General features: G+C 33.9%; 1 protein-coding gene across 2 annotated transcripts; it reads left to right on the top strand.

Annotated features, from left to right (window-relative positions):
• The first annotated feature begins 22,052 nt into the window (after window positions 1-22,052).
• LOC114181183 (elongation factor 1-alpha) lies at window positions 22,053-24,800 on the top strand. 2 transcript variants are annotated; one of them, XM_028067554.1, is made up of 3 exons: window positions 22,053-22,218; window positions 23,073-23,551; window positions 23,657-24,800. In XM_028067554.1, the coding sequence occupies exons 2-3, from the start codon at window positions 23,090-23,092 to the stop codon at window positions 24,536-24,538; spliced, it is 1,344 nt and encodes a 447-aa protein (XP_027923355.1). In that variant the 5' UTR covers window positions 22,053-22,218; window positions 23,073-23,089; the 3' UTR covers window positions 24,539-24,800. The 2 variants fall into 2 exon arrangements, with proteins under 2 accessions (XP_027923355.1, XP_027923357.1); XM_028067556.1 differs by having other exon boundaries at window positions 22,084-22,218; window positions 23,079-23,551.
• Window positions 24,801-72,089: the final 47,289 nt, after the last annotated feature.

Here is a 72,089-nt window from a genome sequence, read left to right as displayed (position 1 = left end):
ATGCATGAGAGAAAGGTTGGAGAAGAGAGGACCCCACAAGATTTTTATACTGGTTCACTCAAACCTGAGCTATATCCAGTTTGTCAAGGCAACCTTAGCTTGACTTTGCACTATTTCAAAAGTTTTACAAAGTATCCACCCTTACACTTCCAAAATATGCAAAAACACCACAAAAGACTCTTGAATCACACAAGAATCACACCAGCACAGCAAGAATCCTCTTGCAGACCTAGAAAACCACCAAGCACACACACAAAGCTTGAGAAAGATCAAACCTTAGTGGTAGCACAACCTTGCCTACCACAAACCACTTTCTCCAAGCTTTAAACCAAGCCAAAAGCTCTAAGAATTGATACAAGATCAATCTTCAACAGCTGCAACACGTATGATCACAAAGGAGAGAGTTTCCACAAGTTTCCAAAACAAATTCGTGCTCTAAAATGATCAACTCACCTCTCTTTCGAAAATCACAACTTTTATAGTCAAACTGTTACGAAATTCAACAGGTTGATTTTAAAATCAATCGACTGATTTCACTTGACTTAAGTGAAATCAGTCGATTAAAAACTAAATCAACTAATTGAATTTGTTGCAGTTTAAGACTACTTTAGCCAACCTTTTGACCTGTTAAAAAGCCATTCAACAGATTAAAAGAGACATTTTAACTTGTTGAAAAACCATTCAACAGATTAAAAACACAATAAAGACCAAACTACATTTAATTAATGCAATAAGGTCTACAACATGAATTACAAACTATAAATACACTTTGTTAATGATGTACTACATGGACAACACACGTTCTAGCCTTGATCAACAAAGTTATCATCAAATCTCTTTTCTTTCATCAATGTAGGCTTCATTTCAATGGTAATGACTTCAAGATGGTTCAAAAGGGCTTCATTCAATCTTCATCAAATCTTCAAGAAGCAAACCACCTTGGCTTCTCATGTCAACAACTAACAATTTGCATTCAATGTTTTAATTTGGGTACTTTGTATTTATCTTATTTCATTTACATATTAGATCATATTTTGAAAAGCTTGATCAATTTTTGTTTATTTTTTTTAGGTTGATCAAGAACCTCAAGAAAATACCGCAAAGCAAATGGAAGAATGATTGATTGAAGAACCTCTAGATTTTGCATAGCAAATGTTATAATTCTTTTGTTATGTTTTAACTTTTATTTTTAATACTTACAACACTTTTAGTTTTAGCATACATTGGACTACACATATGTTACTTTTAACTCTTACCGTTATTACATATATTACATGTTTTGTAAAATTATTATTATGTTACATAAATCATTAACACAAAATAATATAAGAATTGCTTAAATGAATAATTATAATTTTAAAACTATCGAGCTAAATGTACGTTTATATTTTAAATCAATTTAAAATACGTTGTCTAAACATGAAGCAACTTTTCAGTTTGTTGTCTAAAACCAATAAGCAACATTTAAAATATATTGTCTATACACAACAAGCCACATTAGAAAAGTGTTCTCTAAAGGATAGATAAGAGGTATGACATTTACATATGATAACATTTAAAAACATGTTGTCTAAACATGAAGCAACATTTTAAATGTGTTGTCTAAAAACAATAAGCAACATTCAAAATGTGTTGCCTATAAAAAACAAACGACATTCAAAATGTGTTGTCTATAAAGAATAGACAACATTTACAATGTGTGGCCTATTCTAACACTATAAGGCAACAGTTTTGTAAATTGTGTGGCCTTTAGTACAAAAATTGTTGCCTATAACCTAAGCCAACAGCCATATCCTCCACACCTATAAAATTGTTGCCAAAGTGTTGCCTAAAGTTTAGGCCACACTTTTTTAACTTTAGCCAACACTTTTTACCCGTTGCTTAAAGTGAAAAATGGTGTAGTGTTAATGCATGTTGGACCTGTTGTTTCAAGTCGACTTATATGGTGCATCTTTAACAAATATCTCACCTTACGACTTACATCATACTCGACCTATTAGAGATATGCTATTCTATTTTATTTTCTTCATAGCTTGATTGGTCACTATAGGTCATCCTGGATGGTACATAGCCCTCCAACCTTTGAGTTTTTAGCTCTCCAAAGTAAAAACGAGAAGGTTGCTTTATTTGAAAACTCGTCGTTTTCAACTCCCCACGTCCTTTCACTATGTTTTACCTACCCTTGCCACATGTCTTGAATCAAAGGTCTATACAGGTTTTTCAACGGGTGTGATTTTCCCTAACAGGCTTTGCGTAGTGTAGTTTCTTAGAGTCTTTTTCTTCTCTCTCTTCTTTAAGTCGTTCTTATTACTTCAAATTGTTTCCTCTTACCATTATTTCTTACCTCCATAATTTTCTCCTTCTACGAACATTATTGATCTTCTCCCTTCCCCTAGGTATGCTTAAAACACACCGCCTTCGTACTTTTCATGCTTGATGCAATATTATCAATCGTTACGCCAACTTGGCTTATGGTTTTCTAAACCTTTGACCTTACAAAATAACCAAATTTTCATTAACAAGTTCATACAAAGGTCGCTTGAAAGATGAGCTCTCAATATAAGAAGCTGATTTTTTGTTACATTTATCCCAAAGAGGTCGTCCCAAGACGAGCCCTCAATATTAGAGACTAATTTTTTCTTAATATATTTGCACTGAATAGGTTGTCCATAAGATGAGCCCTTAGTATTAGAAGCTATTTTTTTTTCTTAATATATTTGCACTGAATAGGTCATCTAAACAACGAGCCTTTAGTATTATAAGCTATTTTCTTCTTAATATATTTATATTTTAAAAGGGTCGACCAAAAGACGAGCCCTTAGTACATGAAGTTAATGTTTTCTCAATGTCTTTATACTGAAAAGGTTGTCCAAAGATGAACTCTTAGTATCAGAGGCCAATTTTTTCCTAATGTACTCACACTAAATAAATTGTCTAAAGGACGAGCCCTTAGTATCAGAGGATAGTTTTTTCCTTTTTCTCACAAACCTTTTCATACATAGACTAAGAACGAACATACTTGTCCTCGTCCTTTTGTATGTTAGGAGTGGACCTCAAAGAATGACTACTTCCTCGCGGACTGATCATACTAACATTCTGCCTTGAAAACTCGATTGAGTAAATTAACATGTCGAAGAAACTTCAGTTAGTATCACAACCCAGTTGAATGATTTTGGTTGAGCAAATGTCCTTCTACTTTTTGTTAAGCTTATAGCTTAAATGTATGGTTTTGGTTAAGCAGATGTCCTTCTGCTTTTTGTTAAGCTCGTAGCTTAAACATATGGTTTTGGTTAAGTAGTTCTCTTGCTTTTTGTTAAGCTCGTAGCTTAATATATGGTTTTGGTTAAGTAGTTATCTTTTGTTTTTGTTAAGCTCGTAGCTTAAATATATGGTTTTGGTTAAGTAGTTATCGTTCTTGTCGCAACCGAAATCGCGATGGACGACGAACAAAAAAGAAATGGGTTTTAAAAAGGGATTTGGAGTCGCCACCATAGGTATTTTTGGAAAACCATAAAGATAAAGCAAGTCTGCGAAAAACCCATATTTTTGGATTCAAGAGTCGGTTACGCGTAGGGAATGTGTTAGCACCCTACAGGCCCGCCTAAGGGCGGTACCTTTAATTAAACATGCAAAGTTGATGTGATTTTCAAAATGTTTTTTCCCCAAAAATAATGAGACAAATAATACTAAAAAGAAAAAAAATATTTTTTTGGTTTTTGGGCCTGACAAGGATTGACCTTGGTCCTACATATTCTCATTTACAGTAAAAAATCAGGATTACGTAGTTCTTTAAAAGATATTTAGAAAATTATTTGAAAAATGATTTCATTTTTTTGTATTTTTTACATTTTTTATAATGTTTATATTTTATGAAAATACAAGTTTAGTGTGAGAGAATGTGAGTTATTAAAAGGAAATCAGGTCAAAGTGTGAAAAGTGTTTTAAATTTAAAATAAAAGTCCAAACCAAAGAGTGAAACAAAAAATAAATAAAAAAATAGGTGTGAAAGATAGTAAAAAGGTGGTGCAAGAACTAGTTAATGGGAGGTGTGTGTAGTGAAATGTGGGCTAATTAAAAATAAATAAGCACATAAAAATAAATAAGCACATAAAACAAAGGGGTGCACTAAGTAGAATCAATTCTAGCCCAAAGGGAAATAATAGAAGGTGCAGGGAATAACTACGGGGTGCAAGGGGCAAAGAGATGGTAAGCCAATCTTCTTCTTCTAACAACAAAAAAAAAGAAAACCCTAGAGTTATCCCATTCCTATAAAAAATGAAAGCCACCCAATAGAGGCGTGTTCGTTGTTGCTTTCGTCGAACCTCATACTAGCTGCACCTCTAGAGCCACCATCGCCGACGTTGCTGCCTTTATGGCCAGCCAAGGACCTACGTTGACGACGCTAGCCACTGTTGGTATCGTGCAGCAGAATGTTTGGCGTTTGGAAAAAACCAAGAGGTGGGTGAATTGGTTTTAAGTAATAAAATTAATAATTTAAAATTTTTCCAAAATTTTACCGATTAATTTAAATATCAATTCCTTTAAAAGCAATAGTAGATAAAATATAGAGATAGAGAAGAAGATTGCACACAAGTATTTATACTGGTTCAGATCAAAAGATCCTACGTCTAGTTGTTAATCTCTTCAAATAAAGAGATTAACTCAATCACTAACAAATATCATATTACAATCAGATAACAAAAGAATAAGGAAAGAAAACACATCTCTTGAAGACACAAGAGATGAACACCTTTCTTTGAATCACACAGAGAATCTTGACCTTAGCTTTCCTAGCAACATCAACAACACTCAATCTCCTAGAAAACCCTCTCAGGAAAGTTATCGTTCTACCCACACTAGGTTTTTCAAAGCTCTTTTGAGAACACTCAGAGAACTCTCTTTGCAGTCACAACACTAGCACTCTAGCTTCTCAAAAAGGTATGTTCGAAGTAACTCTGATGTTCCTTAAATAGGGGTTCCAAAAATTAGGTCAAAAACTGAACAGTCACGTTCAAACTGAAAATTAGGTCAAAAATTAGTGATAATCGATTATTCTAGTGTATTTTCTGAAAACAAAACTTTAAGCAAAATTATTAGAGGTGATAATCGATTATTCCAGTGTTAATCTAAAAATTTGGACTCAGCTCAGGATAAACGATTATCCTAAGTGATAATCAATTATCACATTGGTTTTTCGAGAAGTACCAGGATTTTGATCTTTGTTGTTGATTCTAAATTATTCTAAGTACAATTTACAAGATAACTTTAAACATAAAAACACATGTTCTTCATATTGACTTCCAGATGGGTTTTAGGCTTTCTTTATAATCATTAAAATCTTGCTTCTGCATTTAACTTGTCATTTGCTTTTGCCAACAACCACCATTAAAGGCCACCAACGTTCACAATGATGTTTCGACTTCATTCCTTTTCGCTCGCAAGTGCTCCTTCGGTCCCATCTTTCTTCTCACACGAATCATCTGGTCCAATACAATGAATAGCTGCATCTTTCCCTTCCAGTCGATGCAGCTCCAACGATGCTGTCACATTTCGTTCGAAACTGACTCGTCGACAACATTGTGAAGGTGGTTAGTGTTGGAGGTTGGATGGCGAAAATGTGGGTGTGAGCAATGGAATGTGATGTGCATAAATTAACGATGGTCAGCATGGGTTATGTTCTCAAACGCTCAAGGAACAACAACTCAAGCACAACATCATTATCATGAATCAACAACAAATCAAGAATGACAAGCATAACACAACACAACATCATTCATTCAAAGACCAGACAGTTTCACATTCATTTGTACATTTCAAGAATTTAGTTGTGCTTACCTCTTGTAGCCTCCTTGTGTTTGTGTTGCTTGTTGTTGGTGTTTGTGGTACTTCCTGCTGGATTTTTGTTCCTCTCTCCCAATATTTCCTTCTCTTTATTTTTAGATATGCGTCCTCCTGTTTCTTTCCCTTCGTTCTCCTCCCTAGAGATATGTATTATGTTGTTATTCAAATCTCTTCCTTTTTGTTAAAGATCTTGGGCAAGATTCAAAAATTGAAGCACTCTAAGTCTCCAACGTTAGAATATAGGGTCAGGCCAGGGGAATGGTTGTTGCTTCCTGCCTCTTATTTTTCTTCTGCCATTGGTCATCTTCCTCTTTAATCATTTCCAACAGATGGAGTCAGCCACCTTATCTCCCTTTCCACAATTTCCACTGGTGCAATATTCCATTTTTGTATATGAATAGTAATAGAATAGGACCTTAGCCAACTGATTACTCCCCAAAAAAAGAAAAAGCTAGTCGTGAACATGACAATCACAATAAATTCTATGCTAACTACCCCTACACTTGAAATTAGTCGAGATTATAAAAGTAAACCAAAAAATAAAATAAATAAATAAATAAAAGAGTTAAAAATAAAATAAAAGGAAAATAGAATAAAACAAAAGGGTAAAAATAAATCAGAGAAGAAAAGAAAAAAAATACATATATATGTAATATAAAACTAAAAAAATAAGAAAAGGATACAAACAAAAATAAGAAAGAAGAGAAAAGAAATAATATAGAAAGAGATAATAATAATAATAATAATAATAATAAAAAAGTAAAATAAAAAACAAAAACAAAATCAAATCAAATCAAAATGAGATAAATAAAATAATAATAATAATAATAATAATAACAAAAATAAAATAAAATAAGATAAAATAATGAGATTCAAATTAAATAAGGTAAAAATGTAATATATCTATATATTATTTCTTAAAATAATAAAAGTATCTTTTATTTTACATTTTCCATTTTGTGTTTTTTTTTTTTTGTATTCTCTACATATTAGTTTCACCTTTTATTTCTTATCACTATCATCCAAACGAAATTGGGGGTTGACACTTTTGCTTTTTGTTAAGCTCATCGCTTAAATATATGATTTTGGTTAAAGAGTTATCCTTGTGCTTTTTGTTAAACGCGTAGCTTAAAAATATGGTTTTGATTAAAGAGTTATCCTTATGCTTTTTGTTAAGTGTGTAGCTTAAATATATGGTTTTGGTTAAGCATTTATCCTTCTACTTTTTGTTAAGCTCGTAGCTTAAATATATGATTTTGGTTAAGTAGTTATCCTTCTATATTTTGTTAAGCATGTAGCTTAAATATATGGTTTTGGTTAAGCAGTTATCCTTCTCCATTTTGTTAAACGTGTAGGTTAAATATATGGTTTTGGTTAAGCAATTATCCTCCTGCCTCTTATTAAGCGCATAACTTAAATATATGGTTTTGGTTAAGCATTTATCCTTTTACCTTTTGTTAAGCGTGTAGATTAAATATATGGTTTGGTTAAGCATTTATCCTTCTGCTTTTTGTTAAGCACATAGATTAAATATATGGTTTTAGTTAAGCAGTTATCCTTCTTCTTTTTGTTAAGCACGTAAGTGTGTGGTTGTGTGTTCGAACCTTGGCTGGCGCAAGGTAGTTTCTTTTCATGTTTATTATTTTTGCTAAGCTAAGGAAAACCCTCAGGTTAAGGGAGCTGATATCTATGTTTTATTTTCAATTGCATAATTGTATGATGTATAGAGGCATAATTTTCAAGTTTCTATAATTTTTCCAAAAGCCGCCTAATGGCTTTGAAGACCCGCTAGGTGATGCATGTGTCTTGAACCCAGTTTTCTGGGTTTTGTTATGAATTGCCTGTCAGTTGTGTTCTGTCTACCAGACGACGCAAACTAGATTGCCCAATTGTATCCATATGAATGACCGTGTGAATTGTGATGTGATTGAATGTCGGGGAGTGTATTACTTGATGATAATTGTATGAACAATTGCATAATTAGAGTGACAGTTCATGATTGCGATTGAGGATGAATGAATTTGATTTCAAATTATGGTTGGTGAGTGATTTTATGAAATTAAATGCAAATTGGTTGGGTATGAACTCTATATTTGTGATTGAGCACAAATTGGTGGACGTTGCATCACTAGAATGATTATTTAGGGGATTAGGGTTCGCATTGGTGCAAGGAAAATATGAGATTTTTCCAAAATGGGATGCACCACCTGGTGGTACTCATGTTACCGCTAGGCGATAGGCGCTGATCAACAATCCTTTGGATGCTGACTGAGTATGGGCATGACTTAGGGGTTTTGTGAGGTCGGATTTTGGCTTAAATGTGATAGACTTTGGAAAAAGGATCAATGATGGTGTTCTGAATTCTATGCATAAAGAAACATTGGACTAACATAGGGATTGGGGTTAAGGGAGTATTATAGGCACTATGTGATAGGATTTCTTGTTTTGGCATGAGCTAAATGTTTAGTTTATATTTCTGGTTAGGGTTGTCAAAGATCATGACTATTGCTTTGTTAGAAAAGCGAGTTTTTGGCATGATATTGATTGTGGATGCATATGGGTATAAAGATGACATATTTGAGTATGATTGAGTCAGGTCTTTATAATATTATAAGCATTTTTTGTGTGTTTTAGATTGCATGTGGGGTGATTGGGTTCGTTGGAACCTGTCTAAAGTGCCTAAAAACCAGTAGCACTAGTGCTACTAGTATGACGCCTAGCAGCGCGGGGCAAGGCATCAGACGATAACGGCCAAAATAGTGGCCATTAGTATGTGTGGTGCTTGGAGGTGAGGATCGTCCCGCTAGGCGATAACTGTCAAACAAGAACTTCTGGAGTGCGTGGCGCTTGGTGGCGTGTGGTTCCCGCCAGGCGATTTAGAGTGATATTTTGCCTGACGATGCTGGAGTTGCGCCAGACGATACCGTGTGTAGTGATGGGTTACGTTGGAAGATTTTTTACACAACTTTGGATGGAGGCCTTGAGGAGATGACTTGTTGGGGGCCTATTTTACTAGTTGTAACTTGTAATGGGGAGTTAAACACGTGGTTATTCTAGATTGAAGCCTAATGGTAATTGGAATTCTGGTGTGAGCGTGCGAGTTGTGGCTTGTACAGATTGGTTTCACTTGATTGCCCTTCACTAGTAATGGCCAGGTGAGGTTGGTAGTCCACTGATAAATACAAATTGTAGTTCATATTGGGGAGCTCCACTCGGTATTGCAAATTGTAGGCCGTAAAATGATAATTCTCCCGTGTGATCTACAAGTGGTGGCTGGTAGATGGTGGAACCACGAGTTGAAACTTGTGGCAACAAGAATCATCTTGAGGATATCATCAAAGTGTGTAGAATTGGGATGCGCACAATGGTGGTTATGATTGTGTCTGAGGATGGTAGTCCTCAGAAGGGTTGTTAGTTTAACTTGATAATTGGGTTTTGGGATACATTGTATTATTTCTCTTATTTTGGGCTCACCATATCTGTTTGTATTTGGCGATGATCGTGTAACTTGTTACACATAAGCAAATGGTGTTACAGGTGAGGACGTGGATGCTTAGGGCTAGTGGGGATTTGATTAAAAACTTTTGTTTTTACTTTTTATTGTCCTTTTAGTATTTTCAAACTTGAATTGTAATGGTTTTGGAACATGGTTTTGGTAATAATGTAAGTGCGAGACATTACACATTTCGACGTGATAAATAAAGTTTTAAATTTTTCTACGTTTTGGAAAAAAAGAATTCTATAAATGATAAGTTATATTTTATTTAATTATTTTTTGTTTATTTAAATTATTAATATCCGACTAGAATGTTATAGTGAGCTAATCTTACATTTTGTTGAGCTGGTTTTAGTTGATTTAAAACTGAAAAATAAATTTTGAATATAACTACAATATCCAAGTTAGTTATCCACATAATATAACTCAAAAAATATATACCAATTGTAATATTTATTAAAACAAATTCACTTACATGAATTAAATTTAAAATAAAATCTTATAAATAATAATAATTTAATTCCAACAAGAAATGTTTTACACTCTCTAAGACATGGTGTTTTACTTAAAAATTGCAATAAGTTAGTTGTTTAAAAAAGATATAATTAAAATATATCTTTATTTAATGTCATCAGTTACCAAAAATTTGATCATTAAAATTTAGCATGACCATACAATTCATTCATTCATTTCAAATATATATATATATATATATATATATATATATATATATATATATATGTATATATATATATACATATATATATATATATATATATATATATATATATATATTTTTGTTGTCTTCTGTAAATAGTTCATTCATCTCAAAGAAAACCTTCATTCATTAAAGGAAAAAAAAAATCAATACAAAAGTACTTAAATCTTCATCAAATAGTTCATTGATCTCAAAGAAAACCTTCATTAATCAGAGAAAAAAGAGCCATACAAAAGTACTTATGTAAGACTTGCAAAATTTAATTAATTAATTAAATCATTAATTAATAAATACGGGTGGGAAGATCATTTATTACATTAATTTTGATTGGTATGACGTGGAAAAGTAGTAGCTTAAGTAGTTGAGAGTACTTAATTGTGTGAGAGGACTTGAGTTTGAGTCCTATGTATGCCAATTGTGTGTTATTTAATTATTATTGTTTTGATAATATGTTTAACCATGTTTCTTATGATATAATGCTTGAAGTGTATTAGTTAGCAAGAAACATGAATGGGTTGGATGGTTTAACATTGATTTGGCATTAGAATGATGATGGGTTCAAACCTTGGTGAACTCAAATTAAAACCCCTTATTTTTTTTGGTATTTTTTGCTTTGGTCTGAATAGGAAAGGTTAAGGGAAAACCCTAGTAGTATGGCAGTTGAGAGGTGGATGGAAAATAGCCATAATGAGATGGTAAATGTCATTAACCACCACTTAATACTCAATTTTCGTTCTAGGAAATTCACCTAGTTTTTAGGCACCCTTTAAAAAGTAAAAGTGGGTTAATAGAGAGGGTTTTGCAAGGCTGGAAAATATACCTAGAAAGAGCACGAAATCTGAGACTTTGTGAGGTTTGAGTGAGACTCTTGGGGCTGAATTGAGAGGAGGCTAAGGAGGCAATTGGTGTAGGGAGAACTCTTAATCGTCAAAGCTTTAAGCGAAGGAAAACCAGGTTAGGGGAGTTTTCACGTTGAATTATATGTTTTGGGATTTGATTGCATGATATATTATGATCTGTATCAACATCTTTCGTTTCTGGTTGGATTTATGCATTTCTGGAAAATTTCCAGAAACAGCCTGGCGGGCTGTTCATAACTGTCAGGCGGCATATGTATTTTAACAAGGTTTTGGGGTTCCTAGGGAGGAACCGCCTGGCGGCACACTCCCGGCCGCCAAGCGACGCATGGGATTATACCAAATTCTGGATTTTTTATGAGTTGCCTGGCAGAGATGAATAATCTGCCAGGCGACGCGAACCGATACAGGTCAATTTTGATGTTATGATGATTTTTGGATGATTTCGATGGAGGTGGAAGCTAAATTTAATAGTGAAAGGTGAATTCGAGATCATATAGTAAAGAATTTCACATAAATGGGGGTATAAATTGAATGAAACAATGTAGGGAGGCTTTAGGGTTGATGTATTACGAATTTGTTGCTCATGGAATCAATTGGCAGAAACTCAGTTAGGGGTACTTGTTGTTATCATGTGGAAAAGTGCAGGTTCGTGTGATTTTGGAAATTGAAAGGGTTAGTTAATGATAACCTGGATAGTGAGGATAACTAGATAACATAAGAATGGAATAAAGTGGATCATTGTGGGATTTAGAAATTTGAGTGTGCAAGGGTTATAGCTTTAGGCTGGGCACACTGGACTTAGCAGAAAGGCTAGGTTTGAAATCAGATAATTCAAAGGCACTAGTTGACATAAAAGTGTTAGGGCTTGAAAGAAGGTCTGTGAGGTAGGAGGTCTGAGGTTGTCAACCTATAATGGTTAACTCATATTGTTAAATCAAACTAGAGAGGAAAAATCGAGGTTGTAATCGGTGTGGTGATTTTGGACCAAAGTCCTATCTGGTGTGAATTATAATATAGGTGAACCAAATTGTGTTGGGGTGAAAATGGTGTAGATTATAGGCTCAAGTCTGACACCCAGCGCATCACAGGATTGAAATTTCTTACTGTCAGAAGTTACTGTTGTAGCGCCTGGCGACATGGAGGCGTCCGTCAGGCGGTAGTTGGGAGAACAGGGAGTTCCTAGAGCGAGTGGCACCTGGCGGAGCGGGAGATCCCGCCAGGCGATTAAGGCAGAAATAATGGGGTTCTGGAGCGTTGGTGCCTGGTGGTGGCTGCTGTGTTTGCGTGTTTTGAGCGCTTGGCACCTAGCGGTACGTGTCCCCCGCTAGGTGGTTTGGAAGCTGCTAGCGCCTAGCGGTACGTGTCCCCCACTAGGCGATTTGGCTGATGTAAAGTCTAAGTCGTTGGACTTTTTAGACGTGACCTACAAGGCTTTTAGGGTTGCTTTAAAGGTGAGATTGTTGGGTTCCTTGAGTTGAGCTCAGAACGTATCCCTTGAGTTGAGCTCGAGATAAGGGTTAAGTACGTAGCATTCCTCGAGTTGAGCTCGGAATGGCATCCCTCGAGTTGAGCTCGGGATGGCGGATAAACACGAGGATCCCTTGAGTTGAGCTCGGGTTGGCGAGTGTTACTGGTGTAAGTGTGCTGGTTGTGGCCAGTACGGATGGGTCCAAATGGATTGCCCTCCTTAGTAGATAGCTGACGAGTTTGGTAGTCTTTGGAAAATATGACTTATGTTGTATTTGGGAACTCCACCTAGCGTTACGGTGTGTGATCCGTAGCAATGGTTTCCCGCACGTGCTCTATCGGTTGTGGCCGATAGGTTTGGCAGCAAATTACCTTGAAGCAGTCTCTAAGAGAGGTAGAACACGAATAATCTGGTGGTGGCCCGGTGATGAGAGCGAAAGAATTGAAACACTCTGGAATGTTTGTGTAGTTCATCTATATACCTGCTTTATATGTGTGTGCCATTTTATATGTTTTATCTGTTAAGCTCACCCTATCTGCTTGTGTTTGGCGATCATCGTGTGCGCGGTACACGTGAGCAGAGAATGTTAATGCAGGTTGTGCCGGTGAAGCTTAGATACGGAGCGAGGGATAGCATGGGATTTTTATATCTATGTTTTTATTATTTTTGGTTTTGAAATAATATGTAAACTTTTGTGAGACAGTTGATTATTATTTCTGTCTTATAAACTATGGATCAATGTTTTTAATATATGATAATAAAAGTTTAAATTTCCCACGTTTTTGGGAAATAAGGTTTATTCATAAATGCGATGTCTTTATGATTTTAATTAATTAATTAATTTAAATCAGTAATATCCTAACAGGATGTTACATTTGGTATCAGAACTTTGTTTTCAAAATGATTTTTGGGGTTTAAGGGGAGTGAGCTCATCGTGTTACGTTTGCGTGACTAATTGTTTGTATTGTTTTACCAGTTTAGATGTGAAATCCTAATTTGAGCTGTGTAATTTAACCAGCTGTAAAAATCTGGCGTGCTTAGGCCATGGCTAATAGGAGGAGGAGAAACACTACGGGAGCTGATGAGATCGCTCAAGCTATTCATCGCATGGTGGACGCGATGCAGCCTATTGTCGCTCAGCCCAGAGCCGTGGTGGCACCTGTTCGCCCCGTGACAATGGAGGATTTTATGAGGCATAAGCCCTCAACATTCTCTGGTAAATCCACCCCTGATGAGGCAGATGCATGGCTGAGACGGGGCCCAACAGTGGGACTCGACCATAGAGGACCACGACAGACCCTCGCCAGTAGAAGAAGTCGTATACTAGACCACCACCTTCTTCCAGAAAATTGCAGTGTTTCAATTGTGGTGGTGAACATTTGAGGAGGGATTACCCAAAACCCTCTAGCAGCATTGGTGACAGTAGTAGCACTGGCAAGTGCTACGTGTGTGATCAGACGGGACACTATGCCAGACATTGTCCTAACAAGAAACCAGTTGGAGGTGCACCAGTCAAGAAATCAGTGGGAGATAGGCCTAGAGCACCAGGGCGTGTATTTGCACTGACGACCACAGAGGCGACTCAGTCAGGTAACCTGGTGCAGGATACTTGCTTGCTTTTTGGTAACAGTGTTGTTGTGTTATATGATTTAGGAGTTACCCATTCATTCGTATCTAATGAATGTGTGAGGAGGCTCAGACTTGTGATGCGAGAGCTGGGTGCGAGTTAATAGTCGCGACACCAGCGTCAGGAAGGTATCCACCACTTCTGTTTGTGTGGGATGCCCTATGGAGGTGGCAGGGCCACAGGTTCAAGGTGAACCTTATTTGCCTACCCATGGAGGGTCTAGATGTGATTCTGGGTATGGACTGGTTCGAGCAACCATGTTGTCATTGATTGCGGACGGCGTAGGGTAGTGTTCCCAAATACAGCAGGGTTGGAGCTTATCTCTCTAATCAGGCGTGAAAGAGATTGAGGCTGGAGCTACATGTTTTATGATAGTGGCTCACAGAGAAGAATGAGCTGCAGAGAGATCAGCAGGATTCCAGTAGTAGAGAGTATGCAGATGTTTTCCCGATGAATTCCAGAAATTGCCACCGAGCAGGGATGTGGATTTCACCATTGATCTCATCCCTGGCCGGTCCAGTTCTATGGCACCTATCGGATGGCGCCTAGCTGAGTTATCTAAGTTGAAGAAATAGATTGAGATCTGCTTGAGAAGAAGTTCATCCGACCGAGTGCATCACCATGGGGGCGTTCTGTTAGTGAAAAGAAAGATGGTACAGCTCTAGGTTGTGTGTTGATTACCGCAGCTGAATAAGTTAACGATAAAGAATAAGTACCCACTGCCGAGGATTGACGACTATTGGATCAGTTGAGGGGAGCTGCGTGTTCTCAAAAATAGACTTGAGGTCTGGATATCATCAGATCCTAGTCAAATCCGGAGGATGTGTAGAAGACACTTTTAGGTCACGCTATGGTCACTACGAGTATGTGGTGATGCCATTTGGGGTGACCAATGCGCCGGCTATATTCATGGATTACATGAATAGGATTTTCCGGCCATACTTAGATCAGTTTGTAGTATTTATTGACGATATCTGATCTACTCTGAGAGCATAGAAGAACACGCAGAGCATCTGAGAGTGGTATTGGGGATTCTCAGAGAGCATAGCTGTATGGGAAAGTATCGAAATGTGAATTCTGGCTGGATGAGGTACAATTCCTGGGCATGTGATCTCAGCCCAAGGAATAGTTGATCCGGCAAGATCGAGACTGGTGAAGTGGGAGAGGCCACAAACAGTTACAGAGGTGCGGAGTTTTCTGGGTTTGGCAGGATTACTACAGGTTTGTGGAGGGTTTCTCCAAGATGGTGAGTCCACTTACACAGCTCACGAGAAAGGACCAGCCTTTCTCGTGGACAAATGAGTGTGAGCTTGCTTTGAGGATATGAAGAGAAGATTGACTACCGCACCGATATTGGCATCCCTGACACGACTAAAATTTTGAGGTATATGTGATGCCTCATATCAGGGGTTGGGTTGTGTGTTGATGCAGGATAAACGGACCTGTGCTTATGCATCGAGACAGTTGAAGGTGCATGAGAAAAATTACCCGACACACGACTTGGAGTTAGCGGCAGTGTGTTTGCCCTCAAGACATGGAGGCATTATTTGTATGGGCGCAGTTCCAGGTATTCAGCGATCATAAAAGCTTGAAATACTTGTTTGATCAGAAGGAGCTGAATATGAGGCAGAGGCGTTGGATGGAATATTTGAAAGGACTACGACTTTGAGCTTGTATACCACCCTGGTAAAGCTAATGTCGTAGCGATGCCTGAGTAGGAAGAGAATTCATGTGTCGCTATGATGATTAAGGAGTTGGAGCTGATAGAACTAGAGACATGAATCTGGGGTTGGATATGGGGCAGGTCATATACGGTGCAGCATGTTGAGGATCACTAATGAGTTCCTAGATGAGGTTCGGGTGGAACAGGGTAAGGATCAGGAACTGCAGCAAATCATTAATGAGTTGGGCACTGAGAAGAGGAAGGACTTCAGGATGGGCAGAGACGGTATCTACGGTTCAGAGAGAGGGTGTGTGTTCCCAACAGTAGGGTCTTGAGGAAGATGCTCTTAGATGAAGGGCATAAGAGTCGTCTTAGCATACATCCCAGGTATGACTAAGATGTACAAAGATTTGAAAGCTACTTTCTGGTGGATAGGCATGAAGACCGACGTGGCTGATTATGTTGCTGCCTGTTTGGTATGTCAGAAAGCGAAGATTGAGCATCAGAGGCCAGGTGTTATGTTGGAGCCTCTGGATATTCTACAGTGGAAATGGGACAGCATTTCCATGGACTTTGTTACGCATCTGTCGAGGTCAGTGAGAGGACATGACTCCATCTGGGTTATTGTAGACAGGCTGACGAACGGTGCGCACTTCTTACTCATAAATTAGAAGATGTCCCTGGACAAGCTGGCAGAGTTATATGTCAGGGAGATTGTTAGACTTCATGGTGTGCCGGCAAGTATTGTATCAGATAGGGACCCTCGATTCACATCACGGTTCTAGCAGTCATTGCAGAAGGCTTTAGGCACTCAACTGAGAATGAGCTCAGCCTATCACCCTCAGACCGATGGGCAATCTGAGAGGACTATCCAGTCACTGGAAGATTTACTGAGGACTTGTGTACTGGATCACTTGGGGACGTGGAGTGATATGCTGCCATTGGTTGAGTTCACTTATAATAACAGCTACCATTCCAGTATTGGAATGGCACCATACGAGGCATTTATGGTAAGAGATGTCGAACTCCATTGTGTTTGCAGTAGGACGGAGAGTCAGTAGTGCTTGGGCCAGAGTTCTTGTAGCAGACCACCAAGAAGGTGAAGATGATACAGGATCGAATGCGTGCAACTCAGAGTCGGCAGAAATCCTATGGAGATAAGAGGAGGAGGCCGCTTGAGTTTGAGGCAGGCGACCACGTATTTCTTAGAGTAACTTCCACAACTTGTATTGGGCGAGCTCTAAAGTCGAGAAAATTGACTCCTCGATTCATTGGTCCGTATCAGATTACAAGGTAGATTGGTCCAGTAGCATACGAGATTGCCTTGCCACCACACTTGGCAAACCTACATAATGTCTTCCACGTATCGCAGTTGAGGAAGTACATACCGGATCCTGCTCATGTACTGGAGGAAGATGATGTCCAAATACGAGAGGACTTGACAATTGGAGTTGGACTAGTGAGAATCCTGGATTCTCAAGTCAAGCAACTCAGAGGGAAGGAGATCCGAATAGTGAAGGTTCTCTAGGATGAAACAACTCAGGAGATGACGTGGGAGATGGAGGATCTTATGAGGAAATCTTATCCTCACCTATTCACTAGTAAGTTCTCTTTTTTGAGGACGAAAAATTTTAAAGGTGATCATCTTTAGTTGTTTAAAAAAGATATAATTAAAATATATCTTTATTTAATGTCATCAGTTACCAAAAATTTGATCATTAAATTTAGCATGACCATACAATTCATTCATTCATTTCAAATATATATATTTGTTGTCTTCTTTAAATAGTTCATTCATCTCAAAGAAAACTTTCATTCATTAGAGGAAAAAAAATCAATACAAAAGTACTTAAATCTAGTAGAAGAACAACAGATTCGAGAGAAGAAGAAAAATGTTTACCTTTGTTATCTTCTTCAAATAGTTCATTGATCTCAAAGAAAACCTTCATTAATCACAGAAAAAAAAAGCCATACAAAAGTACTTATGTAAGACCCGCAAAATTTAATTAATTAATTAAATCATTAATTAATAAATACGGGTGGAAAGATCATTTATGACATTAATTTTGATTGGTGTGATGTGGAAAAGTACTAGCTCAAGTGGTTGAGAGTACTTAATTGTGTGAGAGGACTTGGGTTTGAGTCCTACGTATGCCAATTATGTGTTATTTAATTATTATTGTTTTGAAAATATGTTTAACCATGTTTCCTATGATATAATGCTTGAAGTGTATTAGTTAGCAAGAAACATGAATTGGCTGGATGGTTTAACATTGATTTGGCATTAGAATGATGATGGGTTCAAACCTTGGTGAACTCAAATTAAAACCTTATTTTTTTTGGTATTTTTGGCTTTGGTCTGAATAGGAAAGGTTGAGGGAAAACCCTAGTAGTATGGCAGCTGAGAGGTGGCTAGAAAATAGTCATAATGAGATGGTAAATGTCATTAACCACCACTTAATACTCAATTTTTGTTCTAGGAAATTCACCTAGTTTTTAGGCACCCTTTAAAAAGCAAAAGTGGGTTAATAGAGAGGGTTTTGCAAGGCTTGAAAATATACCCAGAAAGAGCACAGAATCTGAGACTTTGTGAGGTTTGAGTGAGACTCTTGGGGCTGAATTGAGAGGAGGCTAAGGAGGCAATTGATGTAGGGAGAACTCTTAATCGTCAAAGCTTTAAGCGAAGAAAAACCAGGTTAGAGGAGCTTTCACGTTGAATTATATGTTTTGGGATTGGATTGCATGATATATTATGATTTGTATGAACATCTTTCGTTTCTGGTTGGATTTATGCATTTATGGAAAATTTCCAAAAACCGCCTAGCGGGCTGTTCATAGCCGTCAGGCGGCATATGTATTTTAACAGAATTTTGGGGTTCCTGGGGAGGAACCGTCTGGCGGCACACTCCCAGCCGCCAGGCGATGCAAGAGACTATACCAAATTCTGGATTTTTTATGAGCTGCCTGGCGGAGATGAATAATTCGCCAGACGACGCGAACCAATGCATGTCGATTTTGATGTTATGATGATTTTTGGATGATTCCGATGGAGGTGGAAGCCAAATTTAATAGTGAAAGGTGAATTTGAGATCATATAGTAATGAATTTCACATAAATGGAGGTATAAATTGAATGAAACAGTGTAGGGAGGCTTTAGGGTTGATGTATTACGAATTTGTTGCTCATGGAATCAATTGGCAGAAACTCAGTTAGGGGTACTTGTTGTAATCATGTGGAATAGTGCAGGTTCGTGTGATTTTGGAAATTGAACGGGTTAGTTAATGATAACCTGGATATTGAGGATAACTAGATAACATAAGAATGGAATAAAGTGGATCATTGTGGGATTTAGAAATTTGAGTGTGCAAGGGTTATAGCTTTAGGCTGGGCACACTGGACTTAGCAGAAAGGCTAGGTTTGAAATTAGATAATTCAAAGGCACTAGTTGACATAAAAGCGTCAGGGCTTGAAAGAAGGTCTTTGAGGCAGGAGGTGTGAGGTTGTGAACCTGTAATGGTTAACTCATATTGTTAAATCAGAATAAAGAGGAAAAATCTAGGTTGTAATCGGTGTGGTGATTTTGGACCAAAGTCCTATCTGGTGTGAATTATAATATAGGTGAACCAAATTGTGTTGGGGTGAAAATGGTGTAGATTATAGGCTCAAGTCTAACAGTTAGCGCATCAAAGGGATTGAAATTTCTTACTGTCAGAAGTTACTGATGTAGCGCCCGGCGACATGGAGGTGTCCGCCAAGCGGTAGTTGGGAGAACAGGGAGTTCTTGGAGCGAGTGGCGCCTGGTGGAGTGGAAGATCCCGCCAAGCGATTAAGATAGAAATAGTGGGGTTCTGGAGCGCTAGCACCTGGCGGTAGGGGGCTGACCCTCCAGGCGGTGGCTGTTGTGTTTGAGTGTTTTGAGACGCTTGGCGCCTGGCGGTATGTGTCCCCTGCCAGGCGGTTTGGAAGCTACTAGTGCCTAGCGGTACGTGTCCCCCGCTAGGCGATTTGGCTGATGTAAAGTCTAAGTCGTTGGACTTTTTAGACGTGATCTACAAGGCTTTTAGGGTTGCTTCAAAGGTGAGATTGCTGGGTTTCTTGAGTTGAGCTCGGGATAGGGGTTAAGCACGTAGCATTCCTCGAGTTGAGCTCGGAATGGCATCCCTCGGTATGGCGGATGAACACGAGGAACCCTTGAGTTGAGCTCAGGTTGGCGAGTGTTGCCGGTGTAAGTGTGCTGGTTGTGGCCAGTACGGATGGGTGCAAATGGATTGCCCTCCTTAGTAGATAGCTGATGAGTTTGGTAGTCTTGGGACAATATGACTTATGTTGTATTTGGGAACTCCACCTGGCGTTACGGTGTGTGATCCGTAGCAATGGTTTCTCGCACGTGCTCTATCGGTTGTGGCCGATAGGTTTGGCAGCAAATTACCTTGAAGTAGTCTCTAAGAGAGGTAGAACACGAATAATCTGGTGGTGGCCTAGTGATGAGAGTTAAAGAATTGAAACACTCTGGAATGTTTGTGTAGTTCATATATATACCTGCTTTATATGTGTATGCCATTTTATATGTTTTATCTGTTAAACTCCCTCTATCTGCTTGTGTTTGGCGATGATCGTGTGCGCGGTACACGTGAGCAGATGATGTTGATGCAGGTGGTGCCGGTGAAGCTTAGATACGGAGCGAGGGATAGCATATGATTTTTGTATCTATGTTTTTATTATTTTTGGTTTTGAAATAATATGTAAACTTTTGTGAGACAGTTGATTATTATTTCCGTCTTATAAACTATGGATCAATGTTTTTATTATATGATAATAAAAGTTTAAATTTCCCACGTTTTTGGGAAATGAGGTTTATTCATAAATGCAATTTCTTTATGATTTTAATTTATTTATTTATTTAAATAAGTAATATCCTGACGGGATGTTACAACTTACATCTGGTAAAAGCAGAAAAGATATGAGAGAAGAAGAAAAAAATGTAGCTTTGTTGTCTTCTTCAAAGAGTTCATTCATCTCAAAGAAAACATTTATTCATTAGAGAAAAAAACATACAAATACAAAAGTACTTACATTTGGTAGAAGAAGAAAATATTCGAGAGAAGACGAAAAGCTTGTACCTTTGTTGTCTTCTTCAAACAGATCACCCATCTCCTAGAAAACATTCATTCATTAGAGAAAAAGACATACAAAAGTACTTATCTTGTATAAGAAGAAAATATTTGAGAGAAGATGAAAAGCTTGTACCTTTGTTGTCTTTTTCAAACAGTTCATCCATCTCCCAGAAAACTTTCATTCATTAGAGAAAAAGACATACAAAAGTACTTACATATGGTAGAAGAAGAAAATATTTAACAAAAGAAGAAAAACTTGTACCTTTGTTGTCTTCTTCAAACAATTGATCCATCGCCCAAAAAATCTTTATTTATCAAGGAAACAAAGTCGTACAAAAGTATGTACATCTAGTAGAAGAAGAAAAGATTTGACATAAGAAGGAAAGTTCATACATTTTTTGTTGTCTTCTTCGAACACTTCATTGAAAACAACAAAAGAAGAATAAACATTGAAGACAAAGTAAAGAAAGTAAAGATGCCTTTGTGTTTATGGTTGACGAAGGTTGAGACGAAGCATGAGAGGAAGATAATGAAAAAGATTCAGAGTTTACCAATGAATGATGAAAAGTAGGTTTAGCTTGTTAGGGTTTTGGAAATTGATTATTGATTATTGTCTCACACAAACTTTTCATTAGAATAACAAATTAAACTTTCGAGAGTTTCATCTTTCATCATAAAGGTTCGTTAAAATATAAGAAAATAAAATCTCAATTGCAAAATATATAATTAAGACTAAATGTAAAAAATCTTTAATTTTAACATGTACAATTTATTTTGTACATATTTATTTATCTCACTCATTATAACGCTTAATATATTTTAAAATTTAGAACAGAAAACAAAACATAAGTAAATTTAAAATATAACCGGTGATAATATTTGTGAAATTAAAATCTACGAAAAAAGAGGATAAGATGTGCTGCTAAGCCATGATATTAATTATCTGAAAAGACTATTAGTAGCGAGAGATTTTATTCAACGTTGATAATGAACAAATGCAAATGTTGAAACGATGTCGTTCATGTATCTTAACCTAGTCACCTAGCTGAAACGATGTCGTCATAGTGGCGCAGCTTTCCTGTTTCGTCCTTGCCAACTGGACTATGTCGAACCCACAAACCCCGACATCCGCGCAAACACAAAGCGCGTGAAAATCAACCGCACAAGACTATCGAGAAACCATATGCGTCAACTCCACGCGGTCATTCCACGCGAGTGGCATACAGTAACGTTCAAATAAGCAAACCGGGGCATAAACGGAATCCGGATAAAACCCTAAGGTTATTATCGGAAACGAAAAGTAGCTCCAACTATATAAAACTCTTGGAACCCTAGTTTTCATTATCCCTTCCTCCGTGCTTCCTCGCTCTGTTTCTCAGTCTATCTTTGCGGCTGAGGATTCCGAACAATCGGCCTTCGTTTCTCGCTAAGGTAGCAGCCTCTGCTCTCTTGTCTCGCTGATTCCGTTCATCTCTGTTTCTTGTTTACGATGATGATTCTTCGTATATATATATTTTTTAATTTGGTTTTTAAATTTTATATTTCCGGTTCTGTGTTTGTGGTTCGTTTTTTGTGTGGATTATCTACGATTTCTACCGATTAACGGAAGAGGTTCTCGTTTCTGTTTTGAACCTCGTTGTGTTCACAGATCTATTGCTTTTGTGTCATAATTACGCGATTTTATCTGTTCTTCTTTTTAGTTAAGATGTTTTCAATGATTTATTGTGGATCTCTTATTACCGAACTAATATGGCTGGTTTTCGCTTTCATGCAACAGTGTCGATATTTTTAATGATTTTATTTATGTTGTCTGAATCTGAAGCTTGTATAATATTTTAATTTCTATGCGAATGTTGGGATCCTCGGAAGTTTTTGTTGTTGCCCTTTTGTGAATTTTTTGTAACATGATTTTTTTTTTATAAAGTTGTTTTTGTTTCTGCTCAATAGAAACTTTTCGGGTATGAGTGGGTTTGCTGGGAGGGTTTTTCGTTATGTTCTTTACGTTTGTGCTTCGCTTAACTGTTTTTTTTTTTAATTTATTTTCTTATATTAGCTGGAGATGTCGAGTTGAAACTTGTTCTTAAGGATTTGTTTATTTTTCTTCTTGATTGAAAAGATTTTTACGTTGTGATGAATCTGCCTTGGTAGATGCAAGTTGATTCATATTTCGCAACTCTTCTTTTAATTAATACATGTGTGAAGTTGAACTTTACCTTGTCATTTGTTTTGCGTGATAATTCACTTTCTAGCGATTGTGAGTTCTGACTTGTGTTTCTTTGAATTAGTTTCAGTTTAACTCATCATGGGTAAAGAAAAGGTTCATATCAACATTGTGGTCATTGGACATGTCGACTCTGGGAAGTCGACTACCACTGGTCATTTGATCTACAAGCTTGGAGGTATTGACAAGCGTGTGATCGAAAGGTTCGAGAAGGAAGCTGCTGAGATGAACAAGAGGTCATTCAAGTATGCCTGGGTGCTTGACAAGCTTAAGGCCGAGCGTGAAAGAGGAATTACCATCGATATTGCTTTGTGGAAATTCGAAACCACCAAGTACTACTGCACGGTCATTGATGCCCCTGGACATCGTGACTTTATCAAGAACATGATCACTGGAACCTCCCAGGCTGATTGTGCTGTCCTTATCATTGATTCCACCACTGGTGGTTTTGAAGCCGGTATTTCCAAGGATGGACAAACCCGTGAGCATGCTCTTCTTGCTTTCACCCTTGGTGTGAAGCAGATGATCTGTTGCTGTAACAAAGTACAAATCTATTTCTTCTCTGTCTAAGATTTGATGTCTGTTATATTATTTATTTTGGATTGTTGTAGAAATTTTGATGTTAACCTTGGATTATCATTGTTGCAGATGGATGCCACTACTCCCAAGTACTCCAAGGCTAGGTATGATGAAATCGTGAAGGAAGTTTCTTCCTACTTGAAGAAGGTTGGTTACAACCCAGACAAGATTCCATTTGTTCCAATCTCTGGATTTGAGGGTGACAACATGATTGAGAGGTCCACCAACCTTGACTGGTACAAGGGACCAACTCTCCTTGAGGCTCTTGACCAAATCAACGAGCCCAAGAGGCCCTCAGACAAGCCACTCAGGCTCCCCTTGCAGGATGTTTACAAGATTGGTGGTATTGGTACCGTGCCAGTTGGACGTGTCGAGACCGGTGTCTTGAAGCCTGGTATGGTGGTGACTTTTGCTCCCACTGGTTTGACAACTGAAGTTAAGTCTGTTGAGATGCACCACGAGGCTCTCCAAGAGGCTCTACCAGGTGACAATGTTGGCTTCAACGTGAAGAACGTTGCTGTGAAGGATCTCAAGCGTGGTTTCGTTGCATCCAACTCCAAGGATGACCCTGCCAAGGAAGCTGCCAACTTCACATCCCAAGTCATCATCATGAACCATCCTGGCCAGATCGGAAACGGCTATGCACCAGTGCTCGATTGCCACACTTCCCACATTGCAGTGAAGTTCGCCGAGCTTGTCACCAAGATCGACAGGCGATCAGGTAAGGAGCTGGAGAAGGAGCCCAAATTTTTGAAGAATGGTGATGCAGGTTTCGTTAAGATGATTCCAACCAAGCCCATGGTGGTTGAAACCTTCTCTGAGTATCCTCCCCTTGGTCGTTTTGCCGTGAGGGACATGCGTCAAACGGTGGCTGTTGGAGTCATCAAGAGTGTTGAGAAGAAAGACCCAACTGGAGCCAAGGTCACCAAGGCTGCTCAGAAGAAGAAGTGATTTCTGCTACATGTGATCTTACTTTTGGTTACAGAAAAAACTTGTTCCTTCATAGTAGTTTATCCTTACAGGGTTCATGGTCGGCCGTCAATTTTCTTTGTTGTCTGTTCATGAGAGTACTATTTTTTGTTTTCTTTTTTATGTAAGAGTCGGAGTTTTCTATTTTCAGAAGCAGTCATAGGGTTTTAGCCCTTTTCTGCTGAGAGATGTTTTAACTGCGTTTAATTTATATCAAAGTTTTGTCAATGGTTTAACGGTTAAACATTTTTTACATTAAGTAAAAGTACGTCAGCCTACTGAGCCGGAAGAAGCCATGCGATCTTAGATTCATGAAAGTATAATGAATAAGCTAGGCATTTATTTCTTTAAATATTTAGGATTAACTAACATTTTTTCTCGAAGATGCATCCAATAAGCTTTATAAACCTCAAAATTTTAAAATCACGCTTAGTTATTTTATGTTTTGTATAAGATTTCTTGTTGGTATTGTCAAATGAATGTATGTATTGGTTTTGGGAACATTTGAAAATAAAGTCTTTAACTGTACGATTCCACGTGTCAAAAAATGTTCCACGAGAAGTTACAGTTGTGTAAAATTTTTTTCAATTTAGGTTTTAAATTTAGGTTTTATATTTTAAATTTAGGTTTTATATTTGTTATTTTTATTCAATTTAGTTTTAATTTTTATTAAAATAATTAATTTTGTTCCTTTTAAATTGACTTTTAAATTTAATCTATAACAATATATAAAGAGGATTCCCTCTTTTGTGTCCACATTTCATAATACCAAATATACCCTTTACAATATTATTATTTATTAATTTTTTAAAATTAATAATTATTTTTATCTATTTTTTATAAAATTGTTTATCTTTTTTTATTCATCAACAATTATTCTCTCTATTTATTTCATTTTATTTTTAATAAATATACATTTATTTTATATATTAACTTAATAACATTATACTATTATCATCTACTAATATAATATCATTCATATTTAAAAAATACACACAGGCGCGATAGCGCCTGTGTGTGTTTACACTAGTATCTTTTATACAAATTATATTTATATTTTTTGTAAAATTAATATTTAAATTTATTATTTTTAAATTTAATTATAAATTATTAAATTTAATTATAAATTGAATAAATTTTTATATTTAATTGTTAAATAGAAAATAATTATTTAAAATATTATAAGAATATGATTATTAATTTATTTTCTAATATTTATATTTTAAAATATTTTTAAAATTGATATATAAAAATATTTTAAATATTCAAAATATTTTAGAAAAATAAATTAATATTTGTAAAATTAACATTTACATATAAAATATTTTAGATTTTAATATCTAAAATGCATTAAAAATATTAAATATTTTAAATTTAAATGTGAATATTACAAATGTTAATATATATTTTTAAAATTTTAATAATTATATTTTATAATATTTAAATAATTATATTCTATTTAACAATTGAATTTAAGAATTATATTCAATTAATAATTAAATATTATAATTTATAATTAAATTTAAAAAATAACTAATAATAATGTCAATTTTAAAAATTAAATGGTTCTATTTTAATAAAATTTGGGACTAAATTAAACAAAAATAATGAATATATGAACTGAATTGAACAAAAATAATGAATATCGAGACTAAATTGAAAAAAAATAAATAATACAACTACAAACTGACACGTAACACTAGCATTGACATGTGACACTAGCATTGACATGTGACACAATTGTGACTTGACACGTGAACACTTTTTTTGAAATTAAAAAAATTAAAAAAAAATTAAAAAGATTTCAAAAAAAATTAAAAAAAAAATCAAAAAAACCAGGAGCTGACATGTGGAATGTACTGTTAAAAAACGTTAATTATTTAAACACCGTTAGTGAAAATGACCAAATTGACCACAATTTGACAAAAATAAGGACCTAATTGAACATAAAACGAAAATATGGATCAAATTGAATAAAATCAACAAAAATAGGGACCAAATGTATATTTAAGCCTTAAATTTTAAAAATAACTAATAATAATGTCATTTTTAAAAATTAAATGTTCTATTTTAACAAAATTTGGGACTAAATTAAACAAAAATAACGAATATAGGAACTGAATTGTACAGAAATAACGAATATCAGAACTAAATTGAACAAAAATAAATAATACAACTACAAACTGACACGTGACACAATTGTGACTTGACACGTGGACACTCTTTTTGAAATTAAAAAAAATTAAAAAAATAAAATAAAAATAAAAATCAGGAGCTGACACGTGGCATGTACTGTTCAAAAACGTTAACTATTTAAACACCATTAATGAAAAAGACAAAATTGACCATAATTTAACAAAAATAAGGACCTAATTAAATATAAAACAAAAATAAGAATCAAATTAAATAAAATCAATAAAAATAAGAACCAATTGTATATTTAAGATTTTTTCATCATTAGAATTCTCATTCCATTTTGACGCCTATCCCTAACCAAAGAATAAATCACAATAGGGGTGTTTCTTCCTGCACCACCCTTGCACCTCAATAAAAGTTGAACTCTCCGATTTACTTATTAAAAATGTAATAAAAATCCGTTTACATGTTTATTTTTAATATTTTTTCCTGGATGTTCCCAAAATATTTTTGGACAGTATAATATCTTCCGAAACACCTAATCCAAAATATGATTTTTTTTTCGAAAAGCATTTCAAGGTCAGACTGAAAATGCCTTCGGGAACACTTGTTTCGAAATCTTTTTTATATTTTGGAATATCCAATTTAAAATATAAAACAATTTTTCATAACATGTGTTTCGGAAGTCATTTCTAGATAATACATTCTGAAATATTTATTTTGGATTTTTTTTCTCTGAATGATTGTTACAAGGGATATTTTTGAATCCATAAACATTTTTCGAATTAGTCAACCTGAATAACAAAAAGGATTTTCAGAATGAATGTTCTGGAATGTCTTTTCAGATTTGAAAATGATTTTCAGAACAATTATTTCAAAATCATTTTTTTTTTATATTTCATAATGTATTTATGAGTTCGTAATGTGTTTTTGAATTCTGAAATATCTTTCGGAACACTCGTTCCGGAATATAAGAAACTTTTCCAAAACGAATGTTGCATAATGTATTTATGATTCCGAAAATGACTTCTGAAACACCTACTTAGGAATTTTCTTTTTTTATTTTCTGGAATTTAGTTGTTGGGATTTTTAGGGCTTTTGAAAATATGAGAGATATAAAATATATGAGAGATATATGTGATATGTTATACGAAGGAACATGTTTTTGTATTTTATTGATATACTCTATATATAAAGCAAAATATAACAAATATCAAGTATAAAATATTTAGAATATCTCACTTCTAATCTAAAATAATAACAAATTTCTAAAACTCACACATATCTCTAAAACTGAAATATTTTCTAAAAACTAATTTAAATAAAAAAGATATTAAGTAATATTCTCAACATTCCTCCTTGCTTAATATCTGTTTATTTTATATCTTCAGATTTGATTCTCCATCTTTTCATGCTTGATTTTCTCCTCTTTTTGTGCTTGCAATATTTGTTTTTCTCCTTCTTCCATGGCATCACATCTTTCTTCAATTTGGCATCATCCTTCATATTTATTCTTATATCAGCATCATCTTCTTTTTCTTTGTTCGGTGTGGATTTCATTGGAGTGGCATTGGACCTTTTATGAATATTAAAATGTGAACCTCCATCTACTTTCTTCACTTGGACATCTACTTTCTTCCAAGGATATTTATTTTCTAATTTTGATCCTTCTTTCATACTCACTATATTTGTAGCAAATTCCTCCTTCATAAAATCCAACGCAAATCTTTTGTCTTTCATGTGGACTTTGAATACCTCTATATTGTTAGTATTTTTGATCACACATACTTTATTTTCAAAGGAGACCTTATAACCTTTCTCTAACAATTGAGCAACACTTAACAAATTCTGGGTAATCTCAGGAACATATAAAACATCAAAAATTAATTTGATACCTGAATGAGTTTTAATTGAAACTGTTCCTGTACCTTTCACAGCAAGTTGTTCTCCATTCCCAATTCTTACCTTGGAAATATTTGATTTATTCAGCTCCTTGAAAATTTCTCTATCATGAGTCATATGGTTTGTGCAACCACTATCTATAATCCAATCTTTTGAAGAATCGTTGGTTGTGACACATGATGTTGCAACAAGTAGATCCTCCTCTGATTTATCTTCATCTGATTTATTCTCCACAATTTGAACATCTTCTTGAGAATCTTTAGATTTGCACACCTTTTCCACATGTCCCAATTGACCGAATTTGTAACATTTGACATCTGGCCTCCACCAACACCAATTGGGTTGATGACCTTTTCTCTTGCAATGGGGACAAGATGGAAAAACCTGTGTGTTGTTGTATTTGCTCCTTCTATTTTTCTTGACTATGAGAGCATTATCTTCCGTGTAATTTAAATTACCTTCAACCGCCTCATGATCTTCTCTCATCAATCTTCGTTGTTCTTGTGCTTGCAAGGCATGTATCACCTCTTAAAGGTGATTGTAGACAAATCTTTTGTGTTTTCTAAGGAAGCAATAGATGCCTCATATCTTTTCGGCACCGTCACCAGAATTTTCTCAACGAGTCTAGAATCTAAAAACTCCTTTCCCAACAATTTTATCTTGTTGGCAATACCCAACAATTTGTTTGAGTATTCTTTAATCGTCTCTGACTCTTTCATTCTTTGCATCTCGAACTCCCTTATCAAGTTCAAAACTTTCATGCCTCGAATCTTCTCGTTCCCTTCATATTCTGCTTTCAAGTATTCCCAGATTTCTTTGGGAGACTTTAGAGTCATGATCCTGGTCATAATCATTTGTGAAACACCTGCGAACAAGCATGATTTTGCCTTTGCCTTTCTCGTTTTCTTGTCTTTATACGCTTTCATTTGAGCCGCGGTGGGATTTTCAGATAAGGGAACATCATCTTCCTCCACAACTTCCCATAGATCTAGCCCCTCTAGATATGTTTGCATCCTTACCGCCCATAGATCATAGCTTTCACCATCAAAGAGTGGAATAGCGACGTGTGACATATTTCCTTCCATTCTATCGACAGTAAGAACAATGGCTCTGATACCAGTTGTTGGGATTTTTAGGGCTTTTGAAAATATGAGAGATATGAAATATATGAGAGATATATGTGATATGTTATACGGAGGAACATGTTTTTGTATTTTATTGATATACTCTATATATAGAGCAAAATATAACAAATATCAAGTATAAAATATTTAGAATATCTCACTCCTAATCTAAAATAATAACAAATTTCTAAAACTCACACATATCTCTAAAACTGAAATATTTTCTAAAAACTAATTTAAATAAAAAAGATATTAAGTAATATTCTCAACAATTTTTGAGTCCGGAATATTTTTTTGGATTCAAATTACATTTCAAGGTCATTCTGGAAGAAACAAAATAACCCACCAAGGTATCCCTCAACATGGCATTCAACCGGATATTTGTACAACGTAGAATAACAACAATTTTTACCCCAAAAGACCCTAACCCCACCTTCGATGCAAAACATTACAAACTTACCCAGAGAAATGAACGAGGTGCAATGAAGAAGTTTTCAGTGCGACCTGATGCAGAGACAAAACGAGAACAAAGAGGAGATGTGGGACATCACAAGTAAAGGTAAATATGGTTATATCTTTACTCTTTACTCAGGGATAGAATGAGTATTAAAAAATTTAGGTAGGTGCGAAAGAAATAAATGGGGTGTACGAAGTGGTAGCCTCACAAGAGCCTTGGCTAAGTGCTTACATGAAGATTGAGTATTAATTGAGCTTAGCAGGTTCAAAATTAATGTAAATATTTAAAATATGTTTATTTTGGACATTGTATTCGACAAAAGTAATATAGAATATTTAAACTTTACATTGAAAAGTGGAGTTTTGGGCTTTATGTGTGTCTAGGTTAGAGCAACCTGACTAGGGTTTTCAATTTGTTTAAGATGGTGACCTCTACCTCTCATTTTGCACACGTTGCAATGTGGTGTCACATGGCATAGGACATTTGAAACATGCCATAGGACACTAAATTAGTAGCCTATAAATAAAGGCACTCTTCTTTTGTAAAATTTACTTTGAATGAGATTTGGATTGATGCACAAATTGGTCTCTCAAGGAATTCTTATCACCACTGAACAAAACCCCTTCCTTATTAGCCTCTCAATCCTGGTGAATCATCTACATATATGATTGAAAATGTAAGTGAAAGAATAAATTCACGTGAAATTGGTGAAGCTATCTGTTATTAATTTTATAGAGAAGAGGGAAGAATGGTTTGATATGAAAAGTTGATAGCAACATTTTACAATATTAAAATTAATGAAATAAATGGCAATGTTTGAAATGTAAATTTATTTTATAATTTAAGGAATTTATTATTAAAACTTATATAGTAATTATCATGTTGGGAATAGTCTAAGTGTGAGTCAAAGTCCTACATTGGATAAAATAGACAAAGTTAAACAATATATAAGAATAAAAACACATAACACCATTGTCTTAAGGTTTTGGGTTAAAAGTGGTGTCAAATGCCTTATGTGTGTGAAACTAATGTCATATATATAAAACTACAATCTCTGAAAAATATATAACCAACAATGGTATCAGAGCCAATGGTTCGGAGTGTCTGACTGCATAACCATAACAAAAAACAGCTCCCTTACAACTCATGGGAAATATACCATATGAAGAAAAAAAAAAGTGACTCACCCTTGAGGAGAGATTGTTGGGAATAGACAAAGTCAAACACTATATAAAAATAAAGACCAATAACACCATTGCCTTAAGGTTTTGGGTTAAAAGTGGTGTCAAATGCCTTATGTGTATAAAACTAATGTCATATATATATAACTATAATCTCTCGATGACAATAACCCTATAATGAAATATATAAACCCATCATATCACTATGAAACCTTGAGGGCCATTGCTTCTTCTAACCCCATGTTTTTTTGAACATCCCATAGGCATACTAAAATAACCATTAACCATTGTTGAAAAAATTAATAAAAACTTAAAATATGTTTTATCTTTTTCTTCGTATTTTTCCTTCCTCTGTAAGCATTTGTGTACTCCCTTCACCTATGTTGGTCTCCATTCTTGTGTAGAAAGCTCTCCAAAATGAGTAATATTTTTGGGTGTTTTAGTGTTGCATAACCGGATCGATTGAGGATGTAAGTGTTCTGAATTTTCTCAGATTTGATGTGGTGAAAGTGGTTCAGAATGGATGTTGTACAATCTAGAAATTTATACATTTTTTTAAAATTTAGTTTAAATTGTTCAATCTTAAGTATTTTTCAAATACATATTGTATTATGTAATTAGAAATATATTTTTTAAATACATTTTAAATTGTACAGTTAATTTACATTTTAAATTATACAATATAAAGTATGATATAATATTTTTTCATTTCAGATTAAACAATCCGATACATTTATGAATTTCACAATGTAAAAATTAAATTGAAAGAAAAAAATCAACTTACCAACAACTAGAGCTGTCAAAGTGGGTCCAAACTCGTGGGTCAACCCAACCCACCACTGGCTTGGGCCAGGTTGGGTTGAAATTTTTTTACAAATTTCAGTATGGGTTAATTTTTGACATGGTCCACCAAGAACCCGACTCATCCGGGTTGAACCCGTGGTGAGCCGAGTTGACTCACCAACCCACCCATAGATAAAGATTCATACATTTTTTTTTTATATTTAGGTTGGGTTGGGTTGGTTTTTTCGCTAACATATTGGGTTGACAAATGCAAACCTAATATTTTTATGATTTTGGTTTGTGTACTATATGTCCCTCGGTCAAGCGGCCAAATCTAATTCTTAGGCCCATCGGCCAATGTTGAAAAACTATTACATCGAACGGTCAAACGGCCTAAGAATAAGTTGTTAGACCATCGGTCGAATGGGCTCAATCAACCAGCCGGGCGATCATTAAACTATAAGACTCTCGGTCAAACGGTTAAACAAGTAAGTCATGAACAAATCATGTTCATGCCCACCGGTCCATCGGTTGCACCTGGTCGAGCGACACGAACCCTCGATGGCATACCGGTCGATCGAACAAGTACGTGTAATACCTAACTATAACACAATCAATGAACCAACCCTCGGTCGATCAATCTCTTTAGACTTCTGAAGTCCCTCGAATGTGTCAGTCGGTCGGCCAGACGTTCATGAAAGGTTTTATTTATCGAAAACAACATAACTAACCCGGCCAAGCGGCCATCGGTCGCATTATCAGACAGCCAGTCAATCGAGTTAATTAACGTTAAACAAGTCTATAATCTTGATTAAAAGATCATTGGGTCGTGATTAAGGAACCCTAATCACAGGCCCACACAAAAAACTATAAATAGGGCCCAAAGGTAGGTTGGTAAGGATCTTAATTTCGCATTTATTGCAACAGACATTTTGATACACCGATCGGTCCTTTCTGACTTAAGCATCGGAGTACTTTAGACAGGTACCCCGATCGTCATCTCAGCCGATCGAGCTTAGGAGTGGATTTCGCTGAAGTTACAGGAGTGGAAGAAGGCAGCGCAGGTCGAAGAGGTTCTTAGCAGGCACTTGGCCCCTACCCCGAAACAGTTTGTATTTAGGGTTGAACATTATTTTGGATTGTATTTGGATAATATTGAAGTTTATTTAGATTTTAATCACAATTATAATTTAGTTTTTTTGGGACTAAAAAAAATATTGTATTTTTTTTTTTTAATTAAGTGAGCTAGTGAGCCAACCTGTTTAACACGCAAACTCGTGATGGACCAGGTCGGGTTCAAATGTTTTTGGCTTGTTACTAAGTGAGCTGGGTTGAATTAGCTCACTAAATGACCAACCCGTAATGGGCTGGGTCGAGTGGCCCGTTTTGATAGTTATACCAACAACCAATACATTAGAAAGAACCGAACACCACCCTAACAACCACCTACAAACTATCACCATGCATAGCATTGTCTTTAGAAATAAAAAGTTCTCATTGTACAAGGCAACACAGAATTGTATGCACTTCTCTCCCAAGATACAACAACTTGTTAGATTGATCAAGTGTAGCGAAGGATCTCTAAATCTTATGAAGACTAATATCCTAAAAGACAATATAAAATAGAAGATTGAAAATGCTTTTTATGAGCTTAGGTGTTTGTCGTGTCTTTTCCCCGTGCAAATAAGTGGTATTTATAGGTAGAAAAAAATAAATAGGAGTAAATTGTATTAAAGATGATAGTAATTCGTAATAAGGTTAAAAATCATTTATCCTTAAAGTATTTATGCATAAAATTAATAGTCCATAAAAATACTAGTAACATTAGGATAATTTATTTATTTATTTATTTTTAAATTATATTAAAAATTTTCAACAATCCCTTACATAATTTAAAAAATAAAACAAAAGAAAATATATCATCTTTTAAAACCATATAATTTTAAAAATAAAATTAAAAAAAATATATAATCTTTTAAAAAAAATATTGTATTTTAGTGTAAGAAATCTTCTGGGTTTGAGCTTTACACCTAGTGCTAATAAAATATCTATAACACACTAGATGGATATTACTAGATAAAGCATATATCATAAAATTTCTTTTGGAATTAAAACATTATATAAAGTTCCTAAGCGTGGGAAAATTAAAACTTATCTCGTTGTAGTTCAATCATACTACTCCATCTTTATTACACGTTCGTAATAGAGAAAAGCATCATAAAATTTATTACAACACGCATGAAAATAAAACGTAGAGAAAAATCCCCATCGTCTGCCCCGCTCTGTCACTATGCATCGACGTTCTCACCTGGATTCACTTCTACTCCTGTGTGACAAGTGACACGATCATCGCCAAACACAAACAAAAAGGGTGAGCTAAGAAAGAAAATAATACAATCAATAAAATAATAAGAATTAACCCTCACCCAATCTATCTTAGTCAATTTTAGTTCATTGACTTCTTTATAACATTACACCCCAATCTCATAACCTATATGAGAAAGATCCATTCACAACATTGGTCCTTAGGGATTATCATGCTTCTACAAATCTACCCGTTCATGGTCCAGCTCTACGGACCTCCCCGTCTGTAGTCCAACTCTACGAACCTGCCCGCTCGTAGTCCAACATGCGTGAACACCTACTATGAACCTCCCCGTTCATAGCAGCCTCAAGTGTGAGCACGAAACATACGAACCTCCCTGCTTGTATCCCCACACAAGAGTACAACAGATACGGACCTCCCCACCTGCATCAATCACGCATCTCAAATCTCCATTACAAACCTCCCCGCTCGTAACTAATCCAACATATCTCTGACCAAGCCGTCAAACCCATCCATGCAAATCCATCTGCAATGGATCCCTGCCCCTACACTATCGCTTGGCGCTGTATAAGCGCCGCCAAGCAGTGGACACTACCAAACCCACTGGTTTGTGACTATCGCATGCATCTCATTTTAATTTAAAGTATATTCACTTATCCAATTACGTGAATCTCACTTCTTATCAAAAAGTAACACTCCTGGCTACCAATTATATTATTTTTCTTTTCTCAAATATGCATATATTAAATATGTTAATTATTCCATTGTCAAAACATCACAAGAAAATAACAACCTAAATACCCAACTACATGTGGCAAATACTTAATAAAACACGCCCTGTAACTTTTCTTCTGCTCCACGTAATAAATTGACTAAAACACTAATCCTAATTATCAAAACCACACTTTCATATTAGTCCCTTAAATTATATGTTTATGAGAGAAAAAATAAAATGTTATATATATATATATATATATATGATAATAAAGATAAGTTTAACTAATATATGTAATAATACATATTCACGTAGAGTACATATTCACGTAACTTATTAAGAAACAAATTATATTATACTATTATCATATTACCAACCAATGTTTTCAATATAAATACAATTCACCAAAATCCCTTGACACAAAAATGTAACGTGATGGAAAAATTTCCTCTATGGGCCCACCATAGAAGATGCCATAGTCTTAATGCTAGAGATAGCATAAAAGAAAATGACCCATCACAATGCAATGTCCTATAATGCTATAGGTATTTTAACATTATTAAGGGAGGTTATTGCCTCAAGAATCAAGAATGTCTATGCACTCCAACTTAAATTATGAGAAAAAAAAGAGAACCCAAAAAAAGAAACTCCTCCACTCAACTCCTTATACCTCCACTTCGTGAACCATAAAGCGACCCGCGAGAAAAAAAATCTTACATGTTTTTCGTACGGAACTTAACTTGATGCAATGGTAAAAACCACGTGAAGTTTTACACCCAAAACTACATAAAACACGGTTGCCCATCCAAAAGGCACAAGGCTAATCAATTAAAATAAGGTGAAAGGTTATAGAAACACAAGCATGACTACGTCATAACAACAACAACCCCTTAATGCATGCCATTGATTTCCACAAGTCAATTTAAACATGAGAGATATGTTATCCTTTTGGAACCCAACATTGCCCGCTTACGTGAATAAAACCCAAGTTACAACTTCTACCATGCCAAGCAAACATCACAATAAACACGTTCAACACACAGCGATCCAAACCCCATTGTACGGTTTAAGACAAACTAAAACACCACCAAACTAGCTTATACTAGATATATTTCCGTAAAATAAATGATAAAACATCAAACCAAGCAACACGAAAATCATGGAATCAACAACAATGGTAGGGTCACAACATACAGAGAAGATTTTACCACACATAAACTACACCCTTTGTCATTTTATGATTTGATGCAAGTTTCCCGAAATCACATACAACACTCATTTGAAGATCAAAAGATAAAATATGATTCAACACCCCTTACCCGGTTTCCTAACTTCAAACAATTTCCAATGAATTCTTCCTTGTTCCCAAAGCTCCCCTCCTTGCCTCCACTCCAATTCCCTCTCTGGGTTGCAATTCTCAGCCCTTACTTGACACACACTATGACTCTTTATTTCCTCACTCACTATTCTCTCTCTCTCTCCCATAAATTCAGCCCAAAATAAATAATACAAGGTTTTATGACCATTACTTTTGATTACTGCACCCCAAATGCTACCTCTCTGGTTTCTCATGGATTTCTACAGTTTCTAGATTTTTCTATCACTTAGCAAAAATATAAAAGCATAAAAGGCCCACTTACTCTAGCTAAGATTCGAACCCACAACCTTCTAACCCATCAAACACATGCACACCAACAAACCATCACATTATTCCTATCAATTCACACATTCATACAAGCTTAAACCATGCTTCCGCATTCACAATATTATGTATTTTGTAGCCATTGGCTAGGCCCATTCCTTTTTTTTTTTGTATTTCTTGTATTTTTAATTAAATAAAAGTTGTCTAATTGGGTTTGTTTTGCTAAATGCAGCCTATTTTCCAAACCTGCCAATTCTTGAAGTGTTGGCATTGGGCCTGCGGCCCAATTCTTCTCTACACCAAATTCATGCAGCCTTTCACTTTCTGTCTAAGATTGGGCTCCACGTGCAACAACCCAAATGGGCTCATTCACGTGTACACGCTTTGGCAACCAACAGTCCAATATCTTTCTGCACACCTCCATGCGTCAGCAATGTTTTTAAGCCTCATGACTCACTGTTTGAGCTATCACATTTATTAGGTCGAGCCCAATTCTTCCATACCTTCGCGTGACCAACAACACAAGGAACGTGCAGCCCTATTCTCCTACATTCTGCTAGGGTTGGTTCTTGTGCACGCTGCTGGGGTTTCATTCAGAGCCCTCTTCCTGCCTTCACACGAGCCTCACACGTCCTTTCTTTAATCAGTTAGGATTTACGTTTATCCTCTCGTCATTGTGTTGTTTCCTTAGCTGTTAGGGTTGTTAGCCAAACCTTTCTCCTCCCTCGCCGTTACGTCTATGTTAGACAACGTTTCTTCTTTTCTGTTTTTCGATTGCCTCTCGTCTATAAAGGGCAAGCCATTGTTTGTAAACACTTAGCTTAGATGAATGATATGAGGCTTATTCCCTTTCTTCGTCAGCTCACCCTTCACCTTAGATGAGGATTTCTCCTCCTAGGGTTCCAACATCTTGAGTGTTGTGAAGATTCGTGAGAGAATGAGAGTGATTCATTCCATTTGCGAGTCTTCCACTGCAATTTTTGTTGATTTCACTAATCAAATCAACACCAGGAGGTCGTTCACCGTTGATTGGAGACACATTCCGCCGATTAACGGCACCACCAGCCTCATCACTAATTCCTCTCAACATAACCCTGTATTCTCAACCACTTAAGCTAGCACTATTCCTTACCTAAGACTTGTCAATAAATTCTCTTAGGGTACTTCCAACCCACAATTGTTTGTAATTTATTTATTATTCTGTATTCTAATTTCCCAAGTCTTACACTATCACTCAAGAAAATGTAAACACCTAATTGTTTTAAACTATATATCCTGTAACCAAGTTTTAGTAAATAACACATACAATATCAATGTTTATTTTAGGTTGTAATCAATGGTTGACATTACGACCTTGTGCATGTATCTTGTTTCATGAGTGTCATTTAGAGAGATTTGTCCATGTCTCACAATGGTGGTCCTACCATCACACTCACTAGGTAAACTCCCAAAGGGTGATTTATGACTCACACTCCTACAATAATTGTCATTGGATTTATTAAAAAGTATTTTAAAAATATTAATATAATAATGCACATACCTCAACCTAATTAGTGTCACAATTTATAGTACACCTCACCATAGGAATGAGATGTAAAATTTAGTCATATTAGTTTGTGTACTTTAGTCAACAACAACTTTGTTATTATCCATTGAACTCCATTCCATGGCATCACCATTCATGTGGAGATGAGCGCCAATTGTTGCATCTAATTTATGGGATTTAGTCTCATTTCCCTTTACAACTCAAGTACTTATTGACCCATTAACCCTTTAGTAAGCAGATCCGCAATATTTTTTTGAGTTGATAAATTCAAGAAAAATAAATGACTAATTAAGTTTCTAATAACTTGTCTCACTCGCATATGCCTTCTTTTTTATTAATTTTTTTTCTATAAACTTTATAGGAAAAAATATAGAAAAAATATGTTTTTGGTTCCTGAAGTATTATGTAAAATTGGAAATGGTCCTTGGTTGAAATTTTGTCACAATCTAATCCCTATATTTTCAAAAACATTGGTTTTGGTTCTATAATTCAACAACTTTAAAATTTATTCTATATGACAAACAACGTTCCAACTCAGCATCAGGATGACTAACACGTGTCTGCCATGTGTCTATCACTTGTTATTTATTTATTTTTTAAAATAAAAAATTCATTTTCAAGATTAACTTTTAAATTTATTTTAAAAAAATAAAGCAATTGCATTGGCCTAGCCCATACTTTTTAAGATTAATTAAGAAAAAATATGAACCTTACTAAGAGTGTGTCAACTTGCATATTCCTCTACAAAAGGGCAGGGTTGATACTATTATTTGTATTCAACTAGTTTGTTTAATTTATTTCCTAACTTGATCGATACAAGTTTTAGCTAAGTTAATTTTGTCAAACATACTTCGTTACTAATGTTTATAGATGAGATATGTTTCTAAGACAATGAAATGTGTTTCTAATGTTTATAGATTGATTTTCACTCTTCTTCACACCTTAATTTTTCTTTTCCTTTCAGCTGGTATAAATGAATAGGTTTGGGTTTTCAAGTCTAAATTAATGGCTTGCCCTTCTCCTTCATGTCATTAGTAAGTTGGTTTATTTTTTTTAATTATCCTCCAAAAAGGTATATAATAATAATTTAAAGTGAATTGGCGGGGTGATATATATATATATATATATATATATATATATATATATATATATATATATATATATATATATATATATATATATATATATAGGTCATGCCAGTCTTCTCTTCAAAATACTTGATGTTCATTTGAAGTTGTATATTTTGTTTATTTGATTGTCCAAAGAGTTTAGCACGTTTAAGACTCTAACAAGAGAAGTCACCTCATGGACCTTCTTCATGCGCTAAGGAAAAATGGTGTAAAAAGAAAGGTATTCACACAGTTCACAGAAAGTGTATTCCTACTAGCAATATTTCGAAAGTGTACACCAATTAACTCCTCTAAGCATTTCAATCACCAGTTCAATTCACAAATTATTCCTCAATTATCAGTTCATTCAATTCATGATACACCACATTCAACAAAATTTGGACAGAACCACCCCAACCAAAAGAGTTTCATGTTTACCTTAAATCAATATTTCATAATTTCAATTGTAAACCAAATAATTCAGCTAAAGGACCAATAATCACAAACCAAACTCATAACATGCATTTCAACTCATTTACCACAATTCACATATAAAATCAATCCATCAACACATGCAAATCCTAATTTCACAACCTCTATGGCAACATTAACACCAAAGTGAAACAAAAGAAAATTAAGTTAGGATTAGCTTCCACCACCTCTAAATATCTATCCCACCGAGTCAAACTCTTGTCGGCATACTTTCGAGATCGAACCTTGTTTAGAAATGCTCCCATTTTTCACCCTTACCAAAACAAATCCTTTTTTGGCTGAATGACTCCTTCTACAAAACTAATTTTATTCAAAACCATTAACAAATAACAACAACAAGAGACACCTTCTACAAAACTTTTGATTTGGGAAAAAGAATTATATTATTGGCAATTAACAAATAATCCATTAAAACTCATCCCATCCTTTAAAAGTAGTGATACAATCCTATCCAAGAAAGAGTACAATCGTTTCTGAATTTGAATCCTTAAGAGGCACGACATGAATAAATCAAAGAAGAATGCAAAATAAGACAGAGATGGAGGATGCCACAATCTAGCAGATTGATAAGTCGAGTAAATATTCGTCACAAAGATGTTAATCTTTGATAAGAACTAGAGGCCTAAACCAAGAACAAAGAGAATCCTCTCTTTAATGAAATCAAATTCAATATATGACTAAAAGTGTATACATTAGTTTTTGGTATCTCTATATATATAGGTACATTTTAAGAAAACATGAGAACCCTACAAGAAGGCCCAAGCCGAAATACATAAAAACATAAACTAATTTATAAAAGAAAGCACCAAAGCCTAAAAACATAGAACATAACTAATTTCTAGAAGAAAACCCAAAGTCTAAAAACAAACTAATTTTTCTAAAAAATATCCTTCAAATGTGCTCAAAGCCATATCTTCATATCCTTTGAACTTCCGATTGCTTGTAGCATCAAGAGCCTTGAATAAACTTGATCTTCCAATCTCTTTCTCCTTGCCCTTGTCATAGGTCCTTTAAATTGTAAAGGTTCATCTTCAGATTCTTCTTGTATGGAATCTTGGGATAATCCTCTATCAAGCAATGGTTTTGTTGTTTTAGTAAATGGCGAATACAAAGTGAAATAATGGTAACTAAGAAAATTGTAATTGAAAAGGTGAAGAGATATGTGAAGAATTAACACCTCTTGAAGGAGGATTCTGCTCATCTAATTTAGAACTTCTACTTCATCATTGTGACCTAATGTCAGTTCTTCAATGTGAGAAATCTTTTTGCCGTCTTCGTCTTCTAGATTCTGACAATGAGGTTTGATCAATAGACAATTCCAAATTGAACGAGAAAAGTGGGATTTAGGCAGACCATCCTCTGGTAAACATTGAAGGTTAACAATCAAAAAGTCTGAGAGAGAAGAGGTGGCACAAACCCTTCTAATCCATATTTTAGAGATTTGGAAATTCAGATATTCTTAGAAAAGTAATCGAGTGTGGCAGCAAAAACATCACTAGAAAAAGACTCCATATCAACCTTTTCAATATGCAAGCTTTTAAGACATATGTTGGTGTCCAAGTTTTCTCTTACAAAGGCAATAAGTTTTAAATTTAAAAGGGACACATCTATACAATATACAAATGAAATCATCACAAAGTGCAAAAGGTTTCTTATCAAACAGAAAAAATAACACACAAGAATTTAACTAAAATTAGAAATTTTTACTACTCTAATTTTGTGACACTTGACTTTCTAAAATGCAAGAACATAATGCTTTGTACGAGTGACACGTGTCCAAATGTTTAAATTTTGAAACCTTTTCCTATTACCCGTTAAAGTCTAACCTCTCGCCACATTCGTCCTCTGTTAGAAAGGAGAAATAAAACTCTCTTCATCTAGGATTAAGGGTTGAGTGTTTACCCTCCTATGAAAAAACTATAACTTTTTCCATCTAATAATGTGTATGATTGAAAAAAGTGAACCTTCTATGCCTCCCCTCTCATTCAAGCTTCTTTAAGAAGTATTTCTCTCCACTTTCCGCTCACATGGTCAACATTCATTGTTATGGAAGGAAATGTTCCTCTATACTATGTTCTCCTTTCAACCGCGCTTTCCTTTTCTCTCTCTTACTCTTTATTCTCTTTATCTGTTTTTGCATGATTCTGAATCTGAAATATCATTTTTGCATTTTGCCATTTTGATCTTTCACTTTTCATTGCAGGTTTAACCGAATGTTGCAATAGGAGTCACTCACTATATGGTTTAAATTTTGAAGGTTTGGTTTCTTTTTATTTCGTAAACCCTCCTTTTTTAAACCAAATACTTACGCTTTCTCTTGTACTCCTTCTTCAATGCATTGGTGACCCTTTGTTTTGGCAAATTTGTAAGGGTTTTATGTTTTTTAGAGTTTCAAATTCTTTGTTTTTATGTCGCTTTCTTGCAAATCATCAGGGTTTTCAAAATTGAAATTGAAATTTCAAAAATTTTGATGTTATATTTGGATTAAATCCTTTATATATGTATGTTTAGGGTTTTAATAGTTTAATATTATCCATTGAGGGTTTAAATTTTCCTATTTAGTGGGAACAATTCATTTCATACATGAAATTAGACCTGGATCATAATGGCTAGGGTGATCCAATAAGATTAGAACTTCACATCCATTTGAATATGAAATTTGAAAGGTTAATCATGACCATTATTTGCATATATATGATTTTTTTTTTCATTCTTCTTCAAATCTGGCATTATTTTGACCAATGACTTCTTCATTTAAAACTTTTTTCTCCTTTTCTCGGCTTTCATCTTCTTTACTTGAATTTATTTTGATTTAACTATTTTATTTTTCGACCTAGAAGGTTAGAAAATGTGGTGGGATGGCTATTTCGACGGTCAAGATTGAGATTGAGGCTTTTAGGACTTACCTTGGAGAGTATAAGCCTTCGTATGCGTGTATTTTTTTTATTATCAAACTACCCCTTTGAATAAGATTGAGGATTTTGGTCTCCACTTTTAACTAGTCTCTCTTCTTTACTTGTTGTTTGCCTATTTTTATTTTTAATTAACGTTTAGTGTTTTTTTTTGTTTTACAAAATATCATATATATAACAACATTTTTAATATGACGATTCTTTGAAAATGTCACTTTTTACCGTATAATATAACATTTAGATAACCGTCATACTTTACCTTTACATCATTTTAAAATGTCATATTATTAATTATCATACTATTATTAAAAAAATGTCATTTAAAAGTTATTTTTTTAAAAAAATATTAATTTTACCATTTTTTTGGTTTTTAATATTTGTGTCTTTTTTTTTCTATTAAAATTACATTCCCTCCCTTTTCTAAAATCATTCTATTTGCAGCACATCAACTTGAATTCCAAATGCATTTCCATATCTCTTTACCTCTTTGAAATTATACAAACCATAACATCATTTTGAAATTCTAGAAATCAAAATTTAACACTTTCAATTCAGTCCATTCATTTCGAATTTCAGCTGTTCTCCATCCCATTTCCTTTTTACCTCTTATTCCCAAATTTCGTGTCGTTCCCCAGCCGATTTATATTTTATTGTTCTTCATTGGTTCATTCTCTTGTTACAAACAAATGAATGGAAGAAAATGGTCACTATGGAAGGGCTGAAAGTAAATAAACTTGTTGCTGTAGTAAGTATAAAATATTGAAGAGGCAAAGAATAATATTGGAGTGCAATACTATATTATTCACTTAATCAAACCTTTAAATAGGTAAATAACAAATAATTAAGTGCTACAAATTAGGGGTCCACTAGTAACAAAAAACAAAATTATAGCAGCACTCACAGAAAATATCTTTATATATGTGGCAATCAACTAACTACTTGGACTTTAACCTCCGTAGCTCTCTACACACATATGCACATTCTTAACAAACTCTCCCTTAAACCAAAATATTAGAAAATATTTTGTTTAAAAGATAATAATATTAAACTGATGGATCTTCCAAAGTGCAAACACCCAACAACCTTCTTAACCTTTGAAAAACAACTATCTTCAGAGATTTAGTGAAAATATCAACAACTTGGTCTTCACTTCTACAATAAATCAAATCAATGACTCCATTATTTGTGAGATCTCTCAAATAATGGTACTTAACATCTATATGTTTGCTTCTTTCGTGTAACACAAGATTTTTTGAAAGTTTGATTGCCGAATTATTATCGCAATAAATTGTTGTTGGCCCTTGCTGCAATATGTGTAATTCTCCAAGTATTTTCCTCAACCAAACAGTTTGACAGGCACATGTTGTTGCAACCACAAACTCTGCGCAATTGTAGATAAAGTGACAATTGGTTGTTTCTGTGATGACCATGAAACAACCCCTGAGCCCAACATAAATGCATATCCTGATGTACTTTTTCTATCATCTAGATCACCAACATAATCACTGTCACTAAAGCCAAACAAATATTTTTTTCCACCCTTTTTATAGAGCAAACCATAACTAGCAGTGCCTTTCAAATATCGAAGTATTCTTTTTGCAGCTAAAAGATGAATTTCCTTTGGGCATTCCATGAACATGCTAATGAGACTTACAACATGCATAATGTATGGTCTTGTGGCAGTCAAATACATCAGACTTCCCACCATTTGCTTGTAGATAGTGTTGTCAACCTTCCTCCCTTCAGGATCTTTAATAAGTTTCATTCCTACTTTAGTAGGAGTGCAAACAGAGTTGCAATTCTACATCTGAAACCTATTTAAACTATCTTGCATATATTTCTTATGAGAAATAAAAATTCTAGCAGTAGATTGCACTATTTCAATGCCCAAAAAATAATGAACCATGCCAAGATCAGTCATATCAAATTCAATCATCATAGATTCTTTGAACTTGTTAAACATGGCAACATCACTCCCAGTAAAAATAAGATCATCAACATATAAGCTAATAATAAGAATCTTATTTTTATCATAAACCTTAGTAAAGAGTGTATGTTCATATGGACACTTGTGAAAGCCTTCTTTTAGAAAGTAAGCTTCAATGTGACTATACCAAGCTCTTGGGGCTTGTTTCAATCCATACAATGCCTTCTTTAGTTTATATACCTTGTGTTCATTCCCTTACTTCACATATCCAGGAGGTTGATCAACAAACACTTGCTCTTTCAAATCACCATGTAAAAATGTTGATTTCACATCTAATTGAAAAATGGCCCATGAGTTCTGAGCTGCAATAGTAATTACCAATCTGATTGTATCATGACGAGCAATAGGAGCAAACACCTCTTTCTAATCAACACCAAATTGTTGCTTATAGCCTTTAACTACTAAGTGTGCCTTGAATTTGTCAACCTTACCATTTTCTTTTAGTTTAGTCTTATATACTCATTTCACACCAATTGTTTGGTGCCCTTTCGGAAGATGAGTCAGCTCCCAAGTATTGTTGTGCTCTATGGCTGCAATTTCTTCATCCATTGCCTTCCTCCATTTGTGATTTTTAACAACTTCTTCAAAAACCACTGGATCACAATATACAAATAGAGCAACATGAGTAGCTACCTCTTCATTAATTTTGTTTACCATAAAATCCTCCATCTATGCAGGTCTCCTTTTGTTTCGTTGTGAACGTTCATTTTTTGATTCAACTGCTTGTTGCTCACGTTCATCCACTAGTTCAACTTGTTGCTCACTTTGTACTTGTGTTATTTGTGGTTGTTGTGCTTCTTCATCTTCATAGTTAAAATCAGCTTGTATTTGATGTTTCACTTTACTTGTATCCCAATTCCAAAACATGCCCTCATCAAGCAACACATCACGACTAATCACCATTTTCTTGGTAATAGGATTGTACAATTTGTAAGCTTTTGATTGCTCACTAATACCAAGAAAAATACATTTTTCTCCTTTATCATTAAGTTTTCTTCTCCTCTGATATGGGATATAGGCATAAGCAACACACCCAAAGATTCTGAAATAATCTATTGCCTGTCTTTGATTACTCCAAGCTTCTTGTTGTGTCATATTTTGAACAACTACTGTAAGGCTTCTATTTAGAATATGTATGCTCCAATTAATTGCTTCAGGCCAGAAGGCTTTTGGAACTCCATTGCTTGGTAAAAGACTTCGTACCATGTTCAAAATTGTGCGATTATTCCTTTCACATATGCCATTTTGTTGAGGTGTGTATGCTGTAAACAATTATTTCTTTATTCCTTGCTCTTCACAGAAACTAATAAATTGTTCTGAATTGTATTCTCCACCACGATCACTGTGCAATACCTTGATTGGAGTCCCTGCTTCCTTTTCAACTAAAGCTTTGAAACTTTTAAGAGCTATGAGAGCTTCAGATTTTTCATGCAAATAATAAACCCAAGTTTTTGTACTAAAATCATCAATTAACGATATAAAATACCGTTTACCTCCATTTGACATCAAAGTGATGGGTCCACACAGGTCTGAATGCACAAGCTCTAGTGCCTTCCTTGCTCTCCATGATTTGCCTTTCTGAAATGGTTCCCGGTGTTGTTTACCAATAACACATTCTTCATATATTTGCGAAGAAATTTGTATTTGCGGGAGCCCTATCACCATATTCTTTCGCTACATTGTTTTTAAACCTCCAAAATTTAAATGTCCATATCGAAAATGCCAAAGCTAGCTTTCATCTTTCAACCTTGCAGTAAAACAAGAGTTGGTGATGGTGTGGAGGTATAGTGGAAACATCCTATTAGGTGTCATACCAACTTGGGCAATTAATCCCAATTTTTCATCTTGAATTTTGCAAACTCCATCTTTAATAGAAATATCATATCCCTTTTCTTGTAATTGGCCAATACTCAACAAATTTGTTTTCAAATATGGAACAAAAAGGACATTAGATATAGTCTGAACAATATTTCTTTTTTTTTGAATTATTACCTCTCCTTTTCCCATCATAGAGACTTTACAATCATCTCCAAACTTCACATTGTCACGAAAAGACTAATCTAATACCGAAAACACAAACTTGTCATCGCTCATATGGTTGTTGCAACCTTTATCCAGGTGCCATAAATTCTTCTGCTTTTCTTCTTTGGTGACCACGACCATTGTATCCTCTACCTCTTCCTTTGTTTCCTCTACCACGACCTCTTCTGTGTGTGAAATTATTATCTGTAGAAACTTTCAATGCTTGTTCCTCCTTCTCTTCATGAATCAATAAAGAACTTTATAACTCATCAATTGAAAGTTCCTGAACTACATGAGCTTCTTCGATGGAACAAACTACAAAATTGAAGTTTGGAGTCATGGAGCGGAGTATCTTCTCAACCACAACAACGTCATCTGTTTTGTCACCATGAATACACATTTTGTTGACAATGGCCATTGTCTGTGAAAAGTAGTCGGTTACAGACTCACTCAATTTCATTCGTGGGGTTTCAAATTTTGAACAAAGAGCTTGAAGTTGTTGCCTTTTTGCCCTTGCAGAACCTTGATATTTCTTTTTCATGGAATCCCCAAATGTGCTTGGATGTATCTTTACAGAGGATGGTCTCCAAGATTGACCGATCAATTGCTTGGAAAAGATAATTTTTTGCCTTTAAATCTTTTAGGCGCAGCCCTTCAATTTCTATTCTTTAAACCTATGTCACTGATGTGACATCTTCTAGCTCCTGAATGACCTCAGAAACAACTTGCCAATACTCCTTGGATCTTAAGAAGATCTCTATCAACATACTCCGGTGGTCATAGTGTCCATCGAAACGAGGAATGGATGGTCGGACAAAGTTATCTGCCATTATTTTGTTTGCAGTGGCTCTGATACCACTGTTACAAACAAATGAATGGAAGAAAATAGTCACTGTGGAAGGATTGAAAGTAAATAAACTTGTTGCAGTAAGTATAAAATATTGAAGAGGCAGAGAATAATATTGGAGTGCAATACTATATTATTCACTTCATCAAACCTTTAAATACCTTTAAATAGGTAAATAACAAATCATTAAGTGCTACAAATTAGGGGTTCACTACTAACAGAAAACAAATTCATCTCTTAACACGACATATGCACGTTCTTAACATCTCTTAACACGACATTCTCGATCATTCACTCATTAATCAATCGAAAATTACCAAGGTTCATTCTCATATATGGAGTCACTCTCGCATTCCCAAATTATCGACATTCCCTTTAGTGGTAAGTTTAATCGATAAACTTCTAATTTAGGGTTTTGATTTTTGTTTAAAAACTCTAAAAATCTCGTCTCTCACTTCAACTTCACGCCGCCGTTATTTCCAACAAGGACTTTGTTGTTTGGGGTCAAAAGCGTAATCTCGAAATGTCACGTACTCTCCCTTCCCTTTATGTGTTCATTTTTATTAAACTAAGATACTCGTGGGAAACCCAAAATCTTTTGTTTCACGGGGTTTCCAGTTTCGAGGTTGGATTTAGGTGACTAGGAACCAACTGGATCAAATTTAAAATTTTGGATTTGGTTTGATTTTTCAGTTTATTGTGAAGCTTATTGTCTGGGTGTTACTTTGTAATGCAGGCTTACACATCAAAGCTTAAGTATTTGATTCAATAGGTAAATGAAGGGAATGTTCGGTTAGTTAATGAAGAGGTGAGGGTTTGATGATCTTGTTTTGTGTTTATAAGGTTTCTTATATTTTTCGATATTTATTAATCATGTCTTGTTATTATGATACATCCTTGGATAAGGGAAAGGCAATGTTAGTCCTATTTCCAGTTCAAAAAAATTAAAGTTCTGTGTCTGTTCTATTTTAACTGAAATTGTAGTTATAGAGGTGGTTTGTGGAACACATGGTTTAACCGTGACTTGGTTGTGGCAGGGAGGGTCTTTGTTCGAGAAGAGAATGTGGGTTTTGTTTTATTCTCACGTCACCTTGTTAGAATTGAGGAACCTATAATGTGGATCCCAACTTTGGCAATTCACTTGGACAGGTTTGTCACTATTGTTGAAATTCATTGCATGTTGGCTTGCTTGATCATTCATTTGTTTTTGGGTTTATCATTTTCGTCTAGTTCATTATGTACATGATTGTTTCTGATGGATTCAAATTTAACAATGAGATACACCTCAGTCCTATTTGCAGCATTACAAAAGCTAATCATAGTGGTTACTGATTATTCTATGGAAATAGTTATTATTGTGATGCTCTGATTTAACAGATAAAATATCAAATGCATTTAGGTAGGCTATCTGAATTGTTATTTAAGTGCTTCCACAAGGCTAGAAAGCTCATTTATTAGTTAAATATGCATTTTAAATTATGAATATCAAATCACATTTTCGTTTGCCAAAACTTTGAAGCTAAAGCGTGTGTGATTGATTGGAGGACATTAGCTTGATCAATATTTCATTTACCATCTATAGTTAGTAATTTAGTTTTAAAATGGTAGCTGGGGAACTAAAGTGATTCAAACAATATATATTAAAATAGGCTGCTGCATCTTGATTATTATTAGGGTAATTTCCTTGTAGAAAATTTATGCCATAATTACAATTCAACAAGTTTAATCCTTCTTTTAGTGAATAAGGTTGGCCAAATAATCCAATTTTGGTTTTCGCCGTACATTAAAATTGTTTAAAGAATTTTTGTGTTTGGGGATGTAAAATCAAATCCTAACATATTATATTTAATTATTATATTATTACTAAAAATTTTTATATTATATAATTTTTTTTATAAATTTATTAAAAAATTTTGCAAATTAGTAGGTAATTATTTTCTATAAAATTATACAATTTATAAGTATTTTTTATAAAATTTGTTATGAAAAGTGTTTTATACAAAATATTTTGAAAAAAAATGAACATAATTTTTTCTGCAAATTCTTTTTTATATTTTACCATGAATAATTCTAATAATTTATTTCACGTAACATAATTTTACATGAAACATCTCACCAATCTATAATCTTTACTTGGATACATTTTTTATTCCTCTTGAATATAACTTTATGTTTGATAACCTATTAAGCAGTAACCAAAACCCCTAAAGCCCAACAAACACGTTCCCTGACATCCATGAATGTACCAAGCTCATGGATTTTCTTGGCTGGAAGCGATGAAGAGTCGGTGTAGTAATGATTGATGGTTACGTTTCTTTCATGTGGCTACTATAACTGCTCATAATTGTTGTGTTTTATATAGCTCAAGTTTTTCCTTTTCTTTTTAGTTTGGTTCCTTGTGTTACATAACTAAGCTTAAGCTCACATTGCATGCATTTGTAAAGTCACAACTTGAAGGAAAAAATGTTCAGGTTGTAGAAACCAATGAGCTTGTTTTTTGGATGCTGGATTTCAAGTGCCAAAAAATAGTCAAAAGATGGACCAAAGCTAAACAAGGTTTGACAATAGTTACCACAATGCAATACACAGTTCCCTTGTTATTATTCAATCTTTATCATGATTATTTTAATCTTGCAGGACCTACAAGATTGTCCTTTTATGCTAATTTTAATTTTTACCTATCATTATTGCTTATGAGTTTGTTGGTGTTTTTTTACGAAAATTAATTTTGTCCTTAGTATTTATATAATATTGAATATATACTTAATTATTGTGTCCTTTAGGACAAAATTGAAACAATGAACATGAGCGGGTGCCTTGGCAAATTCAATATATATTTAATATATTGGGTTCATTCAGACAAGTGATAAATAAAATCATGATGAAAAATTCTATTATTAGGTATAAAATCATTTTAAAAAATGATAAAATTACTTAATTTTATTGAATTGTTATTTTAAAATTATTCGATTACTTATGGTTTTTATTCATTTCTTGCATCGGATGCTCAAAGTATTGCATTATCTTCAAATTATATAACACAATCAAGTGGTAGAAGCAAAACATAACATAATAGGATTACATTTAAACGTAGAATTGTATTACAATTTCATAATGTCTTTTAATATTATCTATTTTAAGTTTAGATATTTCGACACTTGGGTACTTTGAAATTATTAAATAATCAATAAAATTTATTTATTTTTTCATTTTTATTTGTATATTAAAGTATATTTTTTGAGTTTATAATTTTTTTATATAATTCAAATTGTCATTATTAAAGAAATAAATATATTGGATTATGAAATTATAGTAGATAATAATAAATAATAAAATATTATTGAATTATGAAATTATAAATATAGATGAATAATAATAAATAATAAAATATTTTATTAAACAATTATTTATAATATAGACATTTATAAATGTTGTATTATAATGTGAATTATGACATTTTTAAATGTTGATATTTTCATTGGATTTGTTTTTCAATAAGTAAAAAACGTTATTTTTAATTGTCATTAATCACCTCTTTAGAACGCTGCTTTATACAATGTATAAAGTGGCGTTTGTTGCGGCGTTTAACTTCAAAACGTCATCTTATACTTTGTAGCGGCACGAATTACAACGTTTTTTAAAAACGTCACTAGCATAAATAACGACGTTTAAAAACGTCGTCATTTACAAAAATAAACGTCATAACTTACACATTTTTTTGTAGTATATGTTGGTTGTTTTTCAGTATGAGTGCATAAGTTTGAATATTCTTCTTACAACGGAAAAGCTAGAACAAGTAGAAAATAATTTGGCACACTCATGCTTTGAACCATTAATAGAACAAACTCTTTGAAAGAAAGAGGTGAATGACTCTTTCTATACAAGTCAAATTTCTATATTTGTGTTTTGAGATTTTATTTGGATTATTAAAGTTTTTTATCAATGTCAATTTTTGATGCTGAAATCCTCTTTTTGGGTAGTGCAAGTTTGAATTTTAATTGTAGGTTAATGTTGTCTTCGAATGCAAGGCTTTGATGGTGAAACACCCATTTGTTGTTGGTTTCTTTGTTGTTAAGCTTCAATTGGGGGAATATGAACCATGTCATACCTCAAAGTGATGTCATATGTTATGGATAAAGTTTTTAAGCTGACACCTTTTTTCCTTCCGAACAAAAGAAGAAAATACATTAACTCATTACTATTCATATATGAAATGTTTGAATTGAAAGTTTGACACTCCTTAAATGGTTTGATAGAGGACTATCCCTAGAGTCCATTCAAGAAGAACTTGAAGCTGAATCTTTACAATTCAAAGGACCTATGACAAGGGCAAGGAGCAAGAGATTGGAAAATCACATCTATTCAAGACTCTTGATACTACAAGCAACTGCAAGTGGAAATTCAAAGGATATGAAGATCATGGCTTGGAGCACTCTTGAAGGATAGTTATTAGGAAATTAATTTATATTTTTAAACTTTGAGTTTTCTTTTAGAAAATAAGTTATGTTTTTGGGCTTTGGGCTTTCTTTTATAAATTAGTTTATGTTTTGGTTTGGGCCTTCTTGTAGGGTTCTTAGGTTTTCTTAAACTCATGTGCCTATATATAGAGGTACCAAAAACTATTGTAGACACTTTAGTCATATATTGAATTTGATTTCATTAAAGAGATGATTTTCTTTGTTCTTGGCTTAGACCTCTAGTTCTTGCAAAAGATTAACATCTTTGTGGCGAATCTTCACTTGATTGACTTATCAATCTGCTAGATTGTGGCGTCCTCCATCTCTGTCTTATTCTGCGTTCTTCTCTGATTTATTCATGTCGTGCCTCTTGAGGATTCAAATTCAGAAACGATCATACTCTTTCCTAGATAGGATCGTATCATGTTTGCTTTATTAGATGACTAGTATTTGTTATCTTCGGATTAAATAAACAATAGTTTAGCAGATAATGAAAATGTAGTTTTTGATTTTGAGGGTTCTCTTAAAAGTGCAATTTTTAATTATGATATTTTTATTTTGCAACATCGAGACTTTTGGTTTTGTTTTCTTCAAATTCATATCGAACTCTACCTTGTTTTAGTGACAATGCTTGTGTTTACTAGCATATTAACCAAGTGAAGAGCATTCTCAAGTGGCCTCCCTTCAATCAAGTTTGACTGAGAAATGGATGTTGCTAGAATATATCTGTAGGTATATAGAAATTGACTTTATTTCAACTAATGTGTCTACTTTATTATAGAAGTGAAATTGATTTGATTATTTACCAACATCTAATTGGATCTTTCTATGATATTCACTACAGAGTGTTGGGATGAAGCAACTAATAATTCTACAAAGCGAGAATGAGAACTCAACCTTCTTCTGGATGCTTTGAAACTTTTGTTGATATTTTGTAAAATTTTGGTGGGATGAATATTCTAATGTTTCAGGACAATTTTTTTCATAGTAGAAGTGTGTTTATATTTTAATTTAGTGCTCAAAGTAGTTTATATAAAGTAGTTTATGTGGAATATATTCATTCCGAAATTCACTTCACTAAGTTTTATTTTTAGCCGAGGTTAACTTATTTTTTTGTAAATAAATGTACTTATTAAATATATTGTAATAACTTCCATTCATCTTTTACAAAAAGTTAGAATCATTATTTTCAATCTCTACTAGGAATGACAACGGGGCGGGACGGGTACGGGTATCATGATCTCATCCCCATCCTCATCACCAAACTTAGCAGGTATACAACTTTTGACTCATTTCCATCCCCACCGGGTAACATGTATATTTTTATAAAAACCCATACCCATTTTTTTACTATTCCAAATATTAATTAAATAATTTTTATACAAAATTTTAAAATAAAGATCTGACCCAAATTTAACCAAGAAATACCACCAGTAGAATATGAACCTCCAATGTTGTAGAGACAAAGTAAAAAAAAAAAAGAAGTGGCTTCTGCCTCTTAAATTATGCAACACCATATTAAAGCCCAAGATCAAATTATGCTTTATACAGAGCATATGCATACACACACAGAGTAAAAAAATCAACAAAAAAGAGGCTTCTGCCTTTTAAATTATGCAACATCATATTAAAGCCTAAGAGCAAATTATACAGTGCACACACACACACACACTAGACACATACATTCACAAAACTTACTTGCGATCTCATTCAACATAAAAAACCATGAGCTCAATTGTTCAACATAACCAATTACTGATACGAAGCAAAAAATGATAAGCCATAACCCACCTTCATTCAAATGCAAGTCCAAAGGCAGCTCTTGTGGCGTAGTAGACACCAAAGTTAAGGAGAAACCCTTGTACCTGCATAAGACAATTTTGTCAATATTCTTCAAATATATCACCAACAACTTAAAATTCAACAGCTAACTTAATTTACCAAAACGAAAAACAAATAAATTGAAAATATTGCTGATAGTATTGAAAAGTTTAAAACTTATGATAAGTATTAACACCATACCTCCTTTTGAAGTTGAGGATTTCTCCAAGTCAATTAAGTAATATTGAGAAAATTCAATGACAATTTAATGTTTCACCTTTTCCATACCTTTTCCATTGCTTGTTTTATTCTTTCTTGGAAGATAAAAAGAAACGATAATCAGATTTAAGTTGGTAAGATATTAAGAGCAAATCCACATAAAAAACCATAAGAAACACTCAAATGAAAAAGTTACTTATTCTCCATCTCATCAAATCTCATATCGTAAACAACATTAAAAAGCAAATTTTTCATACAAAAACGAAAAATCATAAAAGTCAAATCTTTTACAAAGGAAATCATAAAAATTAAATCTTTTAAAAAACCAAACATTTTAAAAACATTGGATGAAAAAATCAAAGAAAAAGAAGAAAACCAAAAAAAAATGAAGAAACTTTAACGACACAAAATAGTAAGAAAAACATCTTACTAAAAAAATATGAAAAAACAAATCAGAGAAAACGAAAAGAACAGAGAGAACGACAATCAAAGCGATTCACCATTTTACCTCAACATTCAACATTCAACAAAAATAATATACAACTTCAACGAAAATAAAGTCCACAAAATACCAAAACATGTTCAAAACACAAAAATCCATAACAATCTAAAAAGCATGATTTTTTAAGGGATTTATAAGATAAAAATTACCTTGGATATTAAGGGGTTTCTGCATATGCACAGTGAGAGGAGAGTCAGAGGATTTTTTAAAGATTAGAGATAGACAGTCAAATGACATAATTGGGCGGGAGAGAGAAAATGACATAAAAGTCAAACATCACTTGTATATTTAAAAAATATTGATGGGTAAAATACAAAAATAACACACACAATGAATGTAAAAGACAGAAGATAGAGGAGCTGTGATTTTACCAAAAAACCTACAAACTTGACATGTGTCAAAAATTCAAGTTAGGTTAAATGAGTAAATTTGGTGGTAGTAGTAAGACCCAATTATTTTCTGCCTTTATTTTAAATGGTTGCCCCTAAATCATTTGGGCTTGGGGCTGGCCCATAGGGAGCCAAAGACCCTAATATGCCCTAACACTCTCATTCCATTCACTTTCAGAAAAATAGTTTCCCTTATTCCTTCCTAGAATAGCTACGAACTCTCTGCTAGGGTTTGGTACCACCTTGGTCAAGCAAGTTCGAACTCATTTCTTTCTCCACGTAAGTTGTCCTTCACTGAATACTTGCCTATTTCTAGCATAGTTGTATTGGTTCCAGCTAAGGTTCCCCTGGGTAACTCTGTTCATTTCTATTCCTCTATTTTCCAGCTCCTTAAGCTATTCTCGGAGTTGTTGTACTCATTACTTTGGTGTCGAAGTCTCGTACTAGCTCATTTCCAAGTAAGGGGAGTTAGGGTTTTCATATTTTGGTTGTATGTTAGCTGTTTTATCTCTGTTTTCTGATTTATATGCCTAGATGAGGTTGAGTTCGAATGAATATGAGTGGAATATCGTTTGGAGTTGGTATGCTGCTACTGTCACGTGAAACAGGGAACGCGAGCTACTATTTTTGCCCAAGCGAGATCACCTTGCCTAGGCGAGAGTAGCAGAACCTCGCCCAGGAGTTTTGCTCGAGTACTCGCTCAGGGGAGCGAATTGAGTTTTAAGCAAAAGACCATCTCGCTCAGGCGAGATAGCCTCGCTTAAGTGAGCGTTCGCGAAATCTCCTAGGGCTTTTGCAATCTCGCCTAAGCGAGAGTCTGCAGCTTAAGCAAGGGCACCCCTCTCGCCTGAGCGAGGGCTTCTGGCTTGAACAAGATCTGCTGCAGGCCACCCTGTTTTCCTTACATGGTTGTTATTGATTGTTTGATTGATTGGTTTGCTCTATTTAAAGTATGAGGCATGTGAATGTGCATGAAATATCTGAGGTTAAGAATTGGATTGATGTGTTGGTATGGTCTTGGCATGTAAAACAAATGGGATGGTTGGTAATGAAAGTGGTATGGTGTTGGTATGAGATATGATTTTATATTAATGGATGAAACATGATGTGGTATGTTTAGGCCGTAATTCCATGATAGTTTCGTGGTGGTGCCTCACTTAGTTAGGGCATAATTCCATGAATCTCTAGGTGAGATCTCATGGTGGTATCTCAGTTGGTCGGGACGTAATTCCAAGGCCCCTATTAGTGGGTGTTCCTGGTGGTGCCCCATTGTCGCAACCGGGATCGCGACGGGACGACGAACCAAAAAAGAAAACGGATTTGAAAAGAGATTTGGGAGTCACCACCATAGTTATTCTGGAAAACTATGGAAAACCACAAATATAAGACAAGTCTGCGAAAAACCAGATTTCGGATCCGGGAGTCGGTTACGTATAGGGAAGGTGTTACCACCCTACAGCGCCCGCCCGTGGGTGGTACCTTTAATTAAAAATGCAAAGTCGATGTGGTTTTCAAATTGTTAATTTCCCCAAAAATAACAAGACAAAAGTGTTAAAAAGAAACAAAAATATTTTTTTAATTTTTTGGGCCCTACAAGGATTGACCTTGGTCCTACGTATTCTCATTCAAAATGAGAAATCATGGTTACGTAGTTCTTTTAAAAAGACTCTTTGTTTGAAGATGTTGATATTTTTGTATTTTGAAAATTTTATATTTTTTGGTATTTTTGAATTACTTTAAAGTATGTGTCACACGACGCGAGCGGTCGGACAGACACTAAAAGATAAAGAAAAATATTTTTGATATTTTTAGGAAATAAGTGTCACACGGTGCGAGCGACCGGACAAACACAATAAAGTGAAAGAGAACATTTTTATTTTTTTTATTTTTTTATTTTTGATTTTTATTTTTTGCAATTTTTTATAATTTTCAAATATTTTGTTTTTTCTCAAAAATAAAAATAAAAATAAAAATAAAAAATAAATAAATAAATAAAAGGATGAAATTATTTAAGAAGGATAAAAGTGAAAAATAAAATATGAGAGTGCATGAGTGATTAGTGAGAGGTACATGAAGTAAATGAGGTGTATTTATTAAAGGTGGGATGCAACAAGTAAAATATAAAACAAATCCAAAATAGGAATAAAACACAAATGAGTGATGGAGTTAGTTACTAGAGGTGTGTGTTGTGAAACATAGGTTGCAATCAGTAACAACAAAGGGTCAAAAACAAGCCCAAAACAAACAAGGTACCTTGGAGTCTGCTGAGATTAAAATGGGGGGTGCAATGGAGAAAATAACTAAGTCCTAAAACATAAAAAAGCGCGCAGTGTGGGCAGGGGTGCGAAAATTGAAAGAAGGGTGCACGCAGCAGTTCAGCACTTCCTAAAACCAACTAAAACCCTAATTAACATCATATCTTCTCTACGCACAAGCAGCCCTTCTTCCCCTCACTGCACACCACAACGTCCGTGCCGCCACCGCATGTCCCACCACCGCCGAGAGGCGACGCCGTCGAAGCCAGTCCATCGGCGGTGTCGCCGGCGAGAACCAAACCACCTTAGTCGCTTCTCTTCCTTGTTTCTCCTTGAAGAAGCCGCTGGCAGCCTCTATGACCATCGCCGTGAACGCCGCTGACGCAGCGTCTATGACCATCGCTGTGAACACCGCTGCTGCCGGTGCTCGACTATCCCCTTCCGCAAGAAAGGAAGGTGTGCGACCACTCTGAGCTCGTCACCACCGTGCCAGCCACCGCGATTGGGTCTGCAACCATCATGCGGCCACACTTCTCCGTTCAGAGCTTCGAATCGCCGCCGGCGAGGCCGCCGGCGAGGGTTTCTATTCCCTTATTCATCTATGTGCTATGATTAGACGCTGCTGATTGGGGAAAAATGAGAGTGTTTGGAATTTGGTGTTTATGCGTATTTGTGCAAGTGGAACGCGCAGGAGAAGGTGATGATGCCCGTTGGTGACCGTATGGGACGGGCTGTCATGGGTGAGTGGAGTGGAGAAAACTGAGAACGGAAATGGCAGCTATGCGTGGGTTGTAGATAAGTGAACGAGGAAGAAGATGTGGGTGTAGCGTGGTTGTGTTAATGAGAGGTGCGATGCTTGTAAAAATGTATAGAATGGTGATGATGATAGTGATTCAGATGAGTTTGAGAGTAAGAAATGGTGGTGAAGGAATTGGCGAGGAGGTGAAGGCTGAGAATGAATGATGTGTGAGAGCGTGGAAGTGGTGGAGGAATGATGGTGAAAGGTTCTGTTCTAATGATAGAGAATTCAAGCAACAATAATGTAATGCACACAACAGCCAAATAAATGACAATGACAAGCAAAGTCTAATGATAGAGAATTCAAGCAACAGTAATGTAAAATAATAATAAAATAAAATAAAAAATAAATATGAAGAAAATTGAAAACAAAGAAAAAGAAAAAGAAGAAGAAGAAAAAAAAAAAAAGATAAAATAAAATAAATAAAAAAAAATAATATAAAAGCACATAATAAAATCAAAGTAAAATAAGATAAGAAAGAAAATAATAATAATAATAAATAAGTAAAAATAATAATAATAAAAGGAATATATATTATAATCCGGACAAAATTGGGTGTTGACACCCATCTATATAATTTAGTGAGGATTGCATCTTGACGCTCTAAAGAGTACTCATCTATATAATTTAGTGAGGATTGCATCTTGACGCTCTAAAGAGTCGATTAGTCAATTTAGTGAGGATTGCATCTTGACGCTCTAAAGAGTACCCATCTATATAATTTAGTGAGGATTGCATCTTGACGCTCTAAAGAGTCGGTTAGTCTCACGTAGAGCGTAGTGACTTAAGTCGTGAGAGTAACATGAGGCTTGGAACCTTAGAACAATTAGCTCGGTAGAGTAGTAAAAGCCACCACAAGTGCAAGCATCCGTTGAATCCGACTAATTATATGTATCTGCATGAGTCGTGTCTGAGTCTTATTGTATTGTTTGCAAGTCATAACATGATTGATTGGCTTATGCATCTTAAACTATAAAGTTGTATGTAATTGTATGATAACTCATTTTCTGCTCTAGTTTACCCTTTTATTTGTTGTTTGTCTTGCTTGTGTGATTTTCTCTTTCTTGCGATGATCATCAATTTATTAATGTGAGCATATCCGAGACATCTCGTGGCCAACAAGGAAATGATGACTCCGCTACATAGCCCTGCTTAGGCTGGATTCTTTTTCTTGGACTTTTCTTTTAGGGCTATGACCATGTCTTGCCTTGTCTTTAGGTTTTCTTTTGAAATATTGTCGATACACTATGATACTATGTTACCGGCATCGTGGCATGCCTGGGTTTTCTTCCTGTTGCTTTTGGACAACTATAAAGAGTAATGTTTATACTACAAGACTATGCTTATTATGTTATTCTGTGTGACGCTTCTTTTAATTAGGATATTAATTAAATAGGGTATTAAAGTAGTTAGTTTTCTTATATTGTAATAGATAGATTAATATATCTAATTTAGTTATAAAAATTCAAATACACTTTAATTATTTTATGATTAATTTCTAAATATTTGTAGGAAAATAATTATATACTTTTTATTGTTTATTATAAAATATTTAAGATTTTATGTTAGAAAGATAAGTTTTAAACAATATTATATTTAATATATATATATATATATATATATATATATATTAAAAATAAAATTAAACAATGAGTATATTATATTCTATTTTTAGAAATTACATTTGTATTTATATTTTAAAATAGAAAGATCAAAAAATTTTGAGTGACTTTTGAAATTTATATTTTATTATTGTGGTTCTTTTTATTTATATTTTATTATTGTGGTTTTTTTTAATGTATATTAATTTATGTATATTTTATTAAAGTTATTTCAAAATAGATAAATAAACTTTATAAAACTAGAAACTAGAATTGAAATTTAATTTATAATTTTTATTTTTATCGTAAATAATCTAAAATTTGAAATCAATCTCAATGTATGAATGTTTTTCACTAAATATCTGTATATTCTTTCATATTTCAGTTTCTAACCTTCCATTCTCATGTTTCATTTTTCAACTTTCTAGGACTTTAAATTCAAAAATAAAAACAGTTAATTAATTCAAATATTTATATACATAATATTATAATAATTTTGTTTCTACAATTAATAAAATTAATAATATAATTAATAATTAGTAAAAAAAAATTGAAATCATTAAAAGATTTAAAAATACAAAATATCATCCATATGAGTTTTACAATAATTAAAAAAGCAGACAAGTTTTATTATTTGTTAAATTAATTAATAATTTATAACAATATATAAAACGATATTATCTTTGTGTTCACATTTCGTTATTTCAATTTATTTTTAATTATTATTTTAAAAATTATTTTGTAAATCATTTATTTTTAACTATTATTTTAAAAACTTTTTTTTTCTCTTATTTTAAAAACTTCTTTTGTATACATATATTTTTTTTTAATTTTATATTTAAAAACTATTTTAATAATTAATTATATATTTATTATTAATCTTAACTTATAAAAATTAAAAAAATAATATAAACCGAGTAAAATTTTTACATATTTCACTATATGAAAATTGTATACCATAAATTATTGAAAATAATGTGGCATGGTATATTACAAATTTATATTTCAAGTATTAATGATAATTTTAGTATTTATTGTCAAAATTGAAAATTTGAAAAGTGAGTTTCTGTGTGATTTCTTCTCACAAAATGTCTGTATATTCTCTTATATTTCATATTCCAGCCTTTTTCCATTCTCATATTCTATTTTCTAACTTCTACCTCCCCTAAATAAATATTCGAAAATGAATACAATTATTTGATTAAAATATTTATTTTTCTAATAGTATAATAATTTTGTAACTACTACAGCTAATAAAATTAATAATAGAATTACTAATATCTTATTATTTTACATTCCATTATATTTTAAAGAATTTATACTATATTTTGTTAATTTTCCCATTTCATTTAAAATTTTTAAAATAAATAAATAAATAAATTGTATATTTAAATTTAAGTTATTTTTAAAATAATAATCACTTAATCTAGCTTTCATCCTCGAACACTAAGATATTATTGTTCCTATATAAAGTAATCCCTATCAAACACGCTAACATTAAAGTAATGTGACTAATGCATTCTAGTGGAAATAAAGAAGGAACAAACTGAATCAAGTTTCCAACTGCCTAGCTCATGTTTCTAAAAGATTTTTAGGGAGAAAAATATAAAAATAAGATAAACTAACTTTTTCATAAACTGAAATAAAATTATATATAAATGAAAAAAACTATAACTTTTATAATTATTCATAAACTACTTTTATGATATGAACATTGCATTCACTTCAAGCACGAAGTTACATATCATTATGGGTGTCAAAATGGGTGATGTTCGACCAAGAACAAAGAGGTGGACGCGACGCTGTAGTCAGCGATTTAGTGTGCTGGTGGTGTCAACTATGGAGCAATCCAGGGAGGAGGACCCTACTTTGACCATACCAACATCCAGAATACGGCGTCGTATGTCGACACTTTGCCCTCCTTAAACCCCAATCAGTTCTCATCTCCTCCCATTTTTTCCTTTATCTCTTTCACTACTTCAATTTCAAATCCCATCCAAAAATTTCTCATCTTTTTCTATTTTAGTTTTTTGGGTTCAACAATTATAAGTTCCTTTATAGGTAACAGAAGTGGTGATCAATGGCTCAGTTTGACCTTTTCTAATTTTAAAGTTTTTGGAATTTGAAAATTTAGTTTTGTGTTTGGATGAAATATTTCAACAATACTGAGAAATTAAAATGGATTGTATTTGAATTTCTTGCAATTAAATTCTCTTCATTTTCTAAATAACTTGTTTGGATAAAGAAATTAAAATACTTTATTGATCTTGCCAACGCTCTTATCGATTCACCGACGTTATTGTCAATCGTATACCGAATAAGTGCTAGCAAGAGCCAAAAAGTTAGTGTCCACTCTCGTCGCTTGGTCCCGGCCTTTTATGCCAACTAATTCTGACTTTACCGAGTGATGCCCATGGAAATCCGATCACGTGATGAAGTGGTTCCGCCACATGGGGAATGGCTTTTCGTTGGGATATCTCTTCCGCCAATCCCGTTTGCTGAGGTCATCCTACCGTTATGATGCTCTGCCATTTTACGATATTGGTGGGCTCTGTACGTTATTGGGCCGACCATAGATGGGCTACTAGTCGAACTAAGGTCGGGGCGCGCTTGGTTATTACAGTTACATTTCAATTTCTTGTTTGGATAATATAATTGAATTTCTTGTGAGATAAAATTTGATTTTATCAATATTTATTTTAGGCTTAATTATGTTTTGAGTTCATGATAAATTTGGAAACGGGTCGGTCAGGCTTGTCGGGTCAACGGGTAGGTCAGGTCATTGGGTCTGCCTGATACGTCTAGGTTGTCAGGCCCGCCCGGCACCTCTAGGTCATCTGGCCCGCCAAACCCGTGTGGGTCGCCGGGCTCGCCCGTCCTGTTTGGGCCATCAGACTCGCTGACCCGTCTTGGTTGTCAGGTCAGTTCAGCCTGTCTCTGTCTTCGAGCCCACTCGGCTCGTCTAGGTCGTTAGTCCTGTTTGGGTCGTAGGGTCAGTCCGGTCTGTTTGAGCTGTTGGGCCAGCCCGACATATCTTGGTCATCGGGCCTACTTGGGCGGTATGGGTTGTCGGGCTTGACCAACCTATTTGAGTTGTCAAGCCCACCCGACCCATATGTGTCATCAAGTCATCCCCATCCGTTTGGATCTTCGGGCCCACCCGACTCGTCTGGGTCGTCGGGCCCTCTTGACCCATCTGGGTCGTTGGGCCTGGTTGACTCGTCTGGGTCGTTGGGCTCGCTTGACCCGTTTGGATTGTCGGGCCAGCCTGATCCGTTTGGATCATCTAGGTCGTCGAGCCCGCTTGGGTCGTTGGACCCGCCTGACTCGTCTTGATTGTCGGGCCTACTCGACCTGTTTGTGTCGTCAGGGTGGTCTGATCCGTCTGGATCGTTTGGCCAGCCCAACCTGCCATGGTTGTCGGGTTTGTCGGGTTCGTTTGGGGGTTGAGTCCAGAGTGTGAAGTTGAGTAAGAAGAATTTCAAATTCCACCCTTTTCGAGGGTATTTGAATTTCTTCTAATTTAGCTAATTGAAACACTTCAAAAAAATACATGCATTTAAAATGCATTTTAATTTCTCTATCCAAACAAAACATTTCATTACAAAGATTTTCAAATTCTCCAAATAAATGAATCAGCCTCTTGAATTGCCTCATCCAAACACATTATAAGACTTGTTTATAATGTGATGCAATTTAATTGTGAACAACGGAGCCTCTTCGGAAGTGTGGTGGGTGTCAAAGAACAACGCGAAGGATGCGGTCCTACAAAATATGTCGGGCCAAGCCACCAACTCGCTATCTCACCCATTGCAAAATGGGTTCAAGCTTCCAACCAGTTTTTATATGTTGGGTTGGCTTGACCCATCCTGATTTTGGTGAGCCAAAAACATTTGGGATTGCAAGCTGACTCATTTTAACACCCCTAATTAGAGATATCAAAAAAATTCGTACACACGCATAAAATCTGCAATGAGTAAGAAATGAATATTGTAAATGGATATCCACGGATAACGAGTACGAGTATTTTTTATATCCGCATGTTAACGAAGCGGGTACGGGTATCATAGTATCCGTACCCGTGGATACCCGTACTTGCTATACTCTAATTTAAATTAGAAAAAAAATATTATTAAAATATTAACACATTGATTTTGAATAGGTTATTTTTTATCAATTGGTTTTAAAAAATCTACATTTATTTGTAAACTATCATCAATACTATTAAAATGAGTTATTTGGACTTTGATTGAAATTTATGAATGTTATTAATATATTTTATTTGAATTTATGGTTAAAATATGTTGTTAAATATTTTTTTTTAAATACCTATATATAACTGTTGATATATGTGCATATTAAAATTATATGTGAATACTTAAATAACGAATACTGGTATAGATATAAGAACAAATACAAGACAAATATTTATAAAAAAATACGAAACGGATAACTACTATCCATATATCCTACATGTCCCTCACATCCCTACCCCTAATTAGCATATCTAACTGATGTTTTTTGGATTGCGGAGTTTAGATTCTATAACATAATTCTTGTTTTTTACTTATGTATCCTTAAAATACACTTATTTTATATATTAGTGTTTTAATATATTCAAAAGTGAAAATTTGGGTTTAATGTTAAATATTTCTGTTTCATCATATCACTTAGAAGTTTAGATAAAAATTAATTTAAATATATTGTTTTTCAATTTTTTTAAAAATAAAATCATAATAGGAATTCTAAATTTCAAAATGAATAATATATTAATTATGGTGATGGACTTTAATCATATTGATGAAGCTTAATACATTGTGAGGGGCCTTGACCCCTAATTTTTTTCAACATATATAAATTAATATATAAATAAAAATAACTTTATAATAATTTTAATATATTTTATATAGTTAGCATCTTCAAAATTTTTGTATTTTTATTTGGTACCCTTAAAATATTCTTTTAATATATGCTACTGTTTAACTATGTTTATCTCAGCAGACTTAAATTGGTGCAGTCTATTGCGACGAAAATTCCTTTTACCATCAATTGGATTTTATTCTCATGAATTAGAATTTATTATATAGTAGACGAAATAATCCAATATCACTTAGACTCTAACTATGTTTATCTCGATAAACTTCTTGACGTGGGAAGAATTTAAAATTTGATAGAGAATCCAAATTGTTGTTTTCCTTAACGTGAAATAATATAACAATATCCTCTAACTTCTAGTTACCTTAAGCTAACGAAAAGTTCTTGTTTGATAACCGAGAAGGACTAGAACATTAGGTGTATTTATGAGTAATTAATTGCGTTTTTATTTGACTGTTTACTTTTAAAAAGTACATTGCTGTGCAGAGTGAGAAAAAGTGACCAAGTTCATGTTTTTCTAATAAATTAACTATACCACTGTTCTAGAATTCTACAAACAAACTTGGTGCTGAACAAAAACCTTAACTCTAATGACTGCGTCAACTTCATCAATTTTCTTCCCTCTATACGCTATATACAGTACCTAATAAATTCTAGAAAAAAAAGATCTGAAAACAATTAAGTTACGCGTCACACTACCTTTGTTTATTTTACTCTTTTTGCGTGTGTATAAATATTTCTCTCAAGTGTTACATCTTCCATAATTCAACGCTTTCTAGTTCTCCTTCCTTTCTTCTTAGAATTGTGATTGTTTAATCGTTGTTTCCATTATGCAACGCTCTGAATTTGAATTTCCTGCAACTGATTTTTCCGGTGCCGTCGCCAACGACGTCGTTTTCTGCGGCAAAGTCATAACGCGACGAACCGAACCCGGTCCAGCGCCGCAAAGCGAGAGCAAAACCCGGGTTCTGCCGAGGTCCGAGTCCTCCGGTCGGACCAGTGGGATCATGACGTGGCTCCGGTCGCCTTCTGCGAAGGAAAAACGGTGGCGGGGGAGTGAGAGTTGCCGGAAGCGCAAAAGCGAGATGTTTGGTACGGTACTGAAGTTTCCGCTGCAAATGGAACTGAGTGACATTAAGATGAGGCAGGATCGGAGAGAATGTCTGCCGCCGCCACCGCTTCCACCTAGGGTTCCGGCGAAGGACGACGACGACGACGACGGCGGAGAGAGTTGCTGGGAACTGGTCCGGCCGTTGAGGCGTGGGGGAACGTTTAAGAATCTTTTGTTTCAATGCATTCCCATTCTTTAGAATTTTTTTCTTTTTATTTAAGAGTAAAATTTATAATCTGTATATAATAGTTTCATCAGTATTGAAATAAACTCTATTTATCTCATTATTTCATTTTTGAATTCCTTATTTGTTGTTTATCCACGGATTATGTTTCATTCAACAGCTGTTTTGAAATAAATAATTATTTTAGAACTTTACTAATAAGTAAGAATATCAAATAGTGAAAAATACTTTTTTATCGAAATAGCTTTTTTACATTGTCTAAATAATAGTTATTGTGATCTTTATAATTATTTTCGTTTTAGAGTCTATAGGCTAATTTTTTTAGATTTGGATTAGTAAGTGTCAATAATAGTATTCATAGTAGGACAAACTTGTCAACACGATTAAAACATTGGAAAAAATATTAGACCCCTCTCAAATTAACAAATGATAATCAAAATTGTTCAAAAAAATAGTATGAATCACACAACAAATTATATTAAAAAACACATATTCATGGATAATTATAACTAAGTATTTCATTTATGTTGAAAATATGTGAGGAGTTGTGACCAATTTATCTAAATGATGTCATTCTACATTCAATTCATAAATATGGTCAAGTTTTTAAAAAGTTATGGATTTTGATAAGTTGCACCAAAAAGGTATGTAAAATATATATATATATATATATATATATATATATATATATATATATATATATATATATGTGGGTATATGTAAATAAAGCTTGTAATGGGTAAGAAATAAATATTATAAATGGATACATGCGGGTAATGGGTACAGTTATTTTTTATACCTATATGTTAACAAGCGGATACGAGTATCATTGTATCTGTACCCGTGCATGAATATCTGTACCCGTTGTACTGTAATTTAACACATTGATTTTAAATCATTTAGTTTTCACCAGTTGGTTTTAAAAAATCTCAATTTCTTTATAAACTATCATTGAATACTATTCAAATGGGTTATTTGCTCTTTGTTTGAAATTTATGAATGTTATGCATTGTATTTTTTTTGAATTTATGATTAATATATGTTGTTAAATATTAAATTTTTCTTCTGTAAATACCCACGAGTGAGTACTGAATTTAATGTTTAATTCTGGATATTTTATTGGATTTTGTTTCTTAAAAGATTGATTTAATTGGGATTTCTTATAATTGAGTTTATTGAGTATGAGATACAAAAATATGTCAAAAATAGTTTTTTAGTTGCATAAATGTTTTTTTGGATATTTTGAGGTGTGCTAGTGCAATTGCAGCTAAGTTGAGCACATGAAGGTGTGAAAATCAATTGATTAAAATTCATGACACCTTAAAGATAAATCTAAGAATAGGAAATTATCAAATTCACAAAAATCCAAGCTAAGCAGAAGAGGGTACGAGTAACAAAAATTAGACCTTACGATTTTCTTTTTTCCAGAAAAAAAGACTTTGATAATTCATAAATATTTATGATAAAAGATAATTTGCGAAAATATATCTTTAGATATTTTATTTGATATTTTTAAATAATTATCTTATTTAATTATATCATAAAATATCAAAAGATAATAACTACCAAATCTTTTTAAATATGGCAAAATCTTCTTAACTCTTTTTAGATCTCCATAACAAACAATATATCTTGAAGATATTGAATTATTTAAAAGATAATTTGAGAAGATTGCAAATGGCTGATTTGAAAAATTAATGCAAATATTAGTTGGTGATAATTTATCATATATCTTTTAAGTAATTAATTTATTTAATTATATAAGAAATTATCAACCAACTATATTTGTCAAATAGTTTATATCTCTCCAAATATTTTTAGATATTCAAAACAACTATAAAAATAAATTATATGTATGATTATTTTAAAGATATTTAAGAGATTTTAGCAACAGAAAAGTCTAGTCCAAGTCTTATATAAAGAGACCTAGAGGAAGCTCAACACTTCGGAGTTTAGAAACCCTTAGGGGTGGCTAAGGTTCAAGGGTTATTTCCACTGTAATCTCTTAATTGGATTCTAAGGTTTGAATAAATTTGTTTGTTCTTTTGATTCTTGTTGTGATTTATTTTCATCTATGTCTTTTGGTGCATAATCTAGTAAAAGTAATGATTTTTGCATTGTAACAAGTTGTCACACGGTTAAGTTTACATAACATAACAATCATATGAGTCCAAGGGTTTTTTAAATTTTAATTGAGACCTTCTTTTGTAGGCTTCATTCTTCAATAGCTCGATCCATTAGAGACCTTCTTTTGTAGGCTTCATTCTTCAATAGCTCGACCCATTGGAGATCTCACAAAACATTACAAAAATAAACTAAATATAGGATGATTTTAGGTCTAATTCCTGGACGCATAGTAATACGGTCTTATCTAGGAAAGACTACAATTGTTTCTAAATTTGAATCTTCCAAAGGCACAATGAAAATAAATCAGAGAAGAACGCGGAATAAGACAAAGATGGAGGACGCCACAATCTAGCAGATTGATAAGTCAAGTGAAGATTCATCATAAAGATATAATCTTTGATAAGAACCAGAGGCCTAAACCAAGAACAAAGAGAATCCTCTCTTTAATGAAATCAAATTCAATATATGACTAAAAGTGTCCACATTAGTTTTTGTACCTCTATATATAGGCATATAAGTTTAAGAAAATCTGAGAACCCTACAAGAAGGCTTGAGCCCAAAAACATAAAAACATAAATTAATTTATAAAAAAAAGCCCAAAACCTAAAAACATAGAAACATAACTAATTTCTAAAAGAAAACTCAAAGTCAAAAAATATAAACTAATTTTCCTAATTTTCCTAAAAACTATCTTTCAAATGTGCTCGAAGCCATAATCTTCATATCCTTTGAATCTTCAATTGCTTGTAGCATAAGAGCCTTGAATAGATTTGATCTTCCAATATCTTGTTCCTTGCCCTTTTCATATTTTCATAGGTAATTTAAATCGTAAAGGTTATCTTAAGTTCTTATATGGAATCTTGGAATTGTCCTCCGTCACATATCACATAGACTTTAAATTGACTTTTGGACGTTTAATATCCATATTTGAGTGGGGTTGGGCCAATCGACTGGGACAGTACAACTTTCATACGAATTATTAAGTAATACCAACACTTAACCGATCTAAAACAAACTAGATTACTGAAGCTTACCACTCTTTGTATAATTAATGAGTTTCACAGTGACGTCAGTTTGACTGTCAATAGCCTCTCTAATTTTTCTCTTTGTTGTTGGATCAGTTTCATGCCTTGTAGTGACCTATATAATCATGTAGCACATAAATAAATACCCTTTGTCAATGTAATAATTTTAGAGTTTAGTTTACTTATTTTTTTTATCTTGCTTTATACGTATTCTAATTCAACAACTATGTTTTATTTTATAGATTTTTTCTATTGTTCCCATATGGAAGCATTCATATACTCCATTTAATGAAGCCTAAGGTAATGCTTGAAGCCCCAAATATACGCACTACTCCATAATATCAATTTCGGTGTTTTGATATTCACGACTATACTCCGTATAAACTCCAAGAAGCTATTAGATGCAAAGATATTGAAAACCAAATTGTTGAAAAGTTGATCTTTAAAAAGTTGATTAAAGTTAGATTGGGCTAGGTTAATCTTTAAGACGTTGATTAAGACTTTTTGTTTCTTAAAAAAAATACTAAACTCCTACTTTCATATATTTCTAGAATTTATAAGATGTTCTAAGGAAACAACAAAGATATAATTTTAGATAGTCATCACAAGTCAAACACAAAACAACTTAAATACATCTTGTACATTATATTGGATACTCTTCACTCTATATACTTACAAACATAGTAAATTTGCCTTAATGGAAGTGAAAAGTTTTGATGAATGACTGGTTGCTATTTAAGTGGAAGAGGTTCAAAATATCACGCTTTAACTATATTTTTTTAGTGGGAAAAGTTGAATCTCTTAAAACTTAGAATTAAGTACTTAGTGTGTTATGTTGCTTCTATCTTTTAGGATACTACTGACATTTTAATTTTTTTTTTAATTTTAATCTCAATTGTTGCTCTCTTTGCCCAAATATAATTTTACTTTTAAACGTACCTATCAAATAAAATCACCTAAACACAAACTACACAATTCTAAGAAAGTGCCTCTATTCATTACCTTCCCATTGCTTCACCCAATATGTAGTAGTTACACACATTTTAAATTTCAGATTTTATTCAATTGAAGCATTATAATCTCATTACGAAGTTTTCATATATAGAAAATTATAATGTGTGGTTTCTCATGTTTTTAGTGCCATCAATTACCAAAATCAGATGCAAAATTCATGCCTTTTAAGTTCAAGTCTGTTAACAATTCATGAATATTTTTCAAAAACAAAAAATAGCGTATAGAATTAGCAATTCAAGGATTAATTCCAAAAACCTAAAATAAAATACCATTTTTTAATCACTCAAATCTATTACACCACAATAATTTCAAATTTTCTTTAAGCATTTTCACATACTTGTGGAAGTAATGAGAGAGAAGGAAGGATGAAACGAGTGACTGACCGAAGAGACACTGAACTGCTGGTGTTGGATCCTTGTGCAAAGACTACAAACACTGAACTGTTGGAATGAAAATGCAATCGTAGTTTTTGCAGATGCACCACACATCGAAAGGAGGAAGACACACTCTCAAAAGCAAGAAGCACTACAAAAAGCGCAACCCTATGTCTAAAAGACCCACGATACACTAGAAGGAGGAAGACACACCATAGAAAGGAGGAAGATTCCCTATCAAAAGCAAGATGCACACAACCGTAGTTCTTGAAATGTTTTTTTAGGGTACCTATTTGAAGAGAAGAAGAGATGAAAGAAGAAATACAAATAAAGATTCAAAACAGTCGGAAACAATGAAAGATGGAAGGTGAAAAGAATAATCAAGAAATGAAAATATACTACCTATTTTAACTGGGGTTTGATAAAAACCCTTCGTACTTTTCAGGGGTTTAGAAAACCTTTGATATTTAATAATAATTCGGTTTTTAATAACTCTAAGCATGTAACTTCATGGAGGTCATTATAACATTTGCTAAATAATCGCTAGTAAAATTAAATTTTTCTTAATTGTCATAAGAAGAAACTTCACACTACAAGAATATCTAATTTTACTAGAGATTTATTATTGGAGGTTATAATAACCTCTAGCAAAAGATATACATAGTAGGGGTTTTAAAAACCTTTAGTAAGTATCAGGGGTTTTTTAACAAACCCCAGTAAAATTATCGTTACTCTTTTTTTCTCTCTTTTTCATAATTTTTGAAGGATTTTTTCTCTTTTTGTTTCTCCATTTCTCATGTTACCTCATCCAGCACATTCTCGTAGTTTGACCGATATTCTCGAAGAAGAAGTAGGAATGTGGTGTAGCCTCATCTCCCTCGTTTCATCATTGGTGCTTTTATTTCCATATTCATTCATCTGATTGCATCTCCTTGAAGTAGTTGTGGCTCGTGCGTGCTTTAGAAAGAAGCTTTCGATTTCATCGTTCTCCTTAAAATCAGGGCTCGTGCCTCTTTATGGTAAACACATTAGTGATTTTATGCTCGGTGACTTTTGATTTCATTTTGGTCTCTCTAATTTTATCTCCCTACAACAATTGTGGCTCGTGCCCTAGGAGGAAGATGTTTTCACTCTTTCAATTTCATCAGTCGTTCTCCTTGAAATAAGGTAATAAACATCGTTCTTTCGATTTCATCATCGTTCTACCTGCTTTCGATTTCGTCATCGTTCTATTCCTTGAATTTCCAGTTTACTCTTTTTCAACCTCATTCTAAAACTATTCAATGCTTAAAAGAGATGTAGCACATATACACTTTGTCAAACAAGATGATTATTTCCTAATGCAATGATTTTTTTTTATGTGTTGTGCGCCTTTCCTATTAAATAGTTCCTGCGTCATACTCTGAATTGTGCAAATTTCATGTGTTGTGTTTAACAACATTTTAATTTACAATAATATATTTGTTTTCTGTAAATGGATTTTCTTAATGTTCTAGGACCATTTCAATTAAAAAATAACGGTCTATAGTAACAATTGTTGAACTACAATAAAGTAGCAAATTGTTTTTCATCATTTTAAGCTGTGTGTTCAATGCTGAC

Source organism: Vigna unguiculata, chromosome 4, assembly GCF_004118075.2.
Source record: "Vigna unguiculata cultivar IT97K-499-35 chromosome 4, ASM411807v1, whole genome shotgun sequence".
NCBI lineage: Eukaryota > Viridiplantae > Streptophyta > Magnoliopsida > Fabales > Fabaceae > Vigna > Vigna unguiculata.
Note: the sequence above shows the minus strand (reverse complement) of the source record. Positions and strands in the feature narration are given on the sequence as shown.

Coding starts and splice junctions, on each gene's coding strand:
- LOC114181183 (XM_028067554.1), top strand. CDS start 23,090: ATGGGTAAAGAAAAGGTTCATATCAACATTGTGGTCATTGGACATGTC. Junction 23,552..23,656: donor TGATCTGTTGCTGTAACAAA/GTACAAATCTAT, acceptor TCATTGTTGCAG/ATGGATGCCACTACTCCCAA.